Source organism: Abrus precatorius, unplaced genomic scaffold (assembly GCF_003935025.1).
Source record: "Abrus precatorius isolate BTA unplaced genomic scaffold, Abrus_2018 Scaffold8, whole genome shotgun sequence".
In the NCBI taxonomy this organism is placed as follows: Eukaryota; Viridiplantae; Streptophyta; class Magnoliopsida; order Fabales; family Fabaceae; genus Abrus; species Abrus precatorius.
This window is the reverse complement of record NW_020874428.1, coordinates 23,748,769-23,820,857: the sequence shown is the minus strand read 5'-3', so window position 1 is coordinate 23,820,857 and position 72,089 is coordinate 23,748,769. Positions and strand designations below refer to the sequence as shown.

The 72,089-nt window shown below is 30.0% G+C and overlaps 6 protein-coding genes and 1 pseudogene across 19 annotated transcripts; 3 read left to right on the top strand and 4 right to left on the bottom strand.

Moving 5' to 3' along the window:
- Positions 1-1,159: 1,159 nt before the first annotated feature.
- On the bottom strand, positions 1,160-8,390 carry LOC113847685 (cytochrome P450 90A1-like). Of its 3 annotated transcripts, none has more exons than XM_027476926.1 (8): positions 7,696-8,390; positions 6,178-6,327; positions 5,804-6,049; positions 2,487-2,576; positions 2,080-2,158; positions 1,854-1,972; positions 1,634-1,758; positions 1,160-1,330 (listed from the first exon to the last, which is right to left on the bottom strand). In XM_027476926.1, the coding sequence occupies exons 1-8, from the start codon at positions 8,209-8,211 to the stop codon at positions 1,216-1,218; spliced, it is 1,440 nt and encodes a 479-aa protein (XP_027332727.1). In that variant the 5' UTR covers positions 8,212-8,390; the 3' UTR covers positions 1,160-1,215. The 3 variants fall into 3 exon arrangements, with proteins under 3 accessions (XP_027332727.1, XP_027332725.1, XP_027332726.1); XM_027476924.1 differs by having other exon boundaries at positions 1,160-1,375; positions 1,616-1,764; positions 1,866-1,972; XM_027476925.1 differs by having other exon boundaries at positions 1,634-1,764; positions 1,866-1,972.
- A 21,811-nt stretch (positions 8,391-30,201) lies between these two features.
- On the top strand, positions 30,202-32,941 carry LOC113846564 (protein yippee-like). 2 transcript variants are annotated; one of them, XM_027474988.1, is made up of 6 exons: positions 30,202-30,293; positions 30,368-30,594; positions 31,736-31,779; positions 32,289-32,397; positions 32,479-32,534; positions 32,632-32,941. In XM_027474988.1, the coding sequence occupies exons 2-6, from the start codon at positions 30,499-30,501 to the stop codon at positions 32,714-32,716; spliced, it is 390 nt and encodes a 129-aa protein (XP_027330789.1). In that variant the 5' UTR covers positions 30,202-30,293; positions 30,368-30,498; the 3' UTR covers positions 32,717-32,941. The 2 variants fall into 2 exon arrangements, with proteins under 2 accessions (XP_027330789.1, XP_027330788.1); XM_027474987.1 differs by having other exon boundaries at positions 30,212-30,594; positions 32,632-32,789.
- Positions 32,942-33,992: 1,051 nt separating this feature from the next.
- On the top strand, positions 33,993-38,918 carry LOC113846666 (flocculation protein FLO11-like). Of its 4 annotated transcripts, XM_027475173.1 has the most exons (6): positions 34,002-34,234; positions 34,323-34,641; positions 34,766-34,883; positions 35,753-35,867; positions 37,007-38,050; positions 38,323-38,879. In XM_027475173.1, exons 2-6 carry the CDS (start codon positions 34,437-34,439, stop codon positions 38,578-38,580), a joined length of 1,740 nt encoding a protein of 579 aa, XP_027330974.1. In that variant the 5' UTR covers positions 34,002-34,234; positions 34,323-34,436; the 3' UTR covers positions 38,581-38,879. The 4 variants fall into 4 exon arrangements, with proteins under 4 accessions (XP_027330976.1, XP_027330975.1, XP_027330974.1 ...); XM_027475172.1 differs by having other exon boundaries at positions 34,002-34,641; positions 38,323-38,881; XM_027475175.1 differs by having other exon boundaries at positions 33,993-35,357; positions 38,323-38,881.
- A 5,219-nt stretch (positions 38,919-44,137) lies between these two features.
- LOC113847550 (pleckstrin homology domain-containing protein 1) lies at positions 44,138-45,007 on the top strand. Its single transcript, XM_027476732.1, has one exon. It carries the CDS (start codon positions 44,249-44,251, stop codon positions 44,684-44,686), a length of 438 nt encoding a protein of 145 aa, XP_027332533.1. The 5' UTR covers positions 44,138-44,248; the 3' UTR covers positions 44,687-45,007.
- Positions 45,008-45,861: 854 nt separating this feature from the next.
- Positions 45,862-49,389, bottom strand: LOC113848284 (probable LRR receptor-like serine/threonine-protein kinase At3g47570). The gene is given in 3 exon segments (XM_027477739.1): positions 45,862-46,421; positions 46,717-48,591; positions 48,594-49,389. Coding segments are annotated over 3 exon segments (3,027 nt in total). The 3' UTR covers positions 45,862-46,065.
- Positions 49,390-57,514: 8,125 nt separating this feature from the next.
- On the bottom strand, positions 57,515-61,450 carry LOC113874488 (annotated as a pseudogene).
- A 3,499-nt stretch (positions 61,451-64,949) lies between these two features.
- On the bottom strand, positions 64,950-70,649 carry LOC113846068 (probable zinc metalloprotease EGY2, chloroplastic). 8 transcript variants are annotated; one of them, XM_027473914.1, is made up of 12 exons: positions 70,210-70,649; positions 70,035-70,122; positions 68,607-68,741; positions 68,130-68,180; positions 67,925-68,035; positions 67,766-67,840; positions 67,553-67,658; positions 67,381-67,474; positions 66,657-66,810; positions 65,849-66,056; positions 65,464-65,624; positions 64,950-65,315 (listed from the first exon to the last, which is right to left on the bottom strand). In XM_027473914.1, exons 2-12 carry the CDS (start codon positions 70,035-70,037, stop codon positions 65,067-65,069), a joined length of 1,347 nt encoding a protein of 448 aa, XP_027329715.1. In that variant the 5' UTR covers positions 70,038-70,122; positions 70,210-70,649; the 3' UTR covers positions 64,950-65,066. The 8 variants fall into 8 exon arrangements, 7 of the variants coding, with proteins under 7 accessions (XP_027329715.1, XP_027329714.1, XP_027329712.1 ...); XM_027473913.1 differs by lacking the exon at positions 70,035-70,122 and having other exon boundaries at positions 70,210-70,261; positions 70,363-70,624; XM_027473911.1 differs by lacking the exon at positions 70,035-70,122 and having other exon boundaries at positions 70,210-70,270; positions 70,363-70,608.
- Between the last annotated feature and the right edge of the window lie 1,440 nt (positions 70,650-72,089).

Sequence of the window (72,089 nt, the reverse complement as noted above, 5' to 3'; positions counted from 1 at the left end):
ACCGTGAATAAGAATTATTCTACGATCTCATTCAAAGTACCCCAAATCCCTCAACAGCCATTCCTGGTTGCTTGACTGTCCCCAATTTTAAGCAATTAGGCTTACCTGAATTTTGTTAAGATGGTTCTTATAGAAGATACTATATCTTTACTTTATTTTTCTTTGCTTTCATTGCTTGTATTTGACATCAAGAGAAGGTTTACATCCATTTTTTTAATTTGAAACCCTATCTGCTATACAATTTCAATTTTGTCCAATAGTAACCAATTATCTTTAACTAACAAAGCTTTATAAATCAATAAAGAAAATGTTTTTTTTTTTTTTTAAAATCACAGTAAAAAAAATACATTAATAACGTTCAATATTCTTTTTACTAAAGAAACAACTTTTAATCACTCACAGCATCTATATATGTGAGTGATTTTCTTGAGGAGGGGTTGCTAAACAAGTTAGTAAGTTATACCATTAGAAGCCAATCAAGTGATTGGTATAGAGAAAATGAAGGAGAATTGTTGCGATAGTTGTGTATTAGAGAAAGAGAAACCTACAATTCTTTATAGAAATTGAAAGTAAGAAAATGAGTAGGAATGAACTTGTACCCACTACAAGTTACACTAAAGTCTTATATTGTTAATAACTTTTCATATAATTGATCATTATCGATCCAGTAATCTTGATGTGCCATTTCTAAGTATGTGATTCATTATGGCGTTTCATCTTGCTGCGACTGTTGTAGTCTTATTATACCTCGTTCTGTGTGATTCTCCCCTCAATTTTCTGTAAAAAAATTCAGTTACAATTGTACAAGGATATGTCCTCTTTTATGCTGTGTCTTGACTTCACATTTGTGGCTTACATTTTTATTTACATATTATTGTCTCAGTTTTAATCCTCTAATTTGCTCTAAACAAGACAGAATTCTAACGCCATGACCTTTATTTTTTAATAATGATTTATTATGATATACGTGAAGGATTTGTAAGAATTAAGATAATATACACTGGTGGATTTAGCTCAATTATAACGAGAATTTCACATCCACATTTCCCATTCCCCTGTGGTCTACAAAGACATCCCTATAACTCCTAAAAAAAACATATATAAACTGCTAAACTAGTGATTATAGCTTTATTGCTTAATATAATGGACATTAAACTGACTAAACTCATCTACAATCTCTGTTTCCTCTTCTTTGCCCTTTACTATGTTGTGCTGTCATGGCAATTTACTTGGTATGGACTCCTCTCTACGCTTCACTATTATAGGATACCTCTTCTGCGTCCTAGTGGTTGGGAAAAACACCAATTTATCCTCTTCTGCTGGAAACCAACTGCCATAAAATTGAAACAAAATTATTAGGAATACAACAACTGTGCTCCGCAATGCAAAAATGAGGTATAAAGTAAGAAAATCAAGACATGATTTAAAATGAGTTAAGTTTTTGACAAATGCTAATCGGGATATTGGTTAAGAATTTAAAAGTAAAAAAAATATATTAAAAACATTGCTAATGAATTCTCGTTATCATGATTTCCAATAAAAGTTGTTTTATATTTATTAGTTCCTTAACTAATACCCTTAAGACTGACTAATAAGATCTTACGTTTATAAATACTTTAATTTTATGATGTACCTATAACGGGTAACAATGCGGTGAAGGAAGACAGAGAGCACCACCCTAGCAAGCTCATAGCCAGGGCAGAGTCGTGGCCCTCCTCCAAATGGGGTATATACATTCCCAGGGCTAGTTGCTTCTGCGTTACTCTGCAATTTGAATCATAAGTAAAGTAAGCAAGTGTCACATTGAAATCTATGAATGATTGAACATAGAGCAATGATAAAGATGAAGTAATAGAGTTATTTACCTGCCATCTCCATGGATTGAAGGTGCGGGCTTCTTTGAAATGATCAGGGTTTAGATGTACAGCACGAAATGAAGCAAAGACCTTCCATCCCTTTGGAATAGTGTAACCTATTACAACCGATGAATTAACACTTTTTTTTGGCATTTTAAATTATGGTTTAATTTTCCTATCAATATAATTGGTGATAGTTAATACTTTAATTTTTGGTTATCACCTTTTATGTTAATGTCTGTCATTGCTCTCCTAAATATCCCACCAATTATGTTTGCCATCCTCAAAGTCTCATTCACAACCTACATATAGCACAGGCCAGTAAAAAGGGGAAAGATAGAGGATAAGGATAATATATTAGATTAATAATGATGATAAATTTAACTATTCTTTGTAACCTGGCAACATTGCATGAGATAAAAAGTTAAATATAATAATCTTTTAATAAAAATTACAAAATTTAATGTAATTAAATACATTGATACTACTAAATGTTATATTTTCTAATAAAAATTTGTTGTATATATCTTCTTAGCTGTGTAAAGTTGCAATGCTGTATATATCTAACCTTTGCCTTCTGCATGTGTAATGATTTATGATGTTACTGAATCAGAATTTAAATATTCTTACGCATTGAGTAAATGCCATTGACTTATAATCTGTCCACTCCAGAGGTGCCTCTGAGTAACTCTTCTTGGCTCTGATTTGATCATGTTCTTCCTACCAAAACAACACAAACCGAAGAACTCTCCAATCAAACTCCCTAGTGTGGAGCATAAATTGTACTTTATAATAATAATTGACAACAACTTGCTGTAATCAATTAATGAAATTATTAATTACACACACACAAAAAAATGTTCGGATTTTATTTGTGTCAAACATTTTTTTGTGTTGTGATGCAAAATTACTCTGCATGCTAGTATAGTAATTGAAGTTGTGCAAAACCCAAAAATAGGTCCAAGGAACAAAGTGAAGGATAGGGACAAATCTATGCTCAGCAAACAATGGGACCAAATCAGTGATACAAACGTCTTTCACTTAATTTGCACCATTTGATCATAAATGATCCTCGAAATCATCACAACGCTATTTCTCATGCAATGGGAGGGGACCCAAGAAATAACTCTGTGCTGCAATAAAACACAACCAATTTTCCACATACCAAGTACTTGTGAAATGACTCATAAACCCTTATGTTTACCAAAACATGTGCATTAGCCTCGCATGCTCAGTCTTACTCAACTTATGCGACATTGTAGAATTTTAATTGTTTCATTAATTACTTAAAAATATGGCCACATGTCAGGTAATGATTAGCAGAAATTATAAACACATGGTAGTTGGACCATCCAATAATTCCTCATACACTTGGCAATGGTCCGGCCAAAACACCAAGGTGTGATAAGATCATGATCTTTCTTCTCTCATTTTTTATATATTTATTTATTTTTTTAAAACTTTTTTAATTTAATTTTCTAGTTATTTTTCTCTGAAGTTTGGTCAGCAAAACTACAAAGGGTGGAGTTTGGGGCTACTAATATTGTCTAGTGGTTACACAAATTCGGCTTGGTTTACAACCTTAATAGTCTCTTAAACTTTGACATGTCTTTATATTTTGGTTTATAAAATGTGGATCCTACATAATTTTATTAAGATATTATTAGTTAATTAGTGTGTACTGATTATAAATAAATAAATCATTAACACCTTATGCAAAATCTCCTTATCCATATCTTATACAAAATCTTCTTATCCATATTGAAAGTATATGAAGTAAAACTATATTTGAGCTTATCAATTCATTTTTCTCAACAAAAGAACATAATTTAATTAGTGTATGATTAGTTTTTCAATTTTAAGCTTTAAATTATTATTTGAAGACAAATATTAACTAATGTCTTAAGAACACCAACTAAAAAATTAAAGAAAAATACTATAAATACATTTTCACCAGAATTTATAATATTCTAAACGTAATCTATGTTTTATTTTTTAATTAATGACCTTAGGACACTAAGTTAAATAAAAAAAATATTATATATTAATTAAGTGATATTTTCAGATTTCAATTAAATTAAATTTTTACTCTAATTCTTTCACAAATAAATAATGAATATAATATTTTTGAGTATTTTATGACCCAGTTTTTCAAGAGAGAGAGAGAGAGAGAGAGAACAAATAGTAAAGTTAAATTAATTAGTAAAATCGTTCTATTGATTAAATTTTATCGCTTTCTTTAATCTTTGCATAAAAATATTAGATGTCAATCAATTTGGAATAAAAGGTTTAAAATTTTGTCGTTTATAACTTCTGTCCAAATTAAGCTTTAAATATTTTCCACGAAAAATCAAACAGACCATTAAGTTGAAAGTTGAACCACCAATCACAATGTAAGGTAAGGAAACATCAACTTCCTCAAGATCTTTCAGGGTTTAAAAATGCTTTCATAGGATATTTCTCTATCTTTTTTTCCTAAGGTACGTAGAAACCCATGGCTACCTAACTTACATAATTGATATCATAAAATTTATCTATAAACTCACCCTTATTTAAAAAAAAAAAAAGAATTGAAAACATTTTTATAAAATTATCTTAAAAGTTTTCAGTACCATTAAGTATTATAAAAAAATTATATATAAAAAGCATTAAACTTATGGACCATATATTATAATATTTTTAAATAAAAAATTGCTCATAATTCTTTATATAATTTCCTTGTACGATTTACTGTTTATTCATATTGATGTTTGTGGCGAAGCGTGGCTTACGGAGCTCTGTGAATGAATATATCTTATCACGTATTTTCAGCTTTATTTTTAAAATAATTATTTTATTACTAGTTTCATAAAATAAAATAAAAAAATATTTCATAGAAAAGGTAATTATTTTCTAAATTCTAGCGTTATTAAACAAGACTTATAATTAGTGGTAATGATTAATTATGTAGCATTATTACATAAAAGAAAATAATATGTAGCTTTAATTAATACTGAAGTTATCTAAATAATCCCCCTAACAGGACACCTATCCTCCACAGTGGCCTCTGATGATTGTTCTGTCCAAGCCAATGCATGAGTTTCAAGTTTTCAACCGTATTAACTGCGTTGGAAGGTTTACGGGGACAGGCTTTAACTGCAAGTTTCAATTTCCATTGAAAACTCTTACACGTGCAGAAAACTACAAAACCACCCATTTCTTTGTCTTGCCCCTCTCTCACCATAAAAGAGAAACCTTTGTCTAATTTTTTAAAAAATAAATAGCAATTTAGATTGGATATTTTTACATTAAGAAACGATTTTTTCACGTAAGTTAAAAGATACGTGATAAAAAATTAATAAATAATAAAATTACAGTATTTAAATTATTGTGTAACTTTTACTATATTAAATTTTTGATAAAAAATCATTTTATATGTCGCTTAACATACCATGAAAAAATAAATTAACCTGTTAACTTATTTTTTGGTTATAACTACGCTTTCCAAAACAGATAAATGTGAGGGCGGGAAAAGAAAGATAGGTCAATCTAGGGTGGGTGAAGTGGAGAGTATGAGACGACGAAAATGAGGTTTCAAAGGAGACCACACCACATGAACGATGGTCACAGACATGGACATGCACACGTTGGTGGGGTAATTCTAAGGAAGGAGCTACATCTATTTGGTCCACTACCCTAGCTATAAACATTTAGATTTTTAGACACCTGTATCTGTACAGTGTTTTCATGGCTCCACTTTTATGATCTCCTTCATGTTTTTTTATCTATGAAATCACTCATTTTATTTTTGTTTCTTCTTATCTTTTATTAAGTACATATATTCCATCGTGTATTATATATAACAACTATTTTCCCCACGTTTATATTCATTTGTCATTAGATATATTAGTTAAGAAATATAAAAATATGTAAGACATGTAACCAAACAATACAGTACATTTTGGTACCTTGAGCTGTGCCAATGCTAGAGGAGTCTCGGTGAGGAACTTGACGGCAAGAGTCATAATGGTAGAGGTGGTTTCATAGCCGGCGACGAGCAAAGCCAACATAAAATCCACTATTTGCTCGTCGGAAAAGTGGTAGCCGGAGGTTAACAATGCTCCTAGCATGTCATTCTTTCTCTCCCCCATCACGCTTTCGTTTCTTCTCTGCCTCACTATCAATGTTAATGCCTCTGCCACCTTCGTTCTTGCCTACATAATTAAACATTCCCTTAATTTTTATGATGTTTAAGTGTATAATATTATAATAATTTAATATGCACAAGGAACAGGAAAACAAAGTAAGAGAGAAATTGAAGAGATTAAGATCATGCCCGTACCTTGATGGCTCTACGGTAGGTAGTAGAAAAGAGAGGTAAGGGGAGTGTGAAAAATCCTTCGATTACAAGAACGTACTCTTTTCTAAGAGTCTCAGTCCATTCTCCTGGATCAAAGCTCATTAGCTGCTTCACTGTCAACTCAAACGTTATCTGCAAGTAACACAGCAAAAAGGCAAAGCTTTTGTAAAACAAACATCCGTAATACCCACCATCATCGCTACATAATAACTTCATACTTTAATTTGAAGGAAAAAATAAAATATAATAAAATAGAAGTATTAGAAAAGGAGAAAGGAAGTTTTTCTCTTTATTAACATTTTAGAGAAATAGTAAGTAACATTATTTTAAATGTAAAGTTCCATTTATCTAGTGATTTTAAGGGGTAGTATATAGGTAAATAAAAAAAAATGCATTAACTTTAAAATTTTAAGTTTTAATATTTTTAAGTAATAAAAATACTAATATTTTTGTTATATATATATAGTATACATGTCCGCGCATGCACTTGTAAGTCTTTTAATTTAATTTTTTTTGGTACGATTTGGTATTTATAATTTTTAAAAATTTAGAAACTGTAAATATATGTCATCATAAAATTTATTCTAAAATTTAAAATTAAAAAACAAAATTAAGTATATTAAAAGAAAATAAAAACTCATTTTTATCGATCGTGTATACAATAACATGTTCACACATACTACAAATAGATACATGTGCTTGCTAACCTATAGTTTATTCAGGGAATGATTATTATTCTTCCATAATTCCATTTTAGTTAACGTGGGGTCTCGTTTGGACGGAATTGGACACATTATACTAAACCATGGAATCTGAGTCACCAACTCCAGTTCCATTTCCGTCACGTAAAATCACACTCAAATGCTAACATCAATTGATATTAAATAACCAAATAATAAACCTTTTTAGTACTAAAATACCCAACATCATTCGAATTAAATAGTATGAGTTCAAAACGAAAAGCCGAAAAATACAGACACTATTCCTGACGAACTTTGAACTAAATAAATAAAACAAACAAAATCCAGATAACATTATGAGGTGCTAACAACTGGTCCACCACCTCCCTAATATGATTTATGACATGATGATGGCAAGTGAGCTCGACTCGAGCGATCCAAAGCCTATTCGACTCACTGATTTATTTTTGGGAAAGTCGAATCAAGTTAGGGTCATCTTGCATATACTCTTTCAAAAATCACACTTGCTATTTAGGAAAATTGCTTCTTACGAAAGATAAAAATAATATATGGTACAATTTTTTTTTTATAAATATGATGAATAATGCAAAATTTCTCAAGTCAGAAGCAGCTACGAATCGTAAATAGTAATATATCTTAAACCTTTTACTCCATGATCTATAACGTTGAAAAATAAAAATAAAAAATAAAATGTTAATAATACACTGATTAACACATTTTTTAATATAAATTTTAACAAACAATAAAAAAATATATTAATGGCAATAGCATTTCTCAAATAAAATTAGTGGCACCTAACCTTTTTGGCTTCTTCCATGAGAAAAACGCAGTTGGTCCAGGAATCCAAGTTGAGGCGTATGAGACGGTCTATGTCGAGGAGGAGATGGTTCTTGATGATGGAGGAGTTGGCGAAGCTCATGGTGAGTGAGTGCATTCTCTTGTGAAGAGTACCCTTCATGAGGAGTAGAGAGTGTTTTCCAAGGAGGTTCGATATCGAACCGGGGTAACTGCATTCGAACAGTTTCCCTTCGTTCAGAATAATGAACCGGTTCGTTTCCGGGTCGGCGGAGAAGACGGTGGGCTCGCCGAAGATGTGGGTGGTGAAGATTAGACCGTAGCGGTTAACTCGGTGGTCGATGAAGGGTTCTGGGTTGTCAGTCTTGTAAGCGGATATGAGTTGAAGGGTCTCGCCGACAAAGGGAAGGCCTAAGCTCCCCGGCGGTAACCGGAGACGGCGGTAGCGAGATCGGCGGTATAGGAAGAGAAGGAGGGGGAATATGATGAGAAAGAAGAGTAGTGTGATGGTGGAAGCCATGGAATAATTAAAAAGGGAAATTAAGACACAATGACTAGTGTCTAGTGTACTATGTAAGTATGTACGAATATTATGTTGTATGATGATTTGTGGTATGGTATATATAGAGAAACTTATTGTAGAGGAAGAAGTAGAGAGAGATAGAGGTGGTGATGGTTTCGAGGAAGGGAGATTAATGGAGGGGGGAAGAGGGAGCAGAGAGGGAGGGGTATCGGGTGAGAATCTAAAAGGAGAGAAGGATGTGGGGAGAAGAAATAAATGTGGATATATTTTGGTATCTCACAACCTTTCTTATCCCTCTCTCTCTACATTAATACTTTGGGTGGGGCAAGTTTTGGCATAATTTTTTCTATTTCTTTGATTAAAAGTGGTAACATGAATAGGATAAAAAGAACTTCATAACTTGAGCTAAAACAAACAATATTTTGCCCCCAGAAAAATTTAAATCCCTCATGGAGGCCAGAGGAAAAATGTTAATCCTAATTGAATCTGTTTGAAAAAAAAAAAAAGATAAGAATTAAAGTGCAACAAGGAATCATGGAAATTAAGTTCCTACTTGGGTTTGTGTTATTTACCACACTTTTTAATAAAAATAAAAATAATACAAATTTATGATTGAGATTAATTTGAACAAACGGTTTAATTATGTTTAACAATTAAAAGTAGTTATATTAAAATTAATTTTATCAAAATTTAAAATAAATATATTTTGACAAAACTTTAGTCATTAATTCAACTTTTATTTTTTGGTTTCCATATGAATATTTCATTTGTTTTTTAAAGCATAAACTCAAGTTGGCATTTTAAAGAGAATGGCATAATATTATATGAATTAGAGAAGATTGGGCATTATTTTCCTCCCAAAAGCAACATTTTAATAACCCACTACTTTCTAACATGTTAGATCTAAGTTCCATGTTATGGGAGTCAAAATTCGTTGGCATTTCTTGGAGACTATGATGCAAGCTGCATAGTGCATGCCACACATGTGCCCTCAAACTTGAGAGACTATACATGACAAAGTAGTCAGGGGAGATTGAAGCACTCAATACGCGTGTAACACTCTGTTGTCTATGATGCTATGAACCACTAGCATACTACCGAAAGGTTAGAGAGGAAAGCATGCAGCCATGTACTGACTTTTCTACTCTCTGGCTGTCTCTCCATTCTTTCAAGTGACGTGCATGTGTATTGTTTTGGCCCACAGTATAAAAAAAAATGGCAAAAGTTTATCTCTAAGCTCTGACCTATAATTAGTAGAGTATGTGACCTGTTATTATATTGGATATTTATTTACTATATAAAATTCTGATGATTTTATCGATTCTCAGAATTTTTTTTGGTAAAGCAGAATGAGATGAGACACACATCAAATTAGCTACTTGCTATATAGATAGATGCAAATTTAGAATGAATGCACATTATTGTTAAATGAAAAATTGAATCTCACAGCTGTATAGCTAGAATTCTAATTATAGGGGTGTTATTACACAAAAGAGTAAAAAGCCGATTTTGCCTTCTTGATTGTTTTGGTATTTATAAGAAGTGACATGAAAATCATGAAGCCATTCCATTTTCATTGTCAAACATACTTATAATAATTAGTTATCGAAAAAACTGAAGAGTTTACGAAACTTCTTAGAAGGTACCCGAGCAAGATTAACACTGACCCACGTGCAAGAGAGTATAATGAAGTGCACAATGACTTATTACATCAACCACATGGTCCCCATGAAGGGACATGAAGCTCTCTACCCACTAGACAAACCCATGCAAATTATGATCATCAAGAAGTAACCCACATATACTTCCCCCACAAAAGGGATTTTGATCGATAAGGTTAGATAATAAGAGCTCCATCATGTGTGAGATGGGTCTGCGGTTTTTCAATTATTTTGTCAGATGGAGTGAATTATAATAATTCGTTTTTTTATTTGCTTACTAAAACAACATCCAATCTCTTTTTTGTTATACGGAACTAAATCCAATCTCTAATTAAACTTTTATATATACAAAACAAATACTTGAGCATTTACAAACCAAAAAAGCTTTAACACCTTTGCTCCTTCCACTTTTAGGCTGTACTAGAAGGGTTAGGATTTTCTTCGGTTAATGGATGATCCATTTGAACTCGAAGAATAATTGACACGTTTTATGAGAGTCAAAAAATGAATGTATTATTTCTCTCTTAATGTACATAGCACCTCAAAAGTAAAAATATTTTTCTTAAAATTACTCTTAACGAAGTTTTGGTAATTACTCGAATTCAGTGAAAAAAGATACTTAGGACTTGTTTATTTAAGAGTTGAAAAAAATAAAGTTTTGACTTGTTAATTCATAAAAGTCACGCTTTAGTAAAATTATAGATTAATCATATTTAAACATTAATTTCATTCAACTTTATATTAAATAAACACTTTATAAATATTTATTTATTTGAAGATAAATTTTATTTTAATATTTTTTTAAAATTAAATGATATAAATAAAATGCGATATTAGATAAATCTCATGTGATGGCGTGTAAATTTAATTTTTATCAGTTCTTTTAATGTGTGTTAAATGATGTATAATTAAAAATGTTTTATTAAAAATTATAATATTTAAAACTATTAATATATTATATTTTTTATTTTTAAAAAACTAATTAAATCTAAACTCTTAGGTAGCGTTTAGTTATCCTAGATACTGAAAACGAAGACACTAATATTTTTTTTTTTTGTTTTTATAAGTTTACCTTTTGTGTTTCTAGAACTAAAACATTGTTTTTTTTAGGAAGTATATTGGTATTCTTTAAATTTATGTTTCCTATGTTTTTTGTGTCTTTGACGAGATATTAGCTCAACATAATACGCGTACCAATCATTGCCTTAGATACACTAAAAATTTAAAAACTTCAAAATTTGATAATGAACGAAACTCGTCATCGTTAGCATCATAAAGCACTAACAAGATGCAGTTTGGCATATTAAATATGGCATTATGTGTAGCAATACAGGGAACTTTGTGGTTCAGAGACATCTTGAAAGCCACGATTTGAGGGATCAGCCATTGTTTTATGAGTTTCAGAGGATGGCTTGTAATCTTCTCTCACATCTATGCTGCCGGCATATAGGAATCCGGGTCATTTAGGTTTGGAATGTTGCTTCAATCACTGCCTATTAATTAAACAATTTCTTTTTATCATATCTCATCATAAAGTTCTAAAAGTGCATAAGAACTTATACGCAGTCATTTTTTAAAAAATATATATGATATGGTAAATTTTAATATATGAATGATATTAAATATCACAAATTTAAAAAAATTAATATTTTATTATGTATTTTTAAATACAAATAAAAAATAATTAGTTAAAAGCTTTTATATTTTATCTCTTCATACTTTTTACACATTATTATTTTTAATTTTATTTTATAATAGCATTAAAAATACATGTTTTATTTATATTTATATTTTCAATAATTAAGATTTGTTTTTTCTTATGAATAAATAAAATAATTAATAATTTTTTAACATATGTCTAAAAATATGTAATAAAAAATTTAAAAATAATAAAACTTATTAAATATTATAATATTTAATATTATTAATATATTAAATATGTTGATATCTTGTAACTTTCAATGAAAATTTGAGACTGTTATAAGGTAAAACTTTTAAAATAACAAATTATATATATTTTTAGTCTTTACATCTTAATATATTTTATTTTAGTACTTTTAAATGTATATTTTTTATTTTAATTTTAACAAATTATTATTTTAGTCTCTTAAATTAACATAATTCAACTAAAAATTTGCATTCAAAAGCATTTTAGTAAAACAAATTAATAATAGAGACAAAAAATTTATGAAAAGTAGAAATTAAAATATAAAAAAATTATTAAAACGTGAAGATTAAACTCATATTTAAACTTAAAATAATTATATAAAGAAATTAATAAATTTTAATAATATAGTATAATTAAATGATAATGTAAATTACACATTTAATACATTACAAATAAATTCAAAATATGAGAAGATGAAGGTTATGTATCGTAAAAATCAGTAAAACCAAAACGTTTTCTTATTTGTTCGTATCCAAATGGGTACAGTCCATTGTTCTGAGTAATAATGTTAAACTTATAAAGAATAACATTTTTTTGTATGCTTAGGAATAGAGCATTGAATTATATATAAATATACTGTGAAGGCAAGGTTATAATTCCTTTTTTGTAAGTGTGATGTAAGATATTTAAAATTATTAATAAATAAAGAAGTAAGAGTACATTTTTATCTGAAAGAAAATAAGAAAGCTGGAAAAAGAAGGAAAAACGATTTAAACAAAATCTACAAATACGATCGTTAATTAGAAAGAAAAGCAATGATGGAAATTACATTTGCGATTTAGGATTCTCCATGCGTACTTGCCGACAGATCCCTTTGAACAAAAATGACAGTGAAAAGGAGAAAAACAAACTGTCTATGAGGGACATGTACATTTCTTAAAATTTATGAACTTGTTTCGATTGTTTGGTTGCTGAGAAAACAATGAGTGAGGTCCCCCAGTGTTATTTTTTCTTTACAATCGTGGCACCACAGGCCAGTGGCGATTGTTATTACACTTGCTATCTTTACGATGCTTATGTCTCTCCTTCAAAGCTGAGAAGGACCACGCAATATTATCAAATTTTCACATCTTATAGTTTAAAGTGTGTTTGTTTGACATGCTATTTATTAGGGTTTTAAGTTAGTTATTAGAAATATTCATTTCATTAAAATACAGCTATTCAATAAAATTATCCTATTTTAAGAATTTATATTATTTTAAATTATTAACTATCATTTTTTTAGTGGTAGTTGGAATAACGTCTGAATTTATAGAATTCTATTTTTTTAAAATTATCCTGATTATTTAATATTAATTTATTTTTATATATAGATTAAAAATGTTTCTTATAAAAGATAATCTTATTCAAATTTAATAAAAATATTATACACAATAATTTTTTTCACCAAAGCATACTTAAATATTAAGTTCAAAATTATTAATTAAGTTGGGACAATTTATAATAGTTGATTTACATGCTTAATAATTAATTAGTTTATTTTCTTTAAAATTTTGAATATTTAACATTTTTTAAGAAACTTTTAGTTTCAATTATTTATAATAAATAATAATTTAGGAAGAAAATTAGCGCAAAAAAAATTGAAGGAAATCGTTGACTCACCCACCGACATTAACCTTGAGGCCCCCACCGGGTACTGGGTAGCATAGAGGTTACAATTCAACTCAGTTGCTTTTGCTAGCCATGTTAATTATTTGGGACTAGTATGTGCGAAAGTGTGTAAATTTATATATAAAAAAATTATATCATAAATTTATATTATATTTTATAAATATCCATGATATTAATTAGTATATATTTGTTTCTATAAATAAAGATTAAATATTTTATTATTATTCATAATAAATAAAGTTATAAAAAATAATTTTTAATACATTTGCAACTTATTTTTTATTTTAAATAAAAATAGTAATATATTTCTTCTAAATAAAATTAAAGGTAATATTATTATACATAAACAAAACATTAAAGCATATTTTGATGGTTTGAAAAATATTTTTTAAAAGTGATTATTTGTCATTATAAATATATTTTATTTTAAAACATTTCATAATAAATAAAAAAAATATTTAAATTGAACCTGATTTTCTTAAAAAGTCATTTTTATTTTTATTTGTTGATTTCATAGGCTATAACAGGAAATAAATTTGGTTCTGTAACTCCGATGAGCTTTACGAGGAGATGAGTTGCAACAGACAAAAGTCAACTAAAATAGTCCGTAGTCAGCAACAAGACACGAGGTCTGCTATATACGTGTCCTCTGATCACACACTTTCCCATGTGTACCACTTGTCCGCACGAATGGGTATGTCAGTGCCTGCACGTGCGCCTCACATTTATTATTTATTTTTTAAATAATTAATTTAGTGGGGTGGAGGGGCCCACAAGCACTGTGCCTCTGTCTCTCTCAGGTTATAAAGTAGTTCACGTGCATTCACATTTGGCTCTCTCTGTTCTTGTCTGTAATAATTCTTTGCTTCAACTATTTATCAACTTCTTCTTCTTCCCTTTCTTTCGCAGCATTTCACTCATCCCTGCGCTTCGCTACTTTCAATTTGTGAGTTTTTCGTTCTATGCTTTTTTCTTTCATCCAAATCCAATTACTCCCTTTTCATTCTTTTTCCAAGCATTTAATTCTTCATACATTAACTCATATTTATATTTCTCAATTTTAGGCACCTTAGAACTAGAATGTTACAACGATTTTATGTTTCTGCTCTTGTTTTCTATTATATCTGGATTTTATTTTTTAATATTTATCTTGTAGGTAATTTCTGACAATGGGCGTCGATCTGTAATTTTTCTAGGAAAAATATGATTGAAAATGTGGTCCTTTGACATTTTTAGGTTTTGCCATTGAAAGTTAGGCATAAAGGACGTGTGATCATTTAACATGTGGAACATAACACCGTATAAGTTTGAGGTGTGTACCGGTTTTAGGTTTTGCCAAACTTTTTTTCCTTATTAAAGAAAATACATTCTTCCATTTTAAACTAAGTAATATTTAAAGTTTTATCATACAAGTTAAAAATAATAAATGTTTTAATTAGTAAAATAATTTTATGAAACTTTTATTATATTTTTTGCTGAAAAAATTAATTTATATAATGCTAATAAGTTATTATATTTATTAATTATCTGGCCCAGACAGAATTATATTGAAAATTTTTAAGAAAATAGTTGTTTGATCTCTAACTGTAGTCATTTTAAGTAATAAAATAAATTTGAACTTCGGGCGAAACTATTTTATAATGTCAATCTACTAGACTAATAGGGGGGACATCTTCAGTACTGTGAATGAAAAATGAAAACTATAATGTAATTATATCTTTTCCATCTCTCTTGTTAATTAATTAATTATTTTGTATTTTAAATTAAAGATAATTTTTTAAAATAATATTTCTTTAAGCTTTCTTAAGTGACAGTTAAATAATTTTTTTAAAATATAGTAAATAAAAAAATTACTTTTTTATTAAACTCTTTTATTATTGATTAAAACTTATTAAGACATAAATTAACGTAAGTGCTATTTTTTATTTAATAAATTGTACTTATAATATTTTTTAATAAACTTCAGTTAATAATAAAATGTTTAGAAAAGGCGTGTCATATGAAAACATTTATGATTCAGTGATATATGTAGCATTATTGAAACGTTGATCTTCTTCCGCTTCTAATCTTTCTTTAATTCTTAATTATCCTTAATCTCAAATCAATCAAGTGGTTTCTATTTTCCCTTTTATCCTATCCCCTCTTGATAGAAGTGATTAAAAGTTGAAAAGGCAAAAGTCCAATGTGGTAACACTTTTACTGGTCATCTTGCAGAGAAGGCCAAAAGAAATGGGGGAGACAAAAGCTACGAATTGTACATTTAGGTTGATAGGGAATCCTCCATGGTCGGCATTCCCTTCCCTTTTTCATTAAATTCATGTATCATATGATGCCATTTAGGTTACAATCAATGTTAACATATTATCAACTTAAAAAAAAAAAATTGAATTGTAATCGAATCAAAGATGAATAGATAATAATGAAATATATTTTTAATACTATACAATATATTAAGATATAAATAATTATAAAATTATAAAAAAAAAATTAATTATTTTTAAAGAACATGAAATGATTAATTGTATTTTTTAAAAGATAAAAAATTATAAAATAAATAAATAATAATTCATGTAAAATTTATGTATGAGTCTTTATTTATTGAAAAATATTTTACAATAAAAATTGAAAAAAAAACTATGAAGTGACTGATTTAAAGTGATTTTCTATAGTAATTTTTGTTCAATTTAGCTAATCTTTTAATCAGTTTAATCGATTGTATACTTCACCATTTTGTTGGGCTAATCGAATTTACTATCTAACTAATTTATAATTCAACCAGGGGAACCAATTGGTTATCTAACTACTGTTTACTTCTTACTCATTTTTGCCAATTTCTTAATGATAACAAATCTTTAACGAGCTTGGGATCCCAAGTTAATGATAAGTGTGAACTGCATAAATAGGATTTTGAATAAATTTCGATTATGATTTATGATATTATTTGAGATAATCATTTCAGTGTGAGCGATGCAACAGATGCAAAGAATATCACAAGTGAAATCACGACAACCAAACCCAGACGTTGTCAATTGAACAAAAGGATTAACACTGATGAGGGAAAATCGGTAATAGTTTGGAACTGACATTGTGAATGATTACTGTCGAGGACTAATGGGATTTCCTGCAAGGTTAAATTATAGGTTAAATCATGATTAGCAGCACACAAATACACCTGGAAAATAAGGGTGGTTAATGTGTATGAATTATTAGAAGCTTTTCCTATTGACTTTTACATTTTTTTTTCTTGATGATGATGGCCCTCTATTCCATTTGGGTGCAACCTTGGGACCTTGAATTTTTATGCACATACTCCGACATCAACATGTGTTAATGATGGGTTTTCTGTCTCTTAGTTCCCACATCAAATGCTTGATGAGAAGCAATTTCTAATTCATTTGTGCCTAATCGATCTTCGATCCCATTCTTCATACTCTCTTTACAGCCTATTAGCTGATCGTGCCTCTATTGACACTATAATGGGTTTGGAAAGTGGTATAACTTTAATAATTCAATCAAGATCAAATTTTTATAATATCCCACATTCCCACGATACAAATAAACACGTATTACTGGGCCATAAGATAACAATGGGCATGACATAGTTGAGATACTACCTCTACTACATGTGACAAAAGGAGGGGGTGATTGACATGCCATGATAACTTCATGTTTTGGTTTATTTATGACATTATTTTTGTGCTTTGCGTTCTCTATAACAAAAGTCGCCCATGTGTTAATCAATTCTCTTTCTGACTGTGATAGGCAATGGCTAAGCACTTCTCAGCTTCGCATGGACATTACCCGTTGATGGATAACTTATGCCAAATGGGCTTCATGGACCCATTGTTTATATGCACAGAATCATTATTGAGATGAACATGTTCTTATTTTTAGTCAACAAATGAGCATGTTCCAAATGACCAAAGACAGTTCACCAAAAAAATAAAACAAATGACCAAAGACACACACAAACACTCATCCATTTAGTTCTTTTTTTTTAATTTTATAAAAATAAGCTAATGTTTTCAGTCACTTAAAAGACTATTCAAATCTATTTCGTTTAATGATTTATTTGTAATGAGTTTGTAATGCCTAATACTTAATGTAAATTAATAAAATTATTAAATCCCAAATTAATAGACCTTTGATGGAAAGATATACTGTATTCTTTCCCAATTGGACTTCTCAATTAAGTCCAGATTGTAGAAAGCTTGATTCTCTTAAAAGAAAGTCTAGCGTTCAAAAGTTATATTTAAAAAAAAACATTACAAAATTTTAATTCCTTAATGATCCAATTTGACATTTAAATACCAAGGGTTCTAGACCAAGTGATGATAAATTCTATACACAGCTATGTAATGGCATATGAATTTAAATGGATAGAGGCCCAGTTCGAACAACTTTTGTATAAGTTATCGTAACATATAAAAATCAACATGAATAAAACTTTGAGATAGTGTAAAAATAAATAATTTTTTATATAAATTAAATAAAACTCATCTTCTTAAATGCTAGAGAAGTTAAATAAAAGACTTTTTTTTAAAGAAATATAAATTCATTTTAATTTACAGAAGAAATTTTATTTATTTTATTACTTAATTTTTTACTCTTATAAATACTTGTTAATAAATTTATTTAAGTTGACCATATACTCAAATTACTTGTATTATAAGAGAATTTTTTTTAAGTATATTTTTCAGATCTAAAATGTATTTGCTGAATTTTAATAACATCTCTCACTCTAAAGTAGTAATTACTTCCTTTGAAATTAAAGATAAAAAAAGGTTGGATTAGATTAAGTTTTGTATAAATAAGTTCTAATTTATTTAATAATTTTAAAATTTTAATTTAAATTATTATTTATTATAGGCTTTTTATTAAGCCTAATCTAACTTTTTTAATAATTTACTTTCAAGTTATTAAGTATTTTTATAAATAAGTTATTAAACTATCTAAATAAACATACTTTAATAAAGTTTATAAAACTTATATCTATCTTATTAAAATACGTAATCAAAATAACACGAATGCAAATTAGTGTTTTGCATTCATCAAACAATGATTAAGTAGAAATAAGTAGAATTCTTTCTCTTAAAAAATATTTAGCATGAACACTTTTCCACTTTAACGAAAAATATTATAATTTATAATTTATAATTTATTTTATTTAATATATTATTATAAATTTTAAATAAGTCATTTTATTATACTTTATTTTATGTGTCACTTTGATGGTAACTTAATACTGCATAAACATTTTTCTTTTAACATGATCAAATATAAATTTAAAGATAAAATTATATGTTGCTCTTCAGACTTTAATAAAAACCAAAATCATGATCTTTAATAAAAATAGTGTGCATTTCAATTTCCTCTATCTCATGTCAAACAAGTCTAAAAGTAAAATACATTTTTTTGGCTTACTTTCTGACTAATAGTTAAAGTCAAGGTATGGAGAATATATACAGTATATGAAAAAAAGAATGGAGGGTATTTGGAAAGCATATACCCGTGCTTCATACGCGTCTTCCTTGAGAATGATATGGTATGTGAAAAACTGTTTGCTAAAATTGCCAACTGAAAACCATACAAACATTGTCTGATGTGTTAGATTAAGATAAGTAAACCAATAGTACTACATGTTAGTAACAAAATCAAGTATTAAAAGAATATTTTCCCTACACTTTTCTCCTAGGCAATTAATGATGGCAATCTCTTCATCCACTAAGCAACACATATAAGTATTATTGTTCATCTTTATATCATGCTGTCCTTTTTTTTTTTTTTTTAATGTTACCATCTTGAATAGAATGTTATTATTAGCAAATTAAAAGAAAGTAAGGAAAAAATGTGTCATTCCTAAATTACAATAAGACTATTTCGTAATTAGTTTTAACACAATCCATAACGATAGTTATACTTATATCTGCGTTATAAGGTTTTGGAAATTTCTGTAATTACATTTAACTAATTACAATCACAATTCTTTTGTGGTACAATAATTACAATGCAAATAATAATCGTATTTTTAAACCTTTTCTCTTTAAATTAGGGATAAACAACTTTTTTAACTATTTGACCCTCAAGTTCAAAAAAGGTCATTTCCAATTTAAAATAAAGTAATGAAGGCACTACCGTGCTTTTACTTAAAAACCTCTTTTGTTCACTTCTTAAGTAACTCCCAAATGCAAAGAATGATAACTAATTATCTTTAAAAATTATTAATCTAATAATTGTAAATCACCATCGTTGTCATCCCCTGAATTTAGCTTGGTTTAAATTTCTTTAGTTGACCAATGGAGTTACAACTGAAGCATAAAGAATATTTAGTTTAAAGTTAGAAAATTATATATATATATATATATATATATATATATATATATATATATGTTTCAATAAAAATATGCAGTTTAAATTAATTTATGTAATTATTTTCATTATATATAATGATTTAAAAGCAATTTCATCAAAAGATTACAAATGTATTTTTTACATGAAATTTTATGCAACTATTGTTAGCAAAGTAGCTTACTACTGATGTATAATCGTTTTTTTGTTCTTCACAAGCCCCTAACTCGTGGTGTTAATATGTTCCAACTTATTATGTCCACTAAACTCCACCCCAAAAGTCTGATGCCGCATTGAACATAATATAATGATACCACGATATTAAAGATGTTTTTTTGTTAAATTTAATAAATAGATTTTATTTGATAAATAATATATATTTTCACTACTAAAAAATCTGTAAATATAAATAGATTTTTAATTATTATAGACAAATTTTAGCATTACAGATAGTTTATAAATGATTTCAGTCAGTCTGTAATATATGTGTCGATAAATAAGTACAGAAAAAAAAATTTGTCTGTAACTTATAGACAGAAAAATCTGTCTATAATTTATAAATGAAAAAATCTGTTTATAAATAAATATAGATTGTAATTCATTTATAAAATTTTAAAAAAAATATTTTATTTTTTTTATAAACATAATTATTTTTCGTCATTCCTAATTATCACAATTTATAAACATAATAAAAACTACAAAATTATATATTTAAAATAAAAAATTATTTATAAAATATAAAATTAAAATGTCATTACAAATAAAGAAGTAAACATCTAAATAAATAATATAAAAAATAAAATAACATTGTATATCACTAATAATCGGTGTGATCATCTTTTGAAAAAGTATCGCCATCAGTAGAGAAGGAGTCTGAAGAGGAATGATGCATTGATCTAAAGATTGGTGGTGTTGGAGTTGGTGGAAGAGGTGTAGGGGTGCTTGCTCTCATGAGCTCAAAGTATGCATGCATCTATTGCATCTGCATATGCTGCTGCTGCATCTGTTACAGCTCCCTTTACATCCTCGATATCACATTCTTCTTTATCTTTTTCTCCATTTTCTTTGCACACTTATTCTTCTATGCACTTTTCTTGGTCTTCTACATCTCCTCATTTTGCTTATGCAGTTTTTCATTGAGGACATGGACCTGAGTGCGGACCATGTCCTCCACTTCCTCAGGTACAAGAGAAGAGACATCTCCAATGACAGATGCAGAGGACATAGAGTCTGCAAAGCAGCTTCCTATGTCATAAATGCAGCTTTTATAAAGGCCACCCACCATCTCTGACCATATAGTATCCTCATCAATTGTACTCTAGATCCTGAGAAGATATTTCTTTAAGCCTTTGAACATAGTCATCCTATAGTTCAATGCAAATAATTATATATTAGTCTCAAAAACTATTTAATAAATCATTAATAATAACATATAGTGTTAATAAGGATGACTTACATATGTGACTTGAGATCGTGTATCAACTCACAAGGTTTTATCTCCCTTGCGAGTATGTGTCTCCTTGAACACCCCTCCATATGTAGGTGGTCTCTTTAGTGACCATATAATATATGTTTAGAGATCAAATACACAATATTCTATCAGCCTTTTTATTTTACATTACACAATTTTCTATTGTAAATTTTGGCAGGATCTCCCCTAATATATGAATATTTTCTTATATTTATTTACACTTAATACAACAAATTTCTAATGTAAATTTTGGCAAAATCTTCCCCTAATATATGAATATTTTCTTACATCTGTTTACACTTAATAGAACAAATTTTTAATTTAAATTTTGGCAGAATCTCCCTTAATATATGAATATTTTCTTACATTTATTTACACGTACTTAATATAAAAATCTAAATTTCCTTTACACATAATCTATATATTATGTAACAATATATTAATCAATGCATAAAAAACATACACATTACAATTGTAAACCGTTCTAGAGTACATTCCTTTATATCCACAACATGCATATTCTAAACAATCCCACTACACATAACAATGAGGTTCGGAGAAGGACCTCTACTCCCTTCCTCCCAGTCATACAATCTCCAATCCTACAACTCTATCTCAGAAATTTCAAGTCTTTAAAATACACAAAAAAATAAAAAAAACTAAATCGATTAAAAGTTACAGTTTCGTAACAGGAATACAATAATGCAAATTATCTTTCAAATAGATGCTTCAATCACTTGCAAAGGTAAAAAAAACTAAAGCTCTTAGAGAGAGACAGGAAATTATGCAAAATAAGGAAAAAGAAGGAAGCACAAATTTATGTGTTTCACACATTACAAATGAAAAAATCTGTCTAAAAATAGTTTAATGAAACAGTGCATTTTAAAGATTTAATTACAGATGGATTTATCCGTCTATAAATTCATCAAATACAGTTACAGAAAGAAAAATTCGTCTGTAAATTTTCAGATAAAAAGTCGGTAAAAAATGACAATATTTACAGACAAATTTTTCTATCTGTAACTCCCACTTCAAATTTTCTTCTCATTTTCAAATTACAGACAAAAAAATCAGTCTATAATTCCTGTCTATAATACTTCACGTCAAATGACAGACCAACTATAGATAGCTATTACAGAAGAATTTTTATCTATCTAATTTGTTTGTATTAGATAGATTTATAGACAGATTTTTTTAAAAATAAAAAAAAATAAAAAACTAAAAATTTATCTGTAAATCTGTCTATAATGACCGCTTATAAATAACACTTTTCTAATAATGTTTAATATAATAATATCTTATTATTGTACAATATAAAAAGATAAAAAATTATTTTTCATATACTCGTTACCTTATTAAACAAAATAATTCAATTATTACCCTTTTCTTTTCGCATTCCTGTTAAATTTTAATAGAATTTAGCGACAGTTCATTAAAAACTGAAAAATGTGTAAAAAAATTTTCTGCGAGAACTTTTGTTAAGCAGGCAAAGCAAACCATCTTGCATCAATGACTGAAGATAAAATAAAAATGAACGAAATAAATTTTTTAAACAATAGGGTGTTGATAGCGAGTGTTTTAAGTACTAATGAATTAAGATAGTTATTAAAAAATATTTAAATTGTGGTAGAAACATATCAATTTTGTATTTTTTTCAAAAAAAATTAATTTTTTAATTGTTCTCTTCATTTTATTTCATGTGTCTTTTCCAACGTTTTAATTTTTCTTAATTTTTATTTTAACCATTAAAAAAACATTTTTAATAATATTTAAATCTATTAGTAATCATACTTTAACTCTTTTAATAAGGATATTTTAGTCAGCATCAAAATGTTATTTTATCATAATAATTTATTTTAAAATGATTTTGGGACTTGATTTTGTTAATTGAGAAGAGTAATTTTAAGAGTGAAAGTATCATTTTCTCTTGTTTAGGAACTTTATTTTTTAGTAGACGAAGAAAAAACAATGGAGCTTAAAAAGAAACTCCGCCAATGTCATGAAAATGAGTGGGGGAGAGACGTGTATTTATTTTTCTTTTTAATTTCAATTTACTTAAATTTTTAAAATAACATAAAAATATAAAAAATTAAAACTAAAATGAATATTAAAAATTATATTATTTTAATTAAAACCAATTTATTATTATTATAAAATATTTCTGATTTTTTATATAACTTATCGTATTCACCTTTTTACTCTTTTTTTATTACATTATTATTTAATAATTATGTAGATAGTTAATTCAAAATTATCTTAGTTAAATGAAATAAAACTAGTTAAATTAAGGTACTTTAATTCAATAAGGAAAACATTTATATTCATTAATATATTTTAATTTATGTGCATTAACATTTTTTTTTTTAGTTTGTTCAGTTTGCCATTTAGAAATTAAATCTTGAACTTTCAATAAAAAATACATGTTTTGATAATTTATAGCGGAACTCAATTTTAACGTATGTATCAGTTGTATTTAATGATTCTTTTTATTCAATTTAAAAATAAAAGCGATTTTAAAATGACAACATAAAATAATGAGAAAGAAAAGATAAATCCTTTGCGATAATTTTTCATAAAAGTAAACATAATAAATAAATAATAATAATAATAATATTATAATAATAATACCCAAGAAAAGTTTTTTACCGTAAAATAACCAAATATAAATAAAAATCCTGATATAGATTCTGTGCCATTTTTTTACACGAATAGACCCTTTTTTTTTTTTTTTTGTTATTCAGAATTCGGTTTACTAGGAACTGAATTCTGAGATAGTTTTTGATTTTTTTTAATAAATAAATATTATTATTTAAATTATATTTATATATTATTATTTTGTTAAAATAAATATTTATAATATATAATTGTAATAAATATTTATAAATATTTTATTTAGTTATATATATTAAAATAAATTTTATTATTTTTATATTATTTAAAAATAAATAAAAATAGTAATAATATTAATTTTAAATGTTTATTAAAATTATTTGACATATTTAAGATAATAAATAATATTTTTAGAAAACAATAATAACTAAATTTTTAAAAAATAATTAAATAATAAGTAAATTATTTTAGTTAATTTTTAAAAACTATTTAAAATATTTAAATAATAAGTATATTATTTTGCATAATAATGTTAATGTTTAAATAATTTCTACTTAAAGAATACTAAATATATTTTTCAAAATTAAAAAAATATATTAAATATTATTTTGTTTATTTATTTATTTAAATATGTAATTTTGACTTAATATTTTTAAATATTAGAGTGATAAAATGATATTTTGAATAAAAATTTTATTTTAATTAAATTATTTGTTTAAAAATGTTATTATTTAATATTATAATTTTTAATATCCTAAACTCTAAAATTATACTATTATAGTTGTAAATAAATTTTATTTGAGAATAAAAAAATTTATTTTTAAAAAGTAAATAAAATATTAAATTATAATTTAATTATTTATAGTTGAGACAAATATTTTGAAATTAATGTTTTTATATTATTAGGGTAATATTGATGAAGACACGGTACATTAATAAAGATGATAACAAATTCATAACAACAGTAATAATTAATTATCTCCGTAGTGGTGGCCAGTTCCACAATGAGGGCGACGTTTGTGACGTGGTGGGTTTCGTCATTGTGGTTGTTGCTCTGGGATTTCAGGATGAACTTGTGGAAGATTTGGATCATCATGAAGGTCTAGTTGTTGGAATGCATTTGATGAATTACCAGGTTCATTAGCAAAATCCAGTTGGTAAAGAGACTGTATGTAAGTTTGTGCTGAAGATGGAGTTGTAAAATCAACTCCAAATAAGTTTGTAAAAAAATCTTCTGATGTTGTTGCAAACGAATATCTTATGTTAATTATGTTTGCTTCTGGCATAATGTTCAGAGGAATTGATGCAGTCTCATGGTACAACGGTGTGGAAGTCGTACCCATTTCAAATGTGTTGGTCGCTCATCCTTGGATCTTGTAGTAATTGTGGCACAAATAGAAAATAGATAGAATTAGTAATGTACCATTCCATGTATTCTTGTGTGTGACACAATGGGCCTTGAATTGAATGACCTGTTATTGTCAGCTCATGTCTGTTGTTATATATTTCGATCCATTGAGCATGTCTTGTAACCCAATTTTCATCCTGTCTTCCTCTCATGTCAATTTTGTGGAAGTCATTCAAATTATTCGGTGGAGAAGGGACTTCTTGGAGTAGACAAAACTGTAATTTAACTCTATATGTTTGGTGCCACTCAACAATTGTAAAACAAAGGATGGCGGTACATGAAGTCCACAGTTGGACATCTCTATATGCTTCCATGGGTATTGATGTCTGCAAATCTTGATATGGCGCCTATAAAAACTACAAATATATTTAACTTTGTTACTTAAGATGATGTGTAAAAGATAAGAAAATAAATATGATGAATTACCTGATTAGCTTGAATGTGATTAAACATTGATATGTACCCCACAACATCATTGTGAGGTTTATTTCAAAAGTTTAGTACTCTACCCTCGCTCCATCTGCACACAAGTATGTTGGTGGATTAATAGAAATTGGCGCAATATATGACATGAGATACCATGCCCAGGACATTAACAGTGATGAGCAACCACCTATTATTTTGCTACCAACTTCTGTGGCTCTGCACATTTCCCTGTACAACATAGCTAAACAAGCAGAACCCCAACTATATCGTTTTGTTCTTCTAAGATTAGTTAATAAAGCTAAATACATAATATGTACTTTGTTGCCTGTTTTGTCAGGCATCAAAACACCTCCAATTAAACCTAGTATATAAGCTCTACAATGGGCATAAACTTCTTCTTCAGATGGTTCTTCCGATAATAGCAACATGTTGTCTCTCAGCCACTTTAGTTTTAGCATAGAGCCAATAAGTGACTCTCCCTTGACTGACACGATATTGAGATATGTGTTACACATTTCCTCCCAATCAAACATTGTTGGACCAATGACTGGTAAACCATCAACTCTTAATTCGAGTTAAAGTGAAACATCCTCCAGGGTTATGATGCACTCCCCTGTTGGAAAATGGAATGTGTGAGTTTTAAGTCTCCACTTCTCGATCAAAGCTGTTATCAATGCGTGATCTGCTTTAAGATGCCTTAGATTTGCTATCCTAGCAAAACCAAGTTGTTCAAGTATAGGAACAATTAAAGGACTGGGTTCTGGCATTGATGACAGAAAGATGAAATCATGTTTTCAGTTTCCTGCAGTTATTAATAAATTAGTAACATTATATGTAGAATATTGATTTACATATTCAGTTAGACTTGCTAATGTGTAAAACTTACCATTCTTCCAATGAAGGCGGATCTGTGTTCATTTTGCTTCCAGAACAACATTTTTAGTAATGGGAGCAAAGACAGAGAGAAACAAAGAACAAAGATGGATGCAAGTTTGAATAAAAACATGTGGCCTTGGATGAACATATTTATAGATAAACGGAGAAGTCACTATCTCTTGGCATGTGTGATTGAGAAGTCACTATCTCTTGGTTTGCGTGACTGACAAGTCACTATCTCTTGGCATGCATGACTAAGATGTCATGTAGCATTGGCATGCGTGACTGAGAAGTCACTATTTTTTAGTATGCGTGACTGAGATGTTACTATCTCTTGGCCTGGGAGTTAACAACTACACATGTATTGAGTTGAACGATGATGAAGATGTCGAGGCGTTCTTCAACATCCACGATTCAAATCAACTTCAATCAGGTATAGAATTATATGTTACATTTGCTACAAACGTATTCCAGCCACTACAACTTCCACCTTCACCTTCACCTTACCAAACTTACGAAACCATAAATCCATCATTTTCAACATATGATATGAATTCTGACCTTCAGTCCTACATACAACTTTTAACTAGTTCATTCATAGTCCTCAATGAAATACCCTCTGAACCATTTGAGCAAACCTTACCCTCTCAGCCTCTTGAAGAACATGTTGTTGTTGGTCTCCCAATCGAAGTATTTGATCCTTTTAGCGAGGACGAAGATGAAATCCTATTTCAATAGCAGGATGATGAAAAAGACTCATTCCGACTTCCAAATATTTCACTATCACAATCATTACCATTACACAACTCACCTCTACATTTTCTAAACATTCCCAGTCAAATACAAGAACATAACTCTGAGTTTGGCCATGTCCTTAATTGTGAAATGGTAGTGTATCCGCCTGAAACACTATTTGTTAGTCAACGCTTCTCAACAAAAGAACAAGTCCAAGACGTCATAAATAGATTTCACATTGTTAATCATTGCACTTATAAGGTGAAAATGTCAAACACAATCAGGCTTGTCGTCGAATGCGTTCACAACGACTGTGCCTAGAGATGTCGCGCTATATTGCGCACCAAAAAGCAATATTGAGAAATAATGAAACTTGAAGGGTGTCACATATGTGCTTCCCCAATCATTTCACAGGATCACAACAAGTTGGGATCACAAATGATTTCTCAAACCATTCGTGAAATTATTGAGACTGATCCATTCATACCTATCACAACCATCTTAGCCCACATAAAGTCCATAATGGGTCATACAATCAGCTATAGAAAGGGATGGTTGGGGAAACAACATGCCATTGAAAATATTTTTAGAAATTGGGAGGAGTCTTACTATAAGTTACCTAGACAGTTGCTTGCAATGCAACTGTATGTTCCAGGCTTCATATAGAAATTGAGTACACAACCGACATACAACGGTGACTTGCTTGACGAGAGGAATGTGTTCTTCAAGAGGTTGTTTTGGACCTTCAAGGCATGCATTGATGGTTTTGCCTTCTGCAAACCAATTGTTCAAGTGGATGAAATATTTTTTGCTGGCAAATACAAAGGGACTTTATTAGTGGCAGTTGCACAAGACGGCCGCAACAACATAATTCTCATTTCCTTTGCTATGGTTGAAGGTGAAACTAGTGATGCATGGTTCTTTTTTTTGAAAAACTTAAGGAGGTACGTAACTCCGCAAGAGGGGTTGTGCCTCATTTTGGATTGTCACGAGGCCATAAGAAGTGCATACTTCAGAAATGGAAGTGGTTAGACAGAAAACAATTCTGTCCATGTCTATTGCATTAGACACATTGCACAAAACTTCATGCGACGATTCAAAAATGTTACACTGAAGAAAGATGTCGTCAATATGGTTAATTTTAATTTTTTACATAGTCTATATTATCATTAATATTTTATACAATTGCTTAGTTAGTTATATTAATTTAATTTGTAATCTTATTTCCAGCATATGGGATCATTGAACCGAAATTTTTTTACTATTACAACATAGTAAAAGATAATAATCCTGAAGTTGCACAATGGTTGGACAACATCCCAAGGAAAAATGGACACTGGCATGGGACAACGGACGACGCTGGAGACACATGACAACAAACCTAGCGGAGTCAATCAATTTGGTCTTGAAGAAAACCATAAACTTACCAATTTGCTACATGGTCATGGCAACATACACCCGTTGCAATAAGTTCTTCATTAACAGAAGCAAAGAAGTAGATGCAATGATTAATGCTGGACATATGTACTCGGAGGTTGTAACTAAAGCAATTCGAGATGCACAGTCAAAGGACATAGAGTCATCACCTTTGACAGAACAAGTACTAAATTTTTAGTTGAAGAAACGCAACATCCAACAGAAATTCAACCCGTAGAAAAATTTATAGTACGGTTAGATGAAATGCGGTGTGATTGTGACAAGTTTTAAAAAATTAACATCCCATGCTCGCATGTAATTGCTTCATGCTTACACACACCACAACTTTGACATCTACATATCTTCTGTATATACCTTACAACAAGTTTCTAAGTTATACGAAGGTCAATTTGAAGAACTCAGACACGAAGACTATTGGCTAACTTAGACGAACCTAACTTTGTGTCTAAATCCAGAATTAAAAAGAACTTCAAAGGGTCGACCTAAGTCTAGTAGGATAAGAACAGAGATAGACATTAGAGAACAACAAAGTTGGACAAAAAATTGTTCTTATTGTCATACCCCTGGTCACACAAAAAAGACATGTCCAAACATCGGTCAAAATTCTAGTTCTCGCCATTGATTTATGTTGTTATTATTTTAAAAAAATTTTAATGTCATTTTTAATTTTATGAATGTCATTGCATCTTTTAAATTTTTAGTATTTGTAATTTATATTCAATATATAATTATATATATAATATATGTACATAATGTTATTTAATTATTTATTAATATTAATAACATATTTTTTTAAATAAATAATTATGTATAAATTTTAATAAATATTAATATATCATAATAAATAAATAAATTGGTTATTATTTAATACTTTATTTATTTTATAAATATATAATATTAAATAACCAAAAATATAATTTTAGAATATAATATTAATATCATTTTCAAAAAATAAATTTATATTAAATAATATAATTAAAAAATAATAATATTATTTATTATCTTAAATATATCAACTAAATTTTAATAAACATTTAAAATGAATATTATTACTATTTTTAAATAATATAAAAATAAAAATAAAAATTAAATAATAAAACTTATTTTATTATATATAACTAATAAAATATTTATAAATATTTATTAAAATAATATATTATAAATATTTATTTTAACAAAATAATAATATATAAATATAATTTAAATAATAATATTTATTTATTAGAAAAAACTAAAAACTATCTTAAAATTTGGTTAACTCAATTTTCAAAAAATCAAATTCTGAATAGCAAAAAGAAACGTGTAAAAAAAAAATGGCAGAAAGAGTCTGTATCAGAATTTTTATTTTTTTTTTAGGTTATTTTACAGTAAAAAACTCTACCCAAGACACGTTCCCATAAAAATTAACGTAATACAAATAAATAAATAATAATTCACAACACACGTCTTGTCGTGTTTTGCTTTTGCAGAAAAAGCGATGATTGATTGCTTCTCTCTCCACATTTCTTGCAACTGGTTGCGTACTCTTCTACCCAAACCCAAACTCAGGTATCATTCAACCATTCCCTTCTTCTTCATCTTCTTCTTCTCCCTGTGCTTATTTTAATTCACGCTATATCTAGATTCACCATCGCTTCAATTTGACCCTTGAGCGATCTCGGTTTGACTGCGTCTTTCGTTGAATTTCGCGTTGACCCTTCAGCTTAAAGCCATCGTTGATCTTCAATTGTTGCTTTGAATTCGGTGTTGAGATATGGGGAGGTTGTTTGTGACCCATCTAGAAGGGAAGATCTATAGCTGCAAATACTGTCGAACTCATATAGCTCTTTCTGAAGACATCGTTTCCAAGGTTTTGTTTTCATCTTCCTTCCTCTCCTGCTTTTTCTGCCTCTCTAATTTCATCTGGGAAGTGTTATTAATTTATCTGTTAAATGAGTTTGTGATTTAATGTGGGTAAAAATAATGATCCTATCAGTGTGTCTTAGATTTGGTGATTGTTTTGGTTTGGATTGATTTTGATTTTTGAGGGAAAATTTATGTTGTTCTTCTAATAAAAAAATAAAGGAACTTTTGTCCGTTCACAAGGTGGGTGGTTTGGGGGGGGGGGGGGGAGAGGAGTGGAAGTGGGCTTGCTTTGCCTGAAAATCTGTTAGTTTTTTACGAGATTACATTTTTGTTTATCATTTCTTTTAGTGCTTCGACTGAATTGCTAAGATGAGATCCCTTAAATAATGAATATATTTGTTGGATCATTTCTTCAGTGCTGTGGTTTTTCCTTTTTAATTTCTAGTGGTAAAAATGTACGGAAGTGCTCAGGGAGGTAAAATTTCTTTGCTTGTCTTATTCTGAACTATAAACTCTCTGCTGCATGTTCTTATATACTTACTTTGCAAAAGAGAAGAGGGAGAAAGAGGTTCTCTGCATAATTGGCTAACCACTGTGACATGGTTGATTTGGCATATTTCACAAAAGAAAAGTGAATAACCAAGTTATTCAGATTTTGATTCTTCATTTTTTTGTGAATACAAGATGTGGAAATTAAAGTATAAGTGACAGGGTTTTTGGTCTCTTTGCCTGTTTACATGAGGACATGTTGTTGCTCCTCGTAAGTAGAATTTGAACCAACTTTATTATCTTCGATGGAGAAATTGGTTGTGTAGTATTTCTATGGACCAAAGTATCAGTTACGTTATGTTGTCGTTGTCTTCATTTTGCATCTTCACGTTGAAATTGTTGCCTCTGGGCTTTGGCACATTTTGTTTTACATTCTCATATTTTGGTTGTACGGATGCTTCTTATCTTAGGTGATCTGATGGATGGCCGAGTATATGTTGTTAGTGTTAACAGTTAAGCTTTTCAAACATCAATCTTTTTTTTAGTGATGCTTCTGGAGTGATTTCTAATTGGAACCAAGTCACCACCAACTCTTTATTGGCCTTTCATACAATGTATATTCTGACTAAAATTTTTGCTTGTACTGTTCTATTCAGTCTTTCCACAGCAGACATGGGAAGGCTTATCTCTTCAGTAAGGTGTAAGTTATCCTTGAACCTTGTCATTGTGTGAATGCTACAGAAACTAAGATAGCCATTCACTTTTGATATTTATATCTGGACTATCATCAATAAAACTTGCTAATATAGTAGTATGCCACTTATATTGTCTAAAAATGAGAAGAAAAAAAATTAAAGAAATTAAATGACCTTTTATATGTCCATGAACTTGTTTGAGGATATACATTACTCATTGCTATTATCGTTCTTGCATATCCATCATGGATCTTCTTGTGCTTACATATCCAATAGAAATTCTATGTGCATCACAGCTACATAACAAGAACAATGCATACTTGCTGTCACTCTCATCAACTGACATTTAGATGATTGTGAATCTTGTAAATTGTAACCTATATATTATGGAAAATATTTATGTTTGTAATTCATGGCTTCTTGCTTCTGGACGTCTGTCTAAAGCTTTAGCCACATTATATTTTGCAATTGCTTCTGTTCTTGTATGTGGTTAAAATATTTTATTGTTTTACAGTGTGAATGTTTCTACTGGAGAGAAAGAGGATAGACAGATGCTCACTGGGATGCATACTGTGGCTGACATTTTTTGTGTGGGTTGTGGATCAATTGTTGGTTGGAAATATGTAAGATTTGTAGTAGTGCTTCGTGAGTAAGCTTTTTTCTGTTTGTATGTAGAATTAAGTTACCCTATTGGTTTCTTTCAGGAGACTGCTCATGATAAAAGCCAGAAGTACAAGGAAGGAAAATCTGTTCTTGAACGGTCAGTAGAAATGCGTGAGAAAACATTGTTAATATGATGTGAAGTTATTTTGAGCTATAAGTATATGGTGGCTTAGATGCGTTTTACTTTTGGCCAGGTACAAGGTGTCAGGTCCTGATGGCAGCAATTTTTGGGTGAGCCATGAAGCACATGTTGGTGGAAGTGATGCAGATGATGCTTAGTCATCTTACTATTGACAATTGAATTGTACATTCCTTTATCCTCTTCGTTTGTTGTTCAATGAATGTGGATCTTATAGGGGCAATTTAGCAAAATCTGCATTTTGCCCAGAACACAATTTAAATACATTTTATTGTTAATTCTGATGTTAAAAAAAAAAAAAAACTAATGTTATAACTTCTAATTAATCCTTTTTTTTCCAGTTGTTATAATATTGATCTTCTTTCGCACTTACCATTTGGTATGCGTTGGCTTCTAGTGCCAAATTCAAGCACTAGTGATGCATTTGGAAGCTTTTTTTAGGGAACATATTTGGACTTGCCTATCATATAAACGCTCTTGTAATTATATCATGGTTTTATGTCGAAGAGAAAAGGCTATTGATGCCCATCGTAGATTCTTAATTGCAAAGCACCAAACCAGTCTTTGCCTCAATTTGCGGTTTTTCTTTATTCCGACTTCGCTTCAAATGGAATCTCGATGGATGGATAGTAATCAGCAGTTTTTTGGTCTTGGAATAGTAATCTATATGAGCTACGTTTTCCTGCTTTTTTTTTTTTCCCCGGGTTATGTGATACGAGTAACAAGAATGCTGAATCGATCAAATTCTGGCATATTTTCTTTGACTAACTAACTCAACCCGTGGCTGAATTTCTATCATCATTTATTTAATTCCTGTGCTATGTCTATTTAAGGTTGGACTCAATGGTACCAAATCTGTGTCTCGGTGAAGTGAATATAACGGAAGTAACACGTTATTATCAGAATTTCCGTGTTCACGAGAGGAATGCTAGAAAAATGATTTCAATGCACTAATCCGCATTTGCATTGTGGAAGTGAGACGGAATAAGCAACTTATATATGACGTTTGCATTAAAATTATAAAGCTAATAAGCTACTTATTTAGGAAACTCCGAATATTTTATGGCTGTGTAGTTTGATTTCTATGTTTAGTTTTCATTTAATGCAATTTTTTAACAACAATAATTTTGTGACCTATTCCTTATCCCATACGAGAAGTGATACGAGGAAGGTAACATGGAAGAAGATTATTGACGGCATAAAAAAACAAGAATTGAAGAGTTGCTTTCGGGTGAGGGGGTTGCATGATTCATGAGTGTGGATAGTTGCGAAGTCACCGTTGGAAAAAGATTCAAAAACATAAATAATATATAAAAAGAGAGGGTATTATGGTGATTATCCACCCAACCCAACGATCGAATCCATCAACCATGTAACGTAGGCTTTAAGTGATAGAAATTAGAAAGAACAGAACACCACCTTCACGGCATCTATTCTATTATTATCTCTTCTCTCCCTCCATCTTCAAACTTCACTTTAATTACATCTCAATGCCACTCCCCTTTCTTCCCTCTCACTCTCACTCTTACTCTTACTCTCTTCCCCCTATCGAACTTTCTGGAACGCCAATGCTCCTTCTCCCTTATTCTCAGTGCCTTCACATTCCACCTAACCCAACACACCACCACTTTGTTTTTTCCCCAACTATTTTCAATGAGGTTTCACATAGGGCTTTTTATTTTTATTTAATTTAACTTTTTTTTTTTCAATTTCTATTTTTGGTTTACGAGGATGCATTTGGTGTAGAAAGTTGCGGTTGGTGGGTTGTTGAGGTGAACGAGGCAACTGAGTTAGGTTCTATTCTTCTCTTGTTTGGGGCTTTTCTTTCTTTGATCCCTAATTGCTGTTACGATTTCGGAGATGAATCGTAGTTTCAGAGCTCAGGAATCGCAAATGCAAGCTGCGTTCAAGCAGAGGCAGCAGCAATTGGGGGTTTTCAAGCCTTCTTCGCGCGTGAAGGACAAGGATGATGAACTCGCGTTGTTCCTCGAAATGAGGAAGCGCGAGAAGGAACACAATGATCTTTTGCTTCGCGCCTCCGAGGAGTTCGATGATGCAGCAATAGGTATTAGCGATTTTTGGTTGCTCGATGTTTTTGGGATGTGGTTTTTTGTTGATATAGTGAAGAATGCGAAATGGTTGTGTTGTTGGGTTTCTCTTTGTGACTTGCTATATTTTTGGTGTTGAAGGCTCAAATCCGGGCACTTCTCCCTTGTTTAACATTTCGCCGTCCATGGCTGTTCCGGTGCGTAAGACCGTTGCTGATGATTTTCTCAATTCAGAGAACGATAAGAATGATTATGACTGGTATATGCTGTTAACTTTCTGTCTATCTATGCAACTGGTTTCTTCATGCTTTGCCTTCTCTTTATTGTAATTTGTGCAATAATGGGACATTTTCCCCAAAAGCTACACAGAAAGGCATGCATAGAGTTTGGCGTTTGAGAGGGGCTGCTTCAACTTTGAAGCACTAACTGTCCTTTGCAATTCCAAATTGGAAATGGACAGTTAAATTAGATTGCAGAATATAAAAAAAAATCTAATAAGATGTGGGAAACTGTCTAGATTGAGTTCTAAGCTGGACCGACCAAATCATAATTACATTTCGTGGCGGAGTAAGCCCTTTATTTTAAATTGCACAAACACTTTTTGTAGTGTACTTGTGCATGCCCGTGATCGAATTTCGAAGCAAGCCTCAATTCTCTCTCCTTTCCAAAGATTGCAAAGAACCTTTGGTAAAATTTGATGACAGCATCAGAAACACGTTGGTAGAAATCGCAGGTTCATCTGCATTCAGCACAATTTCATAATTCCTCGTTATTAATTTGGTAATATATTTAAGTACTTAACAATTAAACAATTAATATTTGTATGTACTTTTTTTCTTTATCATAAATTATTAGTCCTACTCCTACTATATCACTATTGTTAGTTTTGCTATTAACCTCATCTTATTCTTATTGTGCATCCTCTTTCTGAACTGAAATCACTATCTTTAACTACTTCTTGCATAGATGATGTCTCTCCGTGTGTGAAGTGTGAACTATTGAGAAATAAATTAATGAAACTAATATCTAGACATAGCTTCCATTGTAAAATATAACATGGTATTATTGCCCCCCTGAGCTGAATGGTTATTGTTCACGTTGAGGCTTACCATGCTTATTGTCTTTCAGGCTTCTGACCCCACCTGGGACTCCCCTTTTTCCATCTCTGGAGATGGATACACACAAAACTGTTATGAGTCAGCTTGGTGCTCCAACTGTACGTCCTGCTGCATTAAAATCTAGAGTAAGCAATTTAATTGAATGTTTTGGATCTTATATATTATTTTATGGTAATTGGAATATGTTGTCTTTCACGTCAGGTTTTAGTTCACAAATGTAATTGTACTTTTCCTTGTATATTCCTGGTTTTGAGGAAAATCTTTTTGTTGGCAATATCATTATTATTTGTTACGCATGATGAGTTTGAGTTAGGCAAAAATAAATAGTTTTATTTACTGTTGAGGCTTGAGAAACATAATTTGTGAGTTAATTATTGGATAATTTCAGTTACTGATGCCTGACTAGAAATAGCTAGTTTGCACACACAGGTCATCCAACAAAACTAACTGCTTGTTATTGCTAACTTTCCTTTCCATGGCATGCTTTAATTAATTAATTTGTCAATAAAAGGATCATTGCTTTAGTATCAAGGTTCTTTAAGGGATCCTCTCCTGTTCTTTCTTTGCACTGTTCTGTTGTGGTTTCTTTATGGCACTTCATATTCAGCATTTTGGTGAATGCTGGGTGTGTCCTACAGTCCTAGGGCCCTAGACCAACTCTTGATGATTAGCTTTCATGGATTTGGTAGAAGTGAAGAGGCTAATTTTTTGTGGCAATTGGCAATCTATGCTACAATTTAGTGTATTGGTTGGAGCAGAACTCTATTACATTTAAGGAATCAAGGAGGTTTCTTTGGCACATCACTTGCTATCGGATAATAATAGGCATTTGGGGTCTATGTGGTATGAAACGCATGGCCTTTTTAAAGGGATTTTGGTAATAGATATGTTGAGGGATTGAGAAACACTGTTGCATAGATTCTCTTTTTTTCTTGTTTGTGTTCTGTTTTGTTCCTTTATTTAGGAGGATTCTTTATTCCTGTTTCTCTTTTGTAAATTTTAAATTTCTTTTATAAAAAAAAAAACAAAAAAACTATGTACTGAAATATGTAAATTTCATTGAGTAATTGATAATTATTATTTTTAGCTCTTTATAGTGATAAAATCATAAAAGTGATGCTCTGTATGTATTTTATTAGTTCCAAATTAACAACAGATTGATGTTTTAACACATAGTTCACAATAGAAATTTTTTTATTTTGTTTTAATGCTGGGGATCAGAAAATAATTTTTGTTGTATTTGTTTCCTTGTGATTGGTTATAGCTTGCAAATTCTCCATCGGAGCTTACTTGCAGGAGCAACTTAGTATCTAAACAGCCATCTTCCTCCCCTGGGTTGACCTCTTCAGGTGGTGGAGGAACGAGGAGGCCCTCATCATCAGGGAATCCAGGATCAAGATCTGCAACTCCTACTGGACGACCTACATTGACCTCTGTTTCAAAATCATCTAGACCTTCAACACCTACTTCTCGGACAACCTTACCTTCAACTAGGACAATGGTAGCTACATCCAAGACCACAGTTTCCACAGGCAAGCCTGTGGTTTCTGCTACTAAGAATATGGTTTCTGTCAGTAAGAGTACTGCAGTGCCTGCTGCAAAACCCACAATTCCATCTAGATCCTCTACACCTTTGTCAAGATCTACTGCAAGATCTTCAACACCAACTACCAGACCTACCTTACCTGCATCAAGTTCTACATCAAGGGCATCAACTCCAACTCGGCGACCATCTACATCATCAAATGCACCTGCCATATCTGCTCCTTCAGTTAAGTCTTCTTCAATATCAAAGTCAGCACCTGTGACGTCAAGGCAGCCAGTAGCATCTCGTGGCACTTCTCCAACAGTGAGATCAAGACCATGGAAACCATCTGAGATGCCTGGCTTTTCACTTGATGCTCCGCCAAATTTGAGGACAACACTTCCAGAAAGGCCACTGTCGACAACTAGGGGGAGGCCTGGGCCTCGGTCTTCATCTGTTGAGCCTGCTTCTAGTGGCAGAACAAGGAGGCAGTCATGCTCTCCTTCTAGAGGACGTTCTTCCAATGGCCTTTCTCATCCAACTGGAACCTCTATGCCAGCTGTTAGCCGTGGGTACTCCAAAGCAAATGACAATGTCAGCCCTGTTGTAATTGGCACCAAAATGGTAGAGAGGGTAATAAATATGCGGAAACTTGCACCACCAAGAATGGATGACAAAAACTCTCCCCATAATCTTTCTAGCAAGTCGTCATCATCTCCAGACAGCTCTGGTTTTGGAAGAACACTCTCAAAGAAATCCTTGGATATGGCTATTAGACATATGGTATGCATCTTCCTGCGCATTTTCTGCATTTGTTCTACCAGTTGGAATGCATCTGCATTTTGAACACCACTGTTGTATCAAACACTATAAATATGCTATGATCGCTGGTTCCCTTTCTGTATGCATAATGTTTCAAGGTTGAATATAAAGATTATGAGAGTTTTTTATGAGAACCTTCATCTCACTTCATGCTTTTTATTGACGACGGAATTGACAAGAACTGATGAAATTGTATTTTCCCCTAATAATTTCTATGGTTTCCCTTTGAACAGGATATAAGGCGAAGGGTTCCAGGCAATTTACGACCATTGATGACTAATATTCCAGCATCTTCAATGTATAGCGTGCGGTCGGGGCCTCAGCGTAGCCGAACTGTTAGTGTTTCAGGTTCTCCTCATGCCACTAGCAGTAATGCTAGTTCTGAGGTCAGTGTAAACCAAAATGGTCGTTGTTTAGATAATAGTGAAATTGATGATGATCTCGTCTGTGAGAGAGGTGGTGAATCACCCCACAGTGTGCGGGGCAGGTAAATGGCTTTCACTTTGCGGAGTCCTCTGCCTAAATTTTAATAGCACAACCATTCTTATCCTGAGTTTCAGCCATAGGGGATTTTCATGTGGAGCTAACCATGCTTCAGTTGGTGTAAAGTTTATTGGAAGTGAGATAACCTTGTGTAATGGACGGCGTTTGTAATGTTAGGTAGATTAGCTATATGATTGCTGAAATGGTAATACTTTTTTCCTCAAGTGCTATTTCACACGAAAACTGTAGAAATGGTGTGGCATTGTATTTTTTTAAAATGCTATCAGTGTGTCCTTCGGCATTTTTTAGCACATTTTTTGTTTTCTGGTTAATTTATTCGGGATTTATTAAATTATACGGTCCTATTTAGTACAATTTATATGAAATTCACTAAATTATACAAGTGGTGAAGAAAGGGGTGTGTGAGAAAACATTAATTTTAATTGTAAAACAACAGTAATAACACTATATTCAGTGTTATTTACAAAATTTGTTGTATTTAATTATAAGAAATAAAGACTTATTTTTAAATGTATTAATTACTATTTTTTTTATATTCAATTAATTATAAAGTTATATTAACTAAGCACTGACTGAATCATTTAAGATGATGGGTATTTTTAGAATAATATAAATATTTTTTGTATGTAACTGTTTTTATTAATGATGATAAATTAGTTATCTGTTTCTTATATATAAGATCAGATGTAGTATTATTACAATTTTGGTAAGCTATGAAAGGTTGGGTAAGATAAGCTTTCTTCGTTACCTTCTAAACGAGTTAATCATATTTTTTAGAAAATTAGTATATTTTACTCATAACTTTTTTTCTCGCCTGAACATTCCTATAATCTCTCTCTCAGTTAGTGAAAACGCCAAGTGAGAGAAGATATAATTATAAGAAAGTGAGAAGAAAAAATAATTATGATTTTAAAAAAAATACATGCTTAATTAGATAGCTTTTTAGAAAGAATTATTATAAGAAACATTATTTTTTATAGTAATTAATATAAAATTATATTTACTATATATTCTAATTAATAGACAGTTATTACACTAACACTACCAAAAGTAAATTCGTATTTGAATTAAAGAGATGATAAATAAGGTTTGTTTTATACAATTTACATAGATTAAAAAGATTGAATTAAGGTATATGTAAAATAAACTAATAAATTGTAAACTTTTAGTAATATTTGAGACCCAATCTAAAGAAATAAACAAAAAAAATATGTTAAAACACTTTCTAGCATGGTATTTTAATTATATTATTTATTATTATTAAATTTATAAAAAAATAAAGTCATATGAATCTATTTCTTATTTAATAAGGCTGATTTATAATTTACGGTAAATTTTAATTAATAATAAAAAAGGTTCAGATTAAATGACATCTCTAATGACTCATTATTAAAAGTAAATTTTATCAATTTAGTCATTGAATATTGTAATATTAGTATAAAGATCATGTGTATAAAATTAAACAGAATATAAAAGTTTCTAAATATGTAATTCAATAGTATTTATTTACATTTAAAATAATATAACTAACCCTGCAGTCGCAATAATGCTATGTTTTGATGTATTGATAAAGTATCTTTAGCATATGACACCTGCAAACCTCAAACTAAAATCCATAATGAGAAAACATGCTGACAACTGCAAGATAAAACTCAAAACGGTACTGTTATCAATTATTATTCAATAATTGATTTCCTTTTTTATTTGAAAATAATTTAAAGATACTGGGAGTTATATCTAGCTTGTATTTTGGAATAATTAATTCAGAGTATCTTAAGTTATCTCTTAAAATAATTCCCACATTTAGTTGGGATTCTATTCTAGTATTCATGCTAAATTTAGAATATCAAATTTAGAATATTTATTCTTTATTCTTTCTCCTCCTCCCTTTAACACCCAAATTCCCATAATTTCAATACTAATAATGAATTATTGGCTGGAATTGTACCTAAGCCTTTTTCAATCGTTGGATACTATTGATTTTTTTAAAAAAATAATATAACATTTATTTAACCATTAAATTTGTACACAAATAAGGAATTCAATAAAAATAATTATGTAAAATATTTTGATTTTATGCCTCTCTTTGAAAAATAAATGTAAGTATATAATGTATCAATTTTTGTTAGAGTTTAATTTTAATACATGGTCAGTAAAAACTTTTACAGTGTCAACTAATTAAAATATATCATAGATATAATTTTTATATTTTTTATTACAAAAACAATAATTTTTATTGATATAATAATTTATAATTAGATGACAATGTAGTTTTTTTTAAGTTATCAATGCATTTTAAATTAATTTTTTCAGTAATATGTGTTTAAAGTAAAAACATTATCTCTCTCTCTCTCTCTCTCTCTCTCTATATATATATATATATATATATATATATCAATATAAGTTTTATTGAAAATCACTAAATATTATATGATTTAATATATCAATAGCTTTAAATGTAACAAATTTTAATAAAAATTTAATAACTTTTGATTCTTTATTACGTGTCTTTGATACATTTAAAAAATTGTATTTATATAATAATTGAATTATACATAATTTTAAACAATCTTTGCAATGTCAGTACAATATAAAATAAATAGTAAAATATATATTAAAAAAAACTTGATAACAAAGAAATAGAAAGTAGAATCATGTACCAAAAAATAGTAGATGGTAGGATCAACATCAATTATCTCGTTTAAAATTTTGAATTACATTATCTTTTAAGAGGGAGAACGGCTCTGAAATTTGTATATGTTGCAGACAGAGTCATACTCATATCTCATGCAGGGCATAAGGACTGTTCATAAAGTTATCCAATCTTGGTTCATGTTGAAGAGCTATTGCCTTCCAGTTCAGAATCAAGAAGCGCCACCCCACAAAATGGAAGGACGAGATTCTGTGGAGGAAACGGAAATAAATGCTGTTGCAGTTGACAAAACTATATCTTATACAAGACTAACATCTTTTCTTCAGAAAGAAGACTCGTTTCTTTGTCCTTGGAGTTGTGGTTCCGAGCCCTCGAGGAACAAGAATGAGGCTTCAACTTCAGGAAAAGAAAAACAGTACCTTCAATTTCAATGTGGATCATTTTTTGTTACACAGGTAAGCTAGTTCTTTTGTGAATAATGCTAACATGTGTGTTTAGACATGATGAAGAAATCAAAATACATGTTTTTTTTTTTACAAAAGAGTATTATTTATACACCTCTCTTGATTTTTAATGCAATCTCACCATAATTTTTAATCTACTGATTGATGAAGTTGTGTCCTTAGCAAAACCCTTTTCTTGATTCTAATTATAAGTGATCTTTATCTTTTATTGTTCTTGGTCACGCTATGCTATTCTCTGACTAGTTAACGACTTAATGGAAAGTAACTAATATGTTCCTAGTTAATGGAAATAAACAAGACTTAAGTTCTTTCATTGTTTCTTTTTTTTTTCCTTTCAGATATTTGATTTGTTGAATGAGAGAAATCCTAAGTTAAAGGATCATCATCTGACTGCAGGGGGACATAAAAGGAAGAGGGTGACGAATCCCGTAGGTGAAGCTTAATTCGCACAGTGATTTTGGTATACAGAGTAGTTTCATAATTTCTTGTACTCATATAAAGATTGATATTAAGTTTAACAATAAAAGATGTTCCTAAGTACTGTTATTTAGGAAGTTTTAGGGACTTACCAATTAATACATGTATGAGTCTGTGGTTATTTCTATAAAAACCAATGTCTGTTAGTTGTTATTCTTTTGGTACTATCTTTTTTTTAATTCTTTGATTTTCTTTTTTGCTACATTAGTCATTCTTCCAAAAGGATACTGTATGGTAATTTCCTATATATCATCAGCCATGAAAGATACGTATGATAATTCATAATTTAAGTTCAATTTAATTGGTGAATTAATTTACATTGATTATAAGTGAGATACATGTTGATGGATACTGTTCAACTTTTGCAATTCCATGTCAAATACTTCATAACTCAACATCTTGAGCCAATAGGAGAAGGTTAAAATTCATATTTATAATATTATGACAAGGGTTATGACAAAAAAAAGTTAGTGATTAAGGAATTTGGAGTTAACTTGCCAATAATACAACTGCAAACAGAGATAAAATATAGCAACTTATGAACTGTTTGGAGTGACATATCTTCACAAGTTTATAGCATTCTACCTTCAGCCAGTCATGTTGACCCGAATTCTTTTTTCTAATCATTGATAGTTTGTTAGGTTTTGTCAACATTACTTTTAGAATTGATTTTAAATATTTTAAGGCATTTTTTTATTAAAAAAACATTTTAATATAATAAATATTCTTTTAATTTAAATTATTATTTTTAGTTACTTAGAATTGAGAACAGATGTTAATATTGTTTTTTTTTTTTAGGTTTCCTTTCCTTCTTATATATTAATGTCAGGAACAAATTTTGTAAAATATTGCTCTTAATGAACAAAGCAATTTCCCTGACTTAAAAAATATCAATGTCGAGAAATAACATTTATATAACATAGAGAAATTTTTACAAAAAATATCAAGATAAAAAACAATTTATTTTCATAAGTTAAAAATAACATCTTTTAAAATAAAGAAGTATAAATTAATTTTACTACAAAATTTTTTACTTCTATAAATATTTATTAAATAAATTATTCAATCTGAACCTAAATTTATTTTGAGACCGTGAAAAATATACAATAACAGGAAATAAAAATACATTTCTTTGTTATTAGTAACAATTATAATCAAACTAATGGTATGTTCTTTTTTCTATTTAATGATATCCACGTATAAATATATATCACGCGAGAAAGACTTTATATTTGGTCAATGTTAAAATTTAGGGCATGTAGATCTTTTAAAAAGTTATTTAATTTTTTTAATAATAATTTAATTTTTAAATTTTATAATCATAACTATGCACTCTAGATTTGCATTAAATAAAATTTCTGATAATTATATTTTAATATAATTAATTAAAATTAAATATATACAAATTAAGTAATTTGTTTAAAATTACATTAAATTTTAAGTCATCGTGTAATTTTTAAAATTTTTCAATTTTTAGAAGAAGTTTACGGTCATATGAGAGTTTATTCCCTTTACTTTTAAATAAAAGGCTTTATTGACTAGATACATTCTTTCTCTGTTTCTATCATAAAATAATAATTAAAAAATATTTTATAATAATCATAATATCTTTATATTTTTAAAAAAACAGTTTTATAAATTATTTTTATGAAGTCACATGACTATTTTTATATTAAATATTTTATTCTTTGTTAATTTTTTATGTTTATTTTAATATATTCTATTGATAAAAATAATATATTAACTTTAATACTTTATTTTTATAACTTATTTAATTTAAAAAAATTATTTCTTTAATTATATCTTATTTAATATAATAAAACGTTAGTATTACTAATAAAAAATAGTTATTACTTTCTTTAATTTTTAGTTTAAATTAAAAATATCTAAATACACCGAAAGCCCCCTAATAATAATAACAACGAAGTGGAGAGAGAGAATCTCGCCCTCGGCTAAGCCAACAACGCAATGTGAGCGAGTAGTTTTTTTGTTGGTTCTCATCTCATTTTCTTTCTCTCTCTGAGTCTCTCTCTCTCTCTCTGCTTTCTCCTTTGAGCTCCGATGGCGAGCCTGTGGCGCGCTGCGACCGGCTTGACGGAGAAACCCAACGACTACGACGGCGTCGAGTTTTGGTCCAATCCTGAGCGCACTGGTTGGCTCACAAAGCAGGGCGAGTACATCAAAACGTGGCGCCGCCGCTGGTTCGTTCTCAAGCAAGGCAAGCTCTTCTGGTTCAAGGAATCCTCCGTCACACGCGCCTCCAGGCCACGCGGCGTCATCCCCGTCGCCTCTTGCCTCACCGTCAAGGGCGCCGAAGACGTTCTAAATAAACCCAACGCCTTCGAACTCTCTACCCGCTCCGACACCATGTACTTCATCGCCGATTCCGAGAAGGAGAAGGAGGATTGGATCAACTCCATCGGTCGCTCTATCGTTCAGCACTCCAGATCCGTCACCGATTCCGAGATCGTCGATTACGATAACAGCGCCAAGCGCTGATTGAAACTTCACGCGCTCCGAAATCCACGTCTTCTTCCGGTGAACGAGTTCTCCTTTTTTATTGTTTTTGTTTTCCTGTGATTGTGTATATTGTTATTATATTAATCGCCGATCGCGTTCGTCCTGGTGAAGAACCTCTGTTTATGTACCTGAATTGCTATCAAATTGTAAGGTTTTGCTTTTGCTTATTTGTTAGGGTTTTTGCTGTAGATTTTATTTAATTGCTTCGCGAACATTGATCCTTTGTTCGATTAAATTGCTTTCAATTTCAACGATATTAAGCTGTAATACAAAAGTTTTCCTCTAAGTGAAAGATTTTTGACGGTGCAAGTTTTTCGATTCGAAATTTTGAAAAGTTCGAAGCTAAAAGTGTTTTCTTCGAATGCCAATTGAAACTTCACTCCTTAGCATTAAATTCCGTTTGGTTTCATGGCTTTCATAATGGGCAACGTCCTTGAAATGGTAATTATACAGCCAAAGAATATGAAATTAAAATTGAATGCAAATGTAAGGTGAGAATGAGAACTCACTACCATGATCCGTTTTCTTGAGGATGCATGTCCTTGAATCCGACGCACTACATAAACTGTGAAACATGCTACAGTCTTTTCTGATCTAATACCTAAGCACGTGATTTTCATGTGATCTGATTGACTTGAATGGTTGTTGTCATTATTACATTAGCTTCACATTCAGTGCAATCTTCCACAGCTTGTGTGGACTCAGACCCACGCAGAAGTTTTTATTAATTGGCTTCTTTAGGATGGGGATCAATCAAGTTTGTTATTTTTGTGGGTCATAAAGCACGAGGTCCAATCTTTTTTAATTACTTTTTGTCATTTATTTTCAGTGACCTTTATTTGGGAATAACCCTTTTCCATTTTAATTTTCAATTGTTATTTGATTCATAATCTATCCCTTGGCTCATGGTTTAAATGTAGCAGCCCTCAGCAACAGCAAGACCACCCTATCGAGGTGAGTTCGGCTCTCCATTAGTGGTGGCAATAAGATTCCAAATATTTTGGGATTGTCTATTGTTAGTCCTGTATATCCATTACTACTCCCTATTTAATTTTTTTATTTTAAATATTATTATTATTATTATTAGTTTAATTAACCAATGAGAAAAAGATATTTTTACGAGAATTATTTAAAGAGTGACAATAAATATTTTGAAGTGGCAATAGACTCATCCAATATAAATTCAAGCCAAAACATATCTAGTACTACACAGGGAACGCACTAAAAGGTTACTTTGTAATGGTTGCTCTTAAAATCACAATGTAGGAATTGAAGTGGTGCAAAGTGCAAACAACAAAATTGTGCAGAAAAATGTGACGGATACAAGCCTTAACTAACTGAGAATGGTGAACCTATTTCTAGCAGGGCAGCTTCTGTTTAATTGCATGCAACTCCTTTGTAACATCTTTAATATTCATTCGCTGAGCAGGAAATTCTGCAGAACATGCAACTCCAATCCTTGCAAAAGACACCAGACACTCCCTGATGTCACCTTCCTTAACCACTGTTAATTCTTTAGCAAATGGGATTAGCAAACGAGAATCAACAATCTCAGTGATTCCTTCTGGAATTGCCATCTTACAGAATTTGTGCAGGCTTAGACCCTCACAAAACATGCTATCCGTTGGTTTCTTTCCAGTGAGCATCTCCAATAGAAGAATTCCATAGCTGTAGATATCTCCTTGTGGTGATACTGGGCCACCCAATCCATACTCTAGCAAAAACAATTCTTTAGACAACAATATTACCTTTAAGAGTCACATTGATTATAAATGAATCATTTTATTATACTGAATTTGAAGGTGATGATGATTGTCACTCAAGATTGAAAAATTGATTGAAGCTAAAGACTAGGATTTAGTACAGTTTGAATAAATTATTGCAACTATGATCCTATCCTATCTAATCTAAATGACAATAAATTATCACTAATTAAACCTGAAGTAAGTCAAATTACTTTTGCTGTTGCAATTTCATAAGTACGTGCAAAATATGTTAAAACGCTTTACCTGGGGCAACATATCCAATGGTTCCCTTAATTGCCGAGGAACTAATTTGATCTCTACTGGAATGCCCTGAGGCCTCGTGAAGGAGCCTAGCTAATCCGAAGTCTCCCATGTAAGCAACAAGGTCACCATCAAGAAGAACATTGCTTGGCTTAATATCACAATGAACTATAGCTTGCTCGGAATCATGATGAAGATAATCTAATGCATTAGCTAAATCAATAGCGATGCTTATTCTATGTGTAAGGTGTAGATTAAGATTTCTAGGCTCACATTCTTCATTGCTGTGCAACAACCTGTCTAGACTCCCATTATGCATGAACTCAAAAACTATAGCCTTGAAAACTTCACCATCGTAATCAAAAGTTGAACAAAATGTCAGGATCTTGACAAGATTTGGGTGCTTGATCTTTTCCAAGGCTTTACATTCAGCCATGAAACTCTTTGATGCCCCATTTGTTTCAAGATTCAATACCTTCACAGCAACAGGTCTTTCAAAATGGACGAGTGATCCTTTGTAAACAGAACCAAAGCTTCCAGTGCCTACTAAATTGCATGGAGAAAATCCATTGGTTGCTTGATATAGCTCTCCATAAGAAACCTTCGAGTACCTATTTTGCAAGGATGATAAAGAAGATGATATTTTGGATTTTTTCCTGAGATAGTAGAGGCCGATAAATATTATGGAACTGAACAAAACCCCACCGATTGCAATGATGAGAATAAGTTCGCTTTTAAGAGGCAACTTGTGTTTCTTCCAAGGGGACCTAGAGCATGCAGGTAGCTTCAGTTGTTGTATACCCCCACAGAGATCCTTGTTTCCAATGAGTGAAATTGCTGTGATGTTATTAAAGACACCTCCTATAGGAACCTCACCACAAAGATGGTTAGAGGACAAGTTCAAAGTTCTCACCAAAGTCAGATTTTCTAGTTCAATGGGGATTGTGCTTGAGAAGTTGTTACTAGAAAGGTCTAGAATTTCAAGGGACCTTAAAGAGCCCAAGAATGAAGGTATACTTCCATGGAAAAAGTTTCTCTGCAGTGTGAGCTCTGTTAATGCCAAACAAGAACTAAGTTCTAAGGGAATTTCACCAGACAGCTTGTTTTCATGTAGATATAACAAGGAAAGGTGCTTCAAGTTTCCAAACTCCAAAGGAATGGAACCGGTGAAGGAGTTGATGGATAGGTCAAGATTTACCAAACCTTCTAGATTGCCAAAGGTTTGGTTAGGAATATCACCACTTAAGCTGTTGTCAGAAACTCCAAATGATTGCATGCGGGTGCAGTATCTGATGGTAGATGGAATGCTTCCTTCAAATTCATTGGTGTGTAGATAAAATTCAGATAACATGGTAAGATTGCCAATGACGGTAGGAATGTTACCTGATAATTTGTTTTCTTGCAAGGCCAATCTTACTAGACTTTTAAGGTTTCCAATTGAATCTGGAATTGTTCCCTCAAGGAAATTATCTATCATAATGAAGTTAGTTAAACCGATTAGTTGTCCAATTCCTTCAGTGATCCTTCCAGATATTTGATTAATCCCCATACTAAGCCAATTGAGATTGGAAGAGAAGTTACCAATAAGATCAGGCAACACACCACCAAATTTATTGCCCTCCAAAATAAGCACTTGCAATAGGGTACAATTGGTTAATGAGGAGAGAAAGTCCAAATCATGAGCTTTTCCACTCCCAAAACTATTATCACCAATGTTAAACCTCTCAAGTTTGCTTAAGCTTCCCAAAGTAGTAGGAATTGACCCCTTAAAACCATTGCTGGATATATCAAACCATCTCAATCCAGTGAGGTTGGATATCGAGGATGGGAAAGTTCCAGAGAAGTGGTTCCCCCCAACCAAGAATGCGTGAAGATTACAAGTTGCAAATTTGATGGAAGAGTACCAGATAATTGGTTTTCCCCAAGAACAAGAACTCGAATATTTGAGAGGTTATAAAGAGAATCAGGAACGGTACCCGACAACCTATTTAAACCAAGATACAACTGTTCTAAATTTGACAACGTACCCAAGGTATGAGGTATATTTCCTTCCAAATTATTTCTTGAAAGAGATATATTCAGGAGTGATGATAGATTTCCCATGGAAGGTGGAATAGTACCCACTAGATTATTGGCACCAAGAAACAACTGTGTGAGCTGTGTCATAGATCCAAGCCAAGAGGGTACTTTCCCAGTGAGTTTATTGTACAGCAAGCTTATTACCTCAAGATTTGAGCAGTTAGAAAGCTCAATAGGAACCTCACCATGAAGATTATTTTTGCTCAAGTCAAGAACTTGCAACCGCTTTAAACGACCAACTTGTGTGGGTATTTCACCATGCAAATTAATATTGGAAAGATTGAGGCTTTTAAGGAAGGTTAGATTTGCCAAAGCTGGTCCCAAAGTACCACCCCAATTTTGATTTTGTAAATGCAAGGTAGTGACTCTCTTGTGGCGATGGCCACACTGAACACCCTGCCACTCACAGAAATGCAAAGAATTGTTCCATGATGGGAGAGAATCAGGTATGCCATTGGTAAGCTTTTCCTTCAGGTCAAGCAAAGCGAGTTTATCACATTCTGAACTCAAAGCAAGGCCAATTGCAGTTGGAGTCATGTACATGAACATGATGGATTGCGAAACAAACTTTAGAAGGAACATTATTAGAGGCATCATTTTGGTATTGGTTAATGTGTGCATAGAGCACAATAATCATAAATGTAGTTGGATGTAGGACGAATGCAACAAATGGGTTTTTGTATATAACGTAACGTGTGCATTGGGGATAGCCGAATACCAACGTTCCTACCCAAACTTTTGATTTAGCTCGCTAAATAGTGTGAAACCGTTCCAGAAAGAGACTGCAATGTTTCATGTGTGAAACCAGATTGATGGACTAGTGGAAGTTGGAGACAACAACGCAAAAGGAAGATATAACCACAAAGGTTCGTGTCATGCATTTATTTTTGGTAAATTATGTAGTACCGTTAAAAATATTTACGCTACAATCAATAATACTTAGAAACATATTTTTATATATAATTTTTATAAGTTGATATCTGTTTTTTTTATTAGTATAATTTTTTTAATATAATATCAATAAAAAGATTTTGAATATCACAACACACACCTTTATTTTATCTATTTTTAATATACGTTGAAAAATTTAAAAATAATAAATGTTATTTAAAATAATAATATTTATTATTCGTAGTATATTAAATTTTGTTATATCATACAATTTTTATATGATTTTATTTTGCATATAACTTTTTATTATATATTCGTAAATATATGTTAAATAAAAGTATTTATTATAATTAACCTCACTTGTATTTTTTTAATGAACACTATTATATATATATATATATATATATATATATATATATATACCTCTTTTAAATTATTATCTATATATATTAAAAAAATTTTAAACTATTGTATAATAATCAGAATAAAATGACGCCTAAGAAAAAAAGTATACCTTATTTAATTGTTTTAATACTCAATTAAATGTTTAACAGTATAAAGATAATACCTAAATAAAAAATAAGATTATGTTCTATTTAATAAGAGGGCCAAATATAAAACAAGACATTTATGTCCTATTTTGTTCTATAATTACTAAATAGAGTAGATAAAATATTAATATATCATTTTATTCTCTTCTTAATTTTTCAATACTATCTTATTCTATAGTGTGGTTGTATAAAATTAAAGTAAAATGAATAGTTTCATTCCATTAACTAATATTTGAAAAAATTTGAAAGGATTTATAACATTTTTTAATTTATTTTAATGTTTTTTTATAATTTATTAAAATGATAACTTTTAAAATTTTTATAATAAATTTATGTCAAGAATCTCATAAAGTATGTATTTAAATAACTTTATAAAAAAAAATTATTATTCCTATCACCTAAATTCATCCATTTAGCTTGAAAGTAACGACACTAAAAAATTTTCTCTTAATTTAGAGGTTGTTTATCTTTTCCTTAAAGAAAAGAATTAATTTTTTTTTCAAGCCTAATCTAACATATATCTTATTAAATTTTCCCCATGACAATAAAAAAAGTGTGAAGTTTTGTTTTCAATATTGAATCTAAGTAAATAATTACCTACTACAGGAATTTTTTTGTTATAAAATAAAAAAAAAAACAAGAATTAAAATTTTGACAATAATTTCTGAAAATTCAAATCTTTAGATTTAAATAACATTCTTTGTCTCTAAACTAAAAGATAATGATTAAGGAACTGTTAAATACATTAAAAAGAAGGTGTATATATAATTTAACTAAAAAAATTATCATTCAAATGTAAAATTGAGTCTTACTTTTCCTCTTAAATATTACTTAACTTCTAATGGATATAATTAAAACTAATAATTGTTTAAAAAAAAATTTAAGATCATAATAAATTTATATGGAGAGTACCAATTTCATAATCTTCTAAATAAATATTTGATTCATGACATATTATTAGGTCAATATTATTAATTTTTTTAAGTCATTAGTCAAAAAAGGAACAGTAAAATTTTCTATAACTTTTTAGATGATATCTTCGTATCCTAAAATAAATTTAGATCATAATATCTAAAATCCTTATCTTTATAAAATATAGACTCAGATCTATATTCAAAATATTCAATGTAAAATCATTAAAGATGCAGCAACATAGTAAAAAAGACAAAATCCAACTAGGTGTGTTTTAGGACTCACATTTACATTTTTTGTTTATAAAATTTTTGACAAAAAATATTTACTTAATATGTAAAAAAAATTTGTATTATTTAAATAAATTATATATATATATATATATATATATATAAGATATTGTGCAATTAGATAATGAGTAATTCTTTTGAAATATAAAATTATTGAAATGATTTTATCTCTTGTAGAAAGATATTTTCATATATTGTTACAAATCAAACCAACTTAGTTGTGATTAATTTTTAAAATTTTTATTACCTCTATATTATTTTTGTTAAGTTAATACTGGTTTTAATTTTGTTATTTCTTGTTATTGAATCTAATAATTAATTTATTTAAGCTATCATTTGTTGAAAGAAGACGCTTAATTAGTGTACAGATTAGAGAGAGACTCTTAACTAAACACGAATCCTTTGAATAGATTAATTAAAGAATTGATAAAAAAATTATTAAAATTTACATTAAGATACGATAAAAATTATGAAGGTAAATATATTTTTTATTTTAATAAAGAATATTTTTTTTTAATTCTTTAACCTACTCTTAAAACATATATTAACATTTTTTATGATAAAAATAACGGATTACAATAAAGGTTTTTACAAAAATTTAAAAATAAATATATAACTTCACAACTCCGATTAATTTTTAGGTTGGAATCGGAGATGCTGTCTTTATATTTACTGTAATTTTATTTTATTTTTACTCTCTCTTCTCTTTTTGATATTTAGTGATTTCAAAGTTTATGAAAAAAAAATATGTGAAGTTAAAATTAAAAAGAAAATGTAAACAACGTGAATCTGTATGTAATACGCATTTTCTTTATTGGTGAAATATCTGCACAAAAATTGTATAATTTTTTACCTTAACAAAATTATTATAAAAATATTATTACCCTTTCTTTTCAGTGTAAAAGTGACGCATGAAAATGAAGGTTTGACTGTGAGTGGTGATGACTGTTGGAGATGACAACACTTTTCTATCCCATCGTTAAGTTTGGGCAAAGTGGCGTGTGGACCAGGTCAAATCATGTGGTTGACTTGTGACTTGAGACTTGACTTTGCATAGATAGATTAAAATTATTCAATCCAATTATATTAGTATTTTTAATTACATTGATGTAATCTATATTATATAACAGTAAAAAATAGAAATATTAATAAAGTAATATAAAATATTGCATAAAATGGTCTTTAACTTTATATATATATATATATATATATATATATATATTATATTTTGAATAAATGATTTTTTTTAATATAAAAATAGGTAACAAAGTATACAAAAATATATAGTTAAACTATTGACACTGTAATTTTTGTTAAGCAAAAATATGAATTTTGTTTAATAAGAACTTGACTAATTTTAATGTAGTTTATTTAAATTTTGAGATATTAATTAAGCTTCTAAAATGTTAAAAACTGAAAATTTAATTTTTTTCAAATATTTAAAAACTTATTAATATATAATTTTTAAAGTAAATCAGTGTCAAGTAATTAAGTCAAATAAAAAATAATTTATTTTTTAAATAAATTATGATATTTCATATTATTTACAATATTTTTCCTTCAAAATTCAGTTTTAAAATATCAACATTCTTATATTTCTAGAAACTTTATAGTCCCTACTTTACTTTTAATCCAAACAAAAATCTGGAAAAACTGACATTTAACGCGTGTTTAATTTATTTTATATTAAAAAAGCATGTAATTTTTAACTTTATAATTTTAACAAAATTAATAATTTTTCCGCGTACATGTGTATTATTAAATTAAATCAAATAAATTAAATAAATAATTAAAACTATATATGTATTTAATAAATTTAAAAAATATTATAATATAAAAATTTATTATATTAAATAAAGTTTAAAAATTATGATGAATTAAATTTTAATTAATATTAATTGAAACATAAATAAATAATATTAAAAAATTAATTTAATGTAATAAAAATATTCCTTAAAAACAACTCCATTTAATTTTAAATAAATTATTTTATTTTAACAATTAGTCATCATAATTTATACATAGAAGGTAATAACTGTTTGTTTTAAAATAAACAATTCAAAATATTCCTATAATTTGGTGTACATGTAAATTATAATGAATAAACCTTTATTTTAATCATTGAAATATGCAGCGTAGGTCAAATTAATTCTTTAAATTTTAAGCAATAAGATTCTTTTTGTTTTTACTTCTTTTTCCATAACATCTTTCTTTTTCTGACAACTGGTACAATAACATTTACAGTGCAAAGCTCATTCATCTTGAGTTTTCTCACTTGAATCACTAGATCTAAGCCTTAAATATGTAAATGGACAATCAATTATTATCAATTTAATGAAGAAGTCTCATGTATGATATTGATGACAATGAGTACATTTTTAGTGTGAGTTCTTACAAAAGTTGTCACTGAAATCTTCATAATCCCTTATAATGATCTATCTTCAATTTAAAATCTCTTTGAGATTAACAAGTGATAGTAAACGAGAAGGGACCTTATCTAAAAATATTAAAATTTAAAGACAAAAATTATCTATTTTTTTAAAAAAATTAAAATAATATAATTTTGTATCACTGATATGTGTTATTTAGTGTGATAAATTATTACTTTGTTATTTAATTTTAATATTTTTTTATAATAAAAATTAACATGTAATTAATGATTACTAATTTTAAAAATTAAAAAATAAAATTTAAAAATTTAAATATAATTAAATTATATATTTTAGGAATTAAAGTGAGAATTTCCCAAACTATTACTATTGGACTTGACTCCATAACTCAACTGCCCCTCACTTCAAGTCATTACTACGGTGACCTTTTGTTGCGTGATACTTGCGGGTCAATATATAAGAACATAGCATTTTACAACCATAAAATCATTTATCATCTCAAAAGTTTTTTTCTTTCAGCTCAATAAGCCATGTAGCTGGTATGGAAAATAAAAAAAGTTGATTTTAAATTTAGTTTTATTTTTTAAAATATTAATTTTAATTATCATAAATTGTATTATTTAAAATATATTGTCATTTAGTAATGTCATGACTCATGTTCAAACTGTTATGTTAATTGTAAAGTAACATGATATATTTAAATGCATGTACTATGCATGTTATTAATAAATCATGGTAAAAATTATTAATTTATCAAGACTAAAATAAATAATTTTTTTGAAATTTAAAATTAATTATTGGCAAAAAGAAAAGCAAGGAAAAAAATATTCTGACAAATATTGAAAAAAAAATTATTGACTCAAAACTAACTATAACACCTTAATTTTAATTTTAATAAGTAGTAATTTCACAAATTCGGAATAATAAAAATTTTATAAAGCATTTTAAAATAAGAGAAGGGTTACAAGTTTCACATCACATCATTGTTATAGGACTAGTTCATTTACAACGCTTTTCAAATTAATTTCCTAAGCCTTATTTTAGTTCATCCGTCCCTTCACTAAGTCCAGTGCTAATTGTCTTGATTACCTAAAAAAATATAAGGGTGAGTACTCTACACTACCAAAACACAATCAAATATAGAGTCTCACATCTAACTCATTTCTAATACATTTATACAGATAAAACATAAACAACATCATTATCCAGTACATTTCAATTTAACATCGATGTACTCACGACACTAACAACACTTCACATTCAAAGTTACAATTAATAACAATCATGTGCACACGCACGCCAGCCACACTCACTATGGTACTGTGATCACAGATTTATACTATGAATGGTTACTGGTTACCCCCGCCTCACAGATACCACGTAGGTAGTCACGGGTCGCTCAGTAAAGGTAGTGGTTAGAGATCTAGTCAATAAGAGAGTGTGTGGCCCGTGGTGCACCTGTTCCACAGTTGGTGTTACCACCACTCTCTCTTACTCAAGGTATTTCTACTATCCTCATCTCCCACACCCTCAGTGTATCGCTGAACCATTCAAAGTACATTACAATGGCGCTACACGCCCCATTCACATACATTTCATTCACACACGCAATATTCATGCTTGCATACGACACACAACCTATTCAATTCACAGTACTCAACACATAGCCCACATTTTATCCACAATATATGGCACATAGCCTTCATTTATTCACAATAACATTAATTTACTAGTCAATGGCATTCTATCACACACAATCACCCTCACGGAGCCTAACTATTCTAGCACACATCACATTGTACACCAATTTTCATCAAACACACAATTTCTACTCCCTATCCCAACCACATAGCATTAATCAACAAAACACCTAAGAATTACAACATATTGAGATAGGGTAGAGTCTCCCTTACCTCGGATCGACGTCCCACATGCTAAATCCACCAAAAAATGCTCCTCCTCACGGATTTCATCCTAAACACATGGAGAAACCCTATGAGAACTCAGGGAAACCACAAAAACAAATATAGAGAAGGAAAAATCGAAACCCTAACCATTAAAACTCACCTCTAAGCGTTCCCCACACGAATTCAACCTTCAATCAAGCACTCGAACGGCTTTGGAGGCAATTAATCGGTGGAATAGGGCTTTGGGAATGAGAGGATCGAAGAGATTTAGGGAGGAAATTTGAGTAATGAATCTCAAATCCCTAAACTCCCTTTAAATCCTTTTTTGGTCACGACACTCTCGCTACAGCAAGATATTCTCGCTGCAGCGAAAATATCAGACGAAACCGCACTCTAGTTTCTACAAAATCTTGCTACAGCGAGACCCTCTCGCTACAGCAAGACTGCACCCAGAAATGCACTCCAAACTGTCGCTCTCTTACTACAGCGAGACGTCTCTCGCTATAGTGAGAAGGTGACAGTTTCAGTCCTTCCTCCTAAGGCCCTCTCGCTGCAGCGAGAACAACCTAGTATTACACCTTGCACTTAGGCACTTAGCCTATTTTCAGCCCAACCAGTCATGCATATACATATATATTGACATATTCACAACATATATCTAAAAATACACACACACACACACACACACACATATATATATATATATATATATTTAGATTTATATAAATAATAATTAATATTACAAAATTTGAGGCGTTACAAATTTGAGAAATGAATCTTAAATCCCTAAACCCCCATTTAAAACCCCTCTGATTGGGACACTCTCGCTGCAGCAACGCTTTCTGTCGCTACAGCGAAACTGTACCCAGAAATGCACTCTTCACTGTCGCTCTCTCGCCACAGCGAGACAGTCTCGCTGCAATGAGAAGGCGACAATTTCGCCCCTTTTCTCCAGTGGTCACTCGCTACATTAAGAAATTCCCTCACTACAGCGAGAACACTTTGTTCTTAGGCACTTAACCCATTTTCAGCCCTATCCAATCATGCATACACATATATATATCCACACATCTACAACATATATCTAAATACACACACACACACACACACACACATATATATATATATACAATAATTAATATTACCAAAATTTGAAGTGTTACACTAACATTATCAGTCCCTTTTTGCATAATTTAAAAGAGCATTTTCACTAGTTTATATTAATTATTAGTACACTTACAATATACTCCCCCGTAAGACAGCATTTATTTAGAGTTACACTATAATTATTTTACATTTTTTTCTATTTTTATCTTTTATTCTACTGTATCATTCATCATATATTTTATTTTTGTTATTTTTTTAAAATTTCTTTCTTCCTCTTTTAAAGTGTTAACATAATTTTTGTAATTTAATATAAGCTTAAGTCATTAAATATATAAATTTTTTATATAAATTAAAATTATTTTTATTTTTAGACTAGTTCAAAAAGTACGCAACATCATACATTTATTCTAAGATATTAAATTTTTTTCTCTTTCTATAAATTTAATTTATATTTTTTTCTTCTAACAAAATTATTATTTAAATAACAAGTGATGTATACAACACTTATTAAGATACAAAATCTCGCATGTAAAAAAAATATATAAATAAAAAAGTTTTATTTAAAATTTTAAAATATTTTAAACAAAGAAAATTTTCAAACTTGTAACTCACTCACTGTTAGACTTTGGCCATACTAAAATTCTATTACTTATCCAACACCTACTAATATGTTGTCACCAAAAATGGTAGCAAGGCAGTTTTTGTGCAATGGCATGCAACTCTGTTATTACATCCTTTATGGCCATTCTCTGATGGGGCAATTTTGCAGAACATGCAACTCCTATCTTAGCAAAGGATACCATACACTCCTTAATCTTGTCTTCCATAACCGCTTCTTGTTCTTCACCAAATGGAATAAGCAAATGTGAATCCATTATTTCAGTGATTCCTTCGGGAATTGCCATCTCACACAAATTTTGTAGGCTTAGACTCTCACCAAACCTGTTATTAGTTGGTTTCATTCCAGTGAGCATCTCCAACACAAGAATTCCATAGCTGTAGATATCTCCTTGTGGAGATATTGGACCACCTAATCCGTACTCTGTACCAAGTTCCAACAATCCTTTAGGCAAAATTCAATGAAAAGTGTATATATCAAATATAGTCACGTACTGTTGCAGCAAGTAAGAAATCATTTTTATATAAAGCTCTACTTTAAGTTATTACTTATTTAATCTAATTTTAAATATATTTATAAATACATATAAAAAATTATCTTTTAATATATGTTATTTTGATGATTCAAAAGAAGAAATTAATGCTAAATTTAAATTATGCGGTAAGACTTTAAAATAACAAAAATAAAATGATGAATAAGTAGACATACAAGAAAAAATATGATACAAAATGATAATATACAAAAAAAATATTAGAATAATATTGATAATAAAAAAAATTAAAAATTATCTAAAGTGATTCAATTATATGTAAAGAAAATTTTTTATGGTGCTAACAAAGAGAATAAATGACATAATTTAAAGTATGGTAAAGAAGGGTAAAAAAAATCTAAAAAAATCATAGATAAAATTAATAAAATAAATTTTTTGATTAGTTAAATTTTTAAAAATTTAGTTTTAATCAAATTTAATGACGTGATTTATGTAGTTAATTTTATTTAATGAGATAAGTCTTGATTATTATTGAATTTAAAAGAAACTATGAAGAATAAAATATTCAATTAAAATGTATAAGAAATTGTGTTTGATGGATACAAGTAATGAAAAGAACACCTTAGGTAAACGCAGCAAAATTTTAAAATGTAGGATTCATGTAGATTATACTTATATCTTTATGGGTCATATTGAATATTTTACAATAAGCTTAAGTAAATCTAAGTCAAATAACAACTTTCTAAAAATAAAAATTCCTAGGAGAATTTTTTTTAAGAAAATTATAGCATATGAAAAATATCATACTAATAATTGACTAACACAATTATCACTAATACAACGCAGGTAAAACATTTTGGAGGATAGAAAGCACTTACCTGGCGGAACATATCCAATGGTTCCCTTAATTGCAGAAGAATAAGCTTGATCGCCACTGGAATGTCCCGTGGCCCCGTGAAGGAGCTTTGCTAACCCAAAATATCCCAAGTGGGCAACAATGTAATCATCAAGAAGAACGTTGCTTGGCTTAATATCACAGTGAATTATAGTTTGCTCATAACCATGGTGAAGATAGTCCAATGCGTTAGCAACATCAAGAGCAATATTTAGCCTATGTTGAAGGTTGAGATTTAAATTTCTACACTCTAGCTCTTGTGTGCTGTGCAGCAAACTGTCTAGACTCCCATTAGGCATGAACTCAAAAACTATAGCCTTGAAATCATCACCTCTATAATCAACACTTGAACAACAAGTGAGGATGTTGAGAAGATTCCGATGCTTGATCTTGCCTAGAGCCTTGCATTCGGCCATGAAACTCTTTGATGCGCCACGTGATTCAAGATTCAATACCTTTATAGCAATGGGTCTTTCAAATTGGGGAAGAGAGCCTCTATATACAGAACCAAAGCTTCCTGTGCCTACTAAATTGGATGAAGAAAATCCATTGGTTGCTTCTTGTAGCTCCCCATAAGAAATCCTTAAGAATCTATTTTGTAGAGATGGCAAAGAAGATAATAATTTGGGCTTTTTCCTGAGATGATAGATGCTGATAGATATTATGAAACTGACCAAAACCCCACCAATTACAATTATGAGGATAACTTTGTTTTTTAGAGGCCGCTTGTGTTTCTTCGAAGGGCATGAAGGTAGCTTCAGTTGATGTATTCCCCCACAGAGATCCTTGTTTCCAATGAGTGAAATTGCTGTGATGTTATTAAAGACACCTCCTATAGGAACCTCACCATAAAGACGGTTAAAAGACAAGTTCAAAGTTCTTAACAAAGAGAGATTTTCTAGTGCTATGGGGATTGTGCTTGAGAAGTTGTTACTAGAAAGGTCCAGAATTTCAAGGGACCTTAAAGAGCCCAAGAATGAAGGTATACTTCCATGGAAAAAGTTTCTTTGCAGTATGAGCTCTGTTAATGTCAAACAAGAACTAAGTTATAAGGGAATCTCACCAGACAACTTGTTTTCATGTAGATATAATAATGAAAGGTGCTTCAAGTTTCCAAACTCCAAAGGAATGGAACCGGTGAAGGAGTTGACGGATAGGTCAAGATTTACCAAACCTTCTAGATTGCCAAAGGTTTGGTTGGGAATATCACCACTTAAGCTGTTGTCAGAAACTCCAAATGATTGCATGCGGGTGCAGTATCTGATGGTAGATGGAATGCTTCCTTCAAATTCATTGGTGTGTAGATAAAGTTCAGATAACATAGTAAGATTGCCAATGACGGTAGGAATGTTACCAGATAATTTGTTTTCTTGCAAGGCCAATCTTACTATATTTTTAAGGTTTCCAATTGAATATGGAATTGTTCCCTCAAGGAAATTATCTATCATAATGAAGTTAGTTAAACCGATTAGTTGTCCAATTCCTTCAGTGATCCTTCCAGATATTTGATTAATCCCCATACTAAGCCAATTGAGATGGGTAGAAAAGTTACCAATAAGATCAGGCAACACACCACCAAATTTATTGCCCTCCAAAATAAGCACTTGTAATTGGGTACAATTGGTTAATGAGGAGAGGAAATCCAAATCATGACCTTTTCCACTCCCAAAACTATTATCACCAATGTTAAACTTCTCGAGTTTGCTTAAGCTTCCCAAAGTAGTAGGAATTGACCCCTTAAAACCATTGCTGGATATATCAAACCATCTCAATCCAGTGAGGTTGGATATCGAGGATGGGAAAGTTCCAGAGAAGTGGTTCCCCCCAACCAAGAATGCGTGAAGATTGGGAAAAACAAGTTGCAAATTTGATGGAAGAGTACCAGATAATTGGTTTTCCCCAAGAACAAGAACTCGAATATTTGAGAGGTTATAAAGAGAATCAGGAACGGTACCCGACAACCTATTTAAACCAAGATACAACTGTTCTAAATTTGACAACGTACCCAAGGTATGAGGTATATTTCCTTCCAAATTATTTCTTGAAAGAGATATATTCAGGAGTGATGATAGATTTCCCATGGAAGGTGGAATAGTACCCACTAGATTATTGGCACCAAGAAACAACTGTGTGAGCTGTGTCGTAGATCCAAGCCAAGAGGGTACTTTCCCAGTGAGTTTATTGTACAGCAAGCTTATTACCTCAAGATTTGAGCAGTTAGAAAGCTCAATAGGAACCTCACCATGAAGATTATTTTTGCTCAAGTCAAGAACTTGTAACCGCTTTAAACGACCAACTTGTGTGGGTATTTCACCATGCAAATTAATATTGGAAAGATTGAGGCTTTTAAGGAAGGTTAGATTTGCCAAAGCTGGTCCCAAAGTACCACCCCAATTTTGATTTTGTAAATGCAAGGTAGTGACTCTCTTGCGGCGATGGCCACATTGAACACCCTGCCACTCACAGAAATGCAAAGAATTGTTCCATGATGGGAGAGAATCAGGTATGCCATTGGTAAGCTTTTCCTTCAGATCAAGCAAAGCGAGCTTATCAGTCTCTGAACTCAAAGCAAGACCAACTGTAGTTGGAGTGTTGTACATGAACATGATGGTTTGTGAAGTGACACTGAGAAGGAACATTAATAGTGTCATCATTTTGGTATTGGCCAAGGTGAGCATAGAGAGCTAAATGTATTTTTGTTTATAACAGTAACATTTACAATGTGAGTAGCCGAACCTTTTATTTCTAACTGGCTAAATTGTTTGAAGCCATTACAGAAAGATACAAACTTTGATTTATGAAAGATGGAGACAAGGATGCAAAAGAAAGATAACCCTCAAAGAGGTTGTCAATCAATTATAAATAAAAAATTTATATAAAAAAATACATAATTATTATATTAAAATTATAAAAATATAATAAATATTTTTTAATAAAATTTTATTATTATTAATAACTTATCCTCAATTCTTAAGATAGAAGTTAACAAAATTTAAAAAATAATTGTAAATAATAAATTTTTATTCAACTTATAATATTTACTATTATTAATATATTAAATTTTTAATATTATATAAAAAATAAAAATTTATTATATATAATTTTTTATCGTATAATTTTTTACACATATAAAAATATTTCAATTTGAATTTATAATATTTTAAATATATTTATATATTTTTTAAATTATTATATTCTACAGTATGAAAAGATTACTATTTATATATATATATATAAATAATATATATTTTAAATACACTTTTTTAGCATACTTTATTATTATTATTATTATTATTATTATTAATTAAAATTTATTGAGAATTATAAAATTATGTGAATATTATTTTTAATTGAACAAATCTCACTCATAATTTTGTAATTAAAAAATGATAGATAATAAAAAGTTATTGCGCTCTATTTAATTTTTTACTATTCAATTAAATATTAAATATTAAAAAATAAAAAATAATACATACCTAAAAAAATAAATAATAATAATAATAATAATATATTTTATTTAGTTTCAATTTAGACTAATTTTTCAAGAAATACTTATAAGAGTAGAAAATTTAATAAAATAAATAATTTTTTTTATAAGTTAAAATAAATTTATAATTTTTTATTTTTTTAATTAATTTAAATTTTCTAAATTTTGATGAATATAAATTATTTTAACTTTTGAGAGAAATTTTATATTTTTACATTAATTTTTTCTACAGAAATTTATTAAAATTGAATCTTCATAGCACCAAACTCAACAATAATTTTTATAACATTGTTTGAAAACAATTTATTTGTGACGAATGTTATAAAGTGAGAGTGTTTAAATATTATTTGTGAGAGAAAAAAGAAATTGTTTTAGTTCAATTATGGGATGAGGATAGCTTATATTCACTTCCACCATTCTCTCTACCTTTCAAAATTCCTCCAATCAGTTTAATTCCACACATCCGCGTTGGTTTATCTTTGAGAAAGTGGAATGACTCTGACTTTTTGCAAGTTGGACTTTTCTGTGTTTTGCGTGAGATTTACTCCCCAGTAGCGTTTGTTTTCGCATTTGTCATAATTTCACGTGTCTTCTCCAATGCTCGAGTACATCAATCGTATCGTTTTTACTCTCTTAATTTTATATTTATAATTTGAAACTTATAAATTGAAATTAATATAATATGTCAGATTTGTAGCTAATTTACACAATTTGTTTTTATAATTTACTTGCTGATTTTATAAAATGTATCTTTTGAATTTTTTTTACAAAAAAATTAAAATTACATTTTAAATTTATCTTGTATATCAAAATAAAATCCTTTATGTTAATAAAAAAAATCTTATAACAATTATTTCTTTTCAAATAATATTCTAAATTTATAAATATTTTGTGTTACGTACGAGAAATGTGCTAATGTTATATAAATAACTTTTCTATCTTATAGACCAGGTAAATAAAATAAGTTAAGGGACATAAAATATATTCTTTTAAATACTTTCAATTACTAAAAAACAGTAAATATTAAATATTTTTGTATTTCTAATATAATAATAGACTTGATTTAATTGGATTAGATTGATTGTTAGGAATAAATCTAAAATTTGATTAAATTTAATACATAAATTTTCGTTGCAGTTTATATTAAATTTATTTGGTCTACGATCACCTTTATTTTTTTCCTCCTAAATATTACAATAATTCTTTTTAAAAAACATCTAGTTCGATGAATTAACGTCACGTTTTTTTTTCTGTCCGAATATATTATATATCTATTTTTTTTTTCTGTCCAAACATATTATCTCCCATCTTCTCAAGATTGGTCATTGAGAAATGCTATTTGAACAAAAAAAAAATGTACAAATTTTATTGCAACAACTTAGAGAAATATAAAAAATTGATAAAATGGGTGATGTAATTAAAAAGAAATAAAAGAAATTTATTATTGTGAAAATGTTATAACCTTTACTTATTATGGAAAATCACTGCTCCCTAATTCTATCTCAAATCTGACTTACTTTCTCTTTCTCTTTTTCCTCACCTCCACTTTTTTTGAAATTGGATTAACAGAATTATATTCTAGTAGTTTTGCCACCTAAAAAGAGCTGGTTATATCTCAAGTGATTTATAAGACAGTCCAAAACATAATATTATGAAGCAAATAAATCTGTAAAGATAGACATCTTTCTTTTCTTTCCTAATTTCTTCTAAATTTTAAAACAAATTATTTATAAAAGAAAAAATCATTGACTCCCACATCAGGGGTCAATGATATTGTTAATTTAGCAGCAATTTTCAAAATAAAAAATTAGCCAAGCGCTTGACCAACTTAGGTGCAGTAGCCGTTTCAAGTGTTACTGTGCTACAGGCTAACTGGCTTTAATTACTAGTTTGTGTTCGAACTTTTTTCCGCCGCAGACGTCTCAGACGCGCTTCCAAATGCACTTTCTACAGTTTCCTTCAGTCAAACGCCCATTTGCAGGTTTGCAGGTCATGCAGGATTTCTAAAAGAAAAGAATAGAACATATGTTGTGGTGGAAATGAGGTATATTAGTAAAGCAATTAACTATTACCTCCCATAAGCGACGATTATTAAGCCACTAAAAACCAAAGCTTAGCCAAAATTTGCTAATATACTCCTACTTAGGTCGATATATTTTAATTGAACCGGGTAGAGGATTTGCAATTTTCAATCTATATCGCTAGTGAAATTTTACTCTCTTACCAATAGTTTGCATACAAGGCATGTTTGTGTGATCTGTAACGAATTCTCGTGTAATTGTGTAGAGTTCTTAGATTGATAATTGAATTGCTATAGGTTTACAAACCAAAATCCCTGAACTAATTAATGAGTTAAATTTTAAACTAAGTTTGAATTAATTAAGTTCATTGCCAATCCAGTGAATCCCTAAATTCAAATCTACTAATCACTTGTTCTTTTCGACAAAAATATGACATTTTTGCTTCCAATTTCCAAATGTTTCAACTTCCAACCATTATACGCTGTGAACTGGATTGTAACATTAAGGTAAACACGCCCATTTGTTAATGAATCATGAATTACAAACTCGGGCGTTTGCAACCTAAGAACCCTGACGTTTGATTATTCATCTAGCACGTGAACCAACATTGATAGTTTGATTCATTAAAAATCCTACCCTGCACTCTCAGTTCTCAAAAATTTCAGGTACTAGTAATCTAATGCGATGCAGCCAGAGTTTCTGTGGCCATTATTTCTAGAAACTTGTGAGGGTTTCGTCTGTAAATGGGAAAGGATATGGCAAGCATATCAACAAGCCTAGGAGCAAAACTGTTACTCCAAGAGCAACATATTTTTGTTCAGGATCGGTTATTTCCTCAGAGAGAGGAGCAATTGGACCTCTTTGCAAGAAGAATATGAGAACTACCCAGTAGAAAGCTACGTCATTAAATAGTGACGAGACTCCCAGCAGCACAATTGAAACTCCTGTGAAGCGCAATGAGGCCTGTGAAATAGATATCAATCAATATCTTCACATAAAAGGAAATAAAGGGAGGCAATTATGTAATGAGTCAAATATTATTTAAGATAATGGTAAATCAAGCTTCACTTATTAGAGTTTTCTTGTTCAAAAATATTACTAAACGGGATACCTTTCTTCCCCAAATGGCAAAAGAAATTCTCCCTCCATCAAGCTCGCCAGCAGGAATGCTGTTGATGGCATTGATAAGGAGTCCAGCCCAAGCCCAAATCACTAGAGGGTTGACAGATATTGCAGTTCCTTCCTTGAGAACGTTACCAAGAAGCAGCTTTGCTAAAAAATTTACAAAAATGTCAGTGCACATTCATTTTCCAAAATAATGAAGCAGCAGATAAAACTATTCGGTGATACATCAGGCAGTCATGGGAATAAATTTATTTCGTCACTCCATAACATAGATAAAGACAAATAAATGCCCATTTGAAATTATTTTCATAAAACTCAAAAATGAATACAGGCACAATTCTATCTAAATTTATTTACGCTATATAGCTTACCAATACCGCCAGCAAGAAATGACTCGTGAAACACAGAAGCATCAATAACAACACCAAGACCATCACTGGGAGGCAAGACAAAACCTAGAAGCAGAAGCAAAAGACCAAAGGAAAAGCCAGCTATCGGTCCAGCAGCTGCAACCTTGAGCAGATGTTCACGATTGGATACTATGTTTCTTATCCTTGTAATAGCACCAAAAGAGCCTATCTGCCACCAAATTACTCGTCAGAATTTCTGTTTCTTGTAGAAAGATGTTATAAATTGTTTATATCAACAAAAAGAAAGTTGGCCAATATCCAAATTGTACATATCAACAAATTGTCTGTTTGAATCTTGACACTATACCATAATAAATTAGATAGCAAGAAAAACACACAAAAAAGGCACAATTCTATTCCTAGAGTACCACAAAATTAACTAAACTAGGAGAATTCAGATGATGTCATTCTTTGGAGACCCTTGTTAGTAATGCAAATCAGAAGCTGAGACTTTACTTTGTAGGAAAGCAACACAAGCAATTCCTAGATGACAAATGTACTTAAGGTCTTAAGCTATTTAATATAAAGATTGATCTGTAGTTACATTGTGCAATATAAACGCAGATGGAATGCTTCTAGCTGACATGCATCAACTAAAATAATTAATCAAAAATAAAAAATGAATCGAAGCTCTACATACAATTATAAATCCTCTGAATAATTTATGTAATGTGAACTGAACTAGATGGAAAGCATGATACCCTCAATTATTATGTTATTTAATTAAAGAAATATCTTCATAAAAAATCGTAACAGAAGATAATACAACCTGCCAGCTAGGTACAAAGTACGGAACCCCAAGTTTAACTCCAGTGTTGTTGGCAACTAAAAAGTGACCAAGTTCATGTATCCCCAGAATAAGTGCAGTAACAAGGGCTCCAGGTAGGCCATCCTTTAACAAGTTCAGATTGTCAAAAGTTGATCTGGAACATTAATATTATTTTGGTGAAACATCAAAATATGAAGCAAACTTACGAAAAAAAATATTTTCAAACAAAGAGTAACTATTCATAGACATTTCAGAATATATATTTAAAGGTAATCAAGTACTAAAACCTAAGCCTAAGCACCAATCCAAACTTTTACAGTAATTCGCACCCAGAATATATGCACAGCACTAAATTTCACTCTATGATTATAAGTGCATGCCAAATTGAAGCGTCTATGATATGAAACAATCAGTAAACCAGGGAAATGATAACAAGAAATAAAGATTTATTCCTAGGAAAGGTTGACAAGAATTCATCAACAATTAAAGTATTTTTTGAGATCATCCTGTTTAATAATCATAAAGCCTATAAGATCAACATATCTGTACCCAAATAATGTATTTGCTAAGACTGTTCTGAACATGTTACTTAAAGGAAGGACTGAGGAGTACAATAAGCTAGATCAATACAGAAAACAAAAATGCATGAAACAGTTTTGCATTCTGGCCTAAGAAATATCATAGTACGAAGCAACAAATGAATGCATAAGAAAACATAGCTCACAATAAATTGGATTGCAAAGCAGGAACATTGCGAAGCAGTAAGGTAAAAACTGTAACCAGTCCAAAAGCTCCAGCAGCAAACCACTCAGGTACAGCTGCAAAGATTAACAACACCTTAAGTACAAATCATGAGCTTTACTATTAAAAGAATAACTCTTTTGATTCACAAGTACCAGTTGTCTCTGGTTGTAAGGTTGTTCTTGGAACCACAACGGCCACAGGCTTATCATCCTCAGGATTGAGTAGAAGGAAAAGCTTGTATTCATCTCCAAATTTATCCTATAATTTTTTTTTGGCAAAAATACAGTTCATACGTCAAACATTAATTTTAACATGAAGTCAGTCACAAATCCACTTAAGCAATGAAACAGAAAAATATGACGTACTTTCATTCTCTTAGATATCTTATCATAACTTTTGGCAGGTTGCCCTCGCAAGTTTCCTTTGAACAAAACTCCACCCTGAAGAAAAGCAGGACCCAATTTTCATACAACAGACCTTTGGGCATAAGTAAAAAGAAAAATACAGGAAAGGTTTGCTCACACCTCATAAGGATCTTGGCTTGTTACAAAAAAAGTATCAAAACCGAAAACTTGGTTCTTAAGAATTTCAATTGTTTCCTTGGGAATTTTTATTGCTTCATCCAGTTGCTGAGGCTGCTTAGAACATATAAAGAACAGAAACACAGAAGAATTAAAAAAGGAGAATTTCTCTTTAAAGCAGGAAATAGTGAACATAAAATGTAATCACCTTCACACCTGGCAGAGGTGATCCACTGGCAACTTCTTTGCTATCCATGTTCTGCTTTCATCACAAGCCCAAAGAATATAAAATAAGAAAACAAGCGCACAATACTCCTAACTCTAAATGACACAATTTCCACCTTTCTTCATTTTCTTTTTGCTAAATCAATCTAAAATAGAGTTACAATGATTGGTAAAGAAGATTATAGATAAAATCAGACTAGCAAAACTAGGTCTCATTTTAAGGACAAAAAAGAAAAATTTCTTTTACACATTATGAGTAAATAAGAGACTGAAATTAATCTCATTAGATAAATTTCTTAATACATTAGGTCCATTGAGTAAACCCCCCCCCCCCCCCCCTCTTTTCCCAGCAGGGTTCAATAAGACATTAAACAATGACAAAAATAACATTGGACAAACTTTGGCAACATATCCATTTCTGATCAAATTTAAAATGGCAGCTAAATAAACCGAACATCACCTGTACATCATTATCATTTTGATACTTATTTTCATCAACAAATTTGTTTAGTCTTTCTAGATCTACAGGCGGAGGGATACTTTGCTCAGAGGAATCTTCCGAAGGTTCTGCTTCTCCATTTTTATGTGCTTTCTCCTAGGTAAAATTAAAATTGCACATTGTCAAAGGGAAAGTATGGAAAAGTAAATAAAAGTCTACAATGTGTTTGGATGCAAATAATAAATAGGAAAAAAAAAATTCTGATATCTAAAACATAACCTATCAAAATTATATTGATTTTTAATTTGCTGAAATGTCCACAGTCCAAATGACAACTCTGTTCTTGATAAGAAAGTACTCCATCTATTTTTACACATCAATCACTTTCAAGGGACATGCGGACCCATTTAAGGTGACAAAGCTCTCCCTATGCTTTTCTTTTTCATCCACAAGACCCAAACTTAAGAATGTATTTAAGGAAACCAAGCTCCTTGCCACTTGGACCAAAAGGCACTAACTCCTTATTTCAATTTTATCCATATCTCTTGGTATTTCAATAAGACCCAGTTTGAATAAACTTACAGAGAAATCCTTATAAAAGAAAAAAATTATTATAAAAAATGAATATAACTTTTTTCATAAGTTAGAAACAACTTATACTTCTCTATGTTTTAAAAGTTCTAAAAAGCTCTCTCATTTAACTTCTTTGAAATTTCAAGAGATAAGTTGTTTTTAATTTATAAAAAAAAAAATTCATTTTTTATACTAATTTTTTTCTTTTATAAGGACTTCTCTTTAAGTTCACTCAAACTGAGTCTAAGTGTGTGTTTAGATCACATTTAATCAGCAACTGATCTACATTTATTCCAACATTATCATGTTCCAATGCAATTCCAAACAGGCTACAAGTGGAATGAGAGTGTGCACTAATGGAATGAAAGGGTAATTTATTTAAATGTCGTTAAATTTCCCTAAAATTAAGGATATTTAATGACTTTCTTAATCTAGAAAACAACCTTAAAAGACCAATATATTGGGGAGAAATTTAATTCATACTAATACTTCTCCTTCACGCATCATTTGGGAGTTGAAGCCCTAAACTAGCCAAGTGCTATAAGTGTTAGCAAACGAGTTATATCACACTAAATAGTATTGTAATCAAAATTCCAACTCTGTTATCCAAATTGTACCAAAATGCGACTAGTCCATAAGGAACTCAATTGGCTTGGTTAATAAAGATAAGTAAATGTTAACGAGAGTCATTAGAACACTTGCTAAAAACTAAAAGTAAAATGTATTCGATGAAAAATATTTATTACATTAACAACAAAAATATTATTTAATATAAATTTTAAGGTAATTAAAAGTATATATTATACTACTTAAGCAGTTTCTTAAAATCATTGGTTAGCAGACCCCACAAAAATAGCCATGCAAAGAATTTCGAACCATTTCGGCAAACTTCAACTGAATTCAAAAGTATTAATCCACACCAAACTTCAACTTGAGGAGCTTAATGTCAGTGAAAGAGAACATGCTGATTCATGAAGCAAAATTAAAAAATCAACAACGGAAGGAGAAAAACGAAGTTGAAAAAGATCTAATAATAGCAAACCAAAAGTACCTCCTCGTTGTCCCCGTTATGTGGCTCAGTCACACTACAAGCAATCCCTCTCCTACGGCCTCAACCAGTTCAAAACCACATTGGCATTCGAAGCCAAATCAGTAACAATCGGAAAATGCAACGAATTCTCCTACAACGAAAAGAAACTCGTACCTTGGGTTCCGAATCAACTTAAATGAACTCCAACGACAACGTGAATGGTGAAAACGAAGATCGAATTCAAAGCAAGAGGTGCAGCGCGATAGAGGAAGGAGGAGATTGCCGCGAAAAGCTGAAGGTGCTGCTATTGAGAGATTCATGTTTCCGTTTGGAGAAAAAAGAGTACCTCTAATTGAGATGAAACCCTAGTGCCATTGAAATGAAGAAAAGATTGAAGAGAATGGCATATAGAAGAAGGAGTAGCAGTGGAGAGGAACCATTTATCCGCTATTTTTTCGCTTAAATACCCGCGCAAAGATATTTTTATCGTTTATAGGACAAATGTAGAGCGGGCGAAGTTTCGAAAACCCAATCATTGTTTGACACGTAAGTGGATTAAAAGACTAGATAGATTTAGATCCCCTTCCCTTTCTCAATTTTAAATCTTTTTAATTTATTTGGAATTTCCAACATGCAAGATAAGCCACGTATTTATCATAAGAAATTTTGCTGAGGCATATTCAGTGTTTTAAATCTTTTTATTTAAATTAGATTTCATATGAGTTCCATTAAATTAATTTATGTAACACTTTATTCAATTAATTTCAGAAATGTATCATAAAAATTTTCATTTGAAATTAGATATAATTAAAAATTATAACAACCCAAATTTAAAATAATGTTTAAAAAATACTTAATATTTTAAAATTTAATAAATATTTGTTTTTTCAAAAATAAATCACTAACTCTTAATTTATTATATTTAATATAAAATTAATAGGTAATGATTATCCCACAAGATTATTTTTTTATATATGATTTTTTTTAAATTCAAAAATATAAATTTTTTTATAAAATTATAGAAATATGATTTTAATTTTTTTTAGAAATTGCCATTGGCAAGTTTGGTTAAAAACTATCAATGGCAACTTTTGATATATTTTTCAAATATTTAGTTTTTATAAAATCGTCATTTAAACTCTATATTTCTGTAAGTTTGCAAAAAATTTCATATTTTTTGAATTTTGAAAAAAAAAATCATATATATATATAAAAGCTTTATCTCTCATATTTAATATAAAATTTAAAGTTTAATACAATTTTTCCCTCTTCATATTTAAATCACCGTAAAAATTACTTTTTTGAAGTTTCGCTTGCTTTTCATTTACATAGTCTGTAATGGAAGCCCTATCAATCCCTGTTATTTTCCTACAATTCCGTTCTTAAATTAAAAGCAGATTCTAATTCATTTGAATCAGACACAACAGAACTAGTTAGGGAATTACATGTTGTACTTTTATTAGGGATATCATGTTAAACCATGTAACAAAAATCCGTTAACTGAGTGATCCATCTTTGATGTGTGGTGAACAAAAAGTTGCTTCCTATCACCCTGGCTGGCTTACAATCGCAAAATAATGGCTAAGAGATTCATTCACATATCATCTGGCTTTTCATCCCACCTACTCTTGCGCCTTCTTCTAGTGCCACTTTGGGGAGCTTCCCACTGCCCAATTAACTTCTCAATTTGTTCAGATAATGGTGGAATAGGAAAGTGGATATGTTCCATGTCGTCATCACTACCAATCCATCCAAGGTAACGATTGCGCCTGTGATATGGAAGACGGTCAAATGCTTCTGAGGATTGAACCATCTGAGTCTTGACTAAAGTGCTCTCAACATTGCTGACCAACTTGCTGTGATTGCTTCCTTTGACACTATCCACGGGCTTTAGCTCATTT

Excerpts from the sequence above, each read along its gene's own strand:
- LOC113846666 (XM_027475172.1), top strand. The coding sequence starts at position 34,437 with ATGAATCGTAGTTTCAGAGCTCAGGAATCGCAAATGCAAGCTGCGTTC. Across the intron at positions 34,642-34,765 it reads GTTCGATGATGCAGCAATAG|GCTCAAATCCGGGCACTTCT; the intron begins GTATTAGCGATT and ends TTGGTGTTGAAG. Across the intron at positions 35,868-37,006 it reads CTGCTGCATTAAAATCTAGA|CTTGCAAATTCTCCATCGGA; the intron begins GTAAGCAATTTA and ends GATTGGTTATAG.
- LOC113847685 (XM_027476924.1), bottom strand. The coding sequence starts at position 8,211 with ATGGCTTCCACCATCACACTACTCTTCTTTCTCATCATATTCCCCCTC. Across the intron at positions 6,050-6,177 it reads CCTACCGTAGAGCCATCAAG|GCAAGAACGAAGGTGGCAGA; the intron begins GTACGGGCATGA and ends TTAATTATGTAG. Across the intron at positions 1,765-1,865 it reads TCAATCCATGGAGATGGCAG|AGTAACGCAGAAGCAACTAG; the intron begins GTAAATAACTCT and ends TTCAAATTGCAG.
- LOC113846068 (XM_027473911.1), bottom strand. The coding sequence starts at position 70,508 with ATGAATCTCTCAATAGCAGCACCTTCAGCTTTTCGCGGCAATCTCCTC. Across the intron at positions 65,625-65,848 it reads ATTTCTTGCTGGCGGTATTG|CAAAGCTGCTTCTTGGTAAC; the intron begins GTAAGCTATATA and ends TAAATTTTTTAG. Across the intron at positions 65,316-65,463 it reads TTGCCATTTGGGGAAGAAAG|GCCTCATTGCGCTTCACAGG; the intron begins GTATCCCGTTTA and ends TCTATTTCACAG.
- LOC113846564 (XM_027474988.1), top strand. The coding sequence starts at position 30,499 with ATGGGGAGGTTGTTTGTGACCCATCTAGAAGGGAAGATCTATAGCTGC. Across the intron at positions 31,780-32,288 it reads GCTTATCTCTTCAGTAAGGT|TGTGAATGTTTCTACTGGAG; the intron begins GTAAGTTATCCT and ends ATTGTTTTACAG. Across the intron at positions 32,535-32,631 it reads GGAAAATCTGTTCTTGAACG|GTACAAGGTGTCAGGTCCTG; the intron begins GTCAGTAGAAAT and ends ACTTTTGGCCAG.
- LOC113847550 (XM_027476732.1), top strand. The coding sequence starts at position 44,249 with ATGGCGAGCCTGTGGCGCGCTGCGACCGGCTTGACGGAGAAACCCAAC.